This window comes from Nilaparvata lugens, chromosome 4, assembly GCF_014356525.2.
Source record: "Nilaparvata lugens isolate BPH chromosome 4, ASM1435652v1, whole genome shotgun sequence".
Lineage (NCBI taxonomy): Eukaryota > Metazoa > Arthropoda > Insecta > Hemiptera > Delphacidae > Nilaparvata > Nilaparvata lugens.
Genome location: NC_052507.1, coordinates 27,653,370 through 27,725,458, shown reverse-complemented (window position 1 = coordinate 27,725,458; position 72,089 = coordinate 27,653,370). Strand labels below are relative to the sequence as shown.

Sequence of the window (72,089 nt, the reverse complement as noted above, 5' to 3'; positions counted from 1 at the left end):
AAATGAGTTAAAAAATCTACAAATAATGAGTACAAAATTGTAGGACTGTTGGGAACTTGCTATTGGGAGAATTGCTATGAAATCGCAGTGCATCTTGAAATACTTGCATCCTGAAAATGTGAAATGTAATAAGCAAAAATCTATTCGATGATTGACGATTTCAATTCAATTTATGAAAAAAAAAGTTAATTTGTTATCTATTGACTTTTATATTTATTTATCATTGTTCGCTTTCACATCGATCATTTTAAAAGGTTCTTTGGTTCTAATTGAGATTGTTGATTATTGTTTTTCTTGAATTAAGTATTTGGTGGAATAAAATGTTAATATGCTTGAACCAATGTTGCTCATACAAGCCATACTATTCTACAATTAATGAGATTTTCAGTCAAAAGTTTCCAAAGCCGTATCCATGAGAATACATATGACATACAATACGACAACCCTGAACAGCCTAGGGCAGATGATAGAGATAGAGTTGTAGAGCTTTGTTCGAGAGAATAGAATCTATTTTAGCTGTACTGCCGATATGTCCTTATGGCGAATGCCTGCTTCCCACCAAATGGAAATTGTAACATTTGCAACTCCGAAACTAGCAAGCTACTTATGTATTACAAATCACATCTATAATTTATTAGTGCCACAAGTTCACGATTCTAAACACCACTGCGAATTTATGTGTTAATTATCAATGATTTTGAATGGACCTAAATTCTCAGCTCTCTAGTGTTGTAGGTAACATTGAGATCCACAGAATACATTTCAAGCTCTTGAATAATTCTATAATCAGGCAGTTGAATAGGCTTGCAATATTATACTAATTCAAATGCAATTCTGAAAATACAATAGACGGAATTCACAATAAGGATTTCACTAGAGAAAATTCTAATAGTGAAGGTTTGAAGAATAAGCATTATTCCAATAAATAATTTTGTTATTCTATATATTGATATACAAATCTTAGTACATTGAAAACTAAAAGCCTCACCTCCAGCAGAACCTAAAAAAAGTGGATTGCAGTGTACCACACTTTTTTAAATCACCATTCCAAGCTATTTTTTTCAACAAAACGTACTGTTGAGAATACAAAATCATATCTATTATTGCTTCAATATTGACTGACAAAATAGTAGTGATGCTTATAAAAGAAGACTAACAGACGCACTAAATCCCAAACTACGCTCTCTGGCTCACTTTTCCACGCTTTCTCTTTTTTCAACTTGACGCTCTTTCTTTACTGTTTTTCAAATGATTGTCGAGGGAATATGTGAGAAATAAGCTTGGTACAAATTCAGAGAAAACATTTCATGAATGAAGATTGTGGCCTCGAGGGGAGACTTAGTCACGGCTGCAAGTTCAGACAGAGCAAACAAAAAAAGCCGCTGCTTACCCAGTGCTTGATTAAAAGGAGGTAATAACCAAATTCTTTACTCTAGGCTGAGGCTATATTAATTCTCCTGAATTCATGATGAACTCTATAGTCCTTTTTACGTACAGTATTTATTATGGTAAAAACTCTTAAAAAAGTAATCCAGCTGTCATCTCTCTACGTATGACATAGTATTAATATGAGTAAATTATTATTCCCTCCGAAACTCCAAAATATGCTTTCTATTTTCATGATAATTATGTCCACTCACTTCAATGAAAATGAAAGCATCCCACTTCTATCAGGTATCTTCTCGGATGATTATTATTTTCACTCTTCACTGGGAAAAACATAAACATTGAATCGAATGGCATCGAAAGCAGTGAGTAACAATGTTGAACCAAATAAATAGTATATTGCAATACTGAGCCATTTTTTCAGCTTGATTTTATCGTCGAAGAATAACTTGGAATTATAAAAATGTTATACTGTCAAGGTAAAATTTCTATTCTGATTTAATCATGATTCTCAATGAGCTCTTAGAAATGAGAATTTTCAGAAAATTAAATAACCGATGAATGATTGATGTAATTGTTGCCTGGGAACAGGCAATAGAGAAGATAAATGACTGAGGCTGCACCGATTATTACACTGTGAAATAACAATTATTTAAATCACATTTGACTAAAATCATAGAGAAAAATTAGAATGATCTATAAAAAATAACATAGCATAGTTCATGCTTACGTTTCTCTATACTCTACCTGGAATAATAAATGCGGCTTATGGATTCTAACAAAGCATCCGTATGGAAGCAAAAGTAATGCGGAAGTGTGTTATCATGATAGAATAATTTAATATATCCATAATATGGAAGATGTGATTTAAATAGCCTAGTAGTTGGAACTTGAGTGGAAATAATTAGGCTCTCTGTAATCAATAACAAAACAACAGATATGGAATTCATTTGAAAAATATTCATGGCACTTTCATTCGGTATATGCTATCATTCTGCTAATAAGTCTACTATTCAGTTTCAATCAAGTATATGCACACAAACATCCTGACATACCCTCAGGTTATTAATTCACCAGTTTACTCGTATCTGAAACCATCAATCTGTTGATGGGATAGGTGGAGGTGAATAAAACAGTTGTTACAGTGACTTTGTGAGGAGTGGCTGGAAGGTGAGGGGTGTGAGTGACGTTAGTGTGTGGTTAAAAGGTCGGGTGAAAGGGCACCTCAACTCCGAGTAAACAGTAATTCTGGAGAACTGAGAAGACATGGGGCAAATGCTAAGGGAGGCGAGGTGTGACGTGTAAGGACATGTAACATTCCTCACTTCCCTGACTCTTTGGAACACATCGTAAAATAGGGGCACATCGGGTTCTGTTCCCTCGCCAACGACAGACTCAAGTAAATGCTGGCTTCTACTTGGTGTGAAGAGTCACATTGTCTGCTGCACAGTGGATATAGAGCTGTGATACTGGATAGCTGGTGGTTGAGTCATATAAAAGAACTATTACTCTCACAAACTTGTGTACCTATAAAGCTTGACTCCAGCTTTCCATAAACAACACGAAAGCGAAAATTGAACGTATTGAGAGCTTGATGTATGTATAGTACCTTTGGTCTGGTGAGAGAAATGAGGAATAAGATTTCTACCAAGAGAAAAGAATTGTAAAAGGGATTGTTTTCGCTCGAATAGCCTTAATTCACGGGTTTAATATGTAGCTCTACAAACTATCAAAAATTGAGTTGAGCAGCCTCATTCATCAAAATCAGCAACATAATCTATCGAATTGAAAATTATAGGTAGAAAATGATTGATGTTACTCGAAAATAATTATTGTTTATTTGTCTTGTACATTCGTTATTCCTAAATTAACCAGACGTATTGTAGAAACGTGCTCAATTATTGAAAAGTGAGTCAGAAATTATATTTTACTTTGTAACACTTATGAGACTCTATTTTCTAACTCGATAAATTAAACGAATAAGAAAATCATGGAATGCACAATACTTGAGTTAATGACACTTTTCCAATAGGAACTAAATAGTACAAAGTACGGTGGGTGCATGAATAAATTGGATTGAGCTCCACCCAGTAACTTGAGAATTATCTCACATTATTTGATTAATCCTGGAATCATTTGGTCCCTTGTTTATAACATTCTGTTTCTATCCTTTTCCCAAGTATTCACATCATATCCATTCATCAAAAACTTGACAATAAATTCGAATTCTATTTATTTATTTGAGGTAAGCTGCGTTTACACCAAAGTTATTAACAAAATGTTTTTTTCCGTCCTTGAAGATTCTATTAGATTGAACATAACTTATCATACACATGATGTGCATGTGTTTGTCAAGCTCCGTTTAGTCTAATAGAATCTATAAGGAGGGAAAATAAACATTTTGTTATAACTTTGGTGTAAACGCAGCTTTTTATTCTTCTCTAATCGATTTTATCAGGTGGGTAAAGTCTTGTGTTACATCACGGGTTACGGATCTCCTAAAATTCAATTACTTATTTATTTATTTCCAGAAATCATAATATTTGTGACTTAATTCATGAATTACCTCACCGGATTTCGGACATTGAAAATTTACAATATTTCTTCAATTATTTTTCAATTTAATTACTCTCCATATATCAGAAAACTTGTAAGCTTGTGGTCGATACTCATCCATCCACTTCCCTTTGAAGTGAGAAAAACGTTTATTCAATCTGCAATAAAAAGAGGGCTGAATTTCATCCCCTCACAGACACTCAAGAGAATTATATCTGCTCAGTAGATTAACCTTTGATGGATGATTTAGAAGGTCACAAAGCGAAGAATGAAAGTGAGGAGAGAACATCACGTTCTGTGGCTGTTGTTGGTTCATGAAGCCAAGAAAGAGGGACGGACGGACGGACGGCTGCTACCTAATGACGTTGTTAAAATGCTATCAAAAAGACGCCGGCTCATCTTCAAGCAACGGCCCGCAGCCGCCAGCAATCTATTCGTTGCTAATCTTATTTGTGACTGAAATATGTTAACTTGGTTGCAAATAACTGTAGCGCTGGATAATACAGAGTGAATCCCCTGTGGCTCAGCTATCGGGGTGAATGCGAGTCATCATATTCCCACTTATTATAAGTTGACTCCCTTCTACATGGACTTATCAACACACCCTCTATTCTCCACAATGTTATCATCACCTATTGTCTCATCATTCCAGTGAATCGGCGACAGTGTCACACGTTATCTTCACAATTCAGCGTTCTCATTTTCACACTTCTCTTTATCAAACGTCTCACTATCCAAGTCATAAGCATTACTTTAGTTCATCAATTTTAATTTTTGTTTCTCTTCCTTTCTGCTTCCATCTTTTTTAAGATAACAACTTTGATGAGTTCACAGTCACCTCACCAACCTATAACATCATTAAAATTTATTTTGAGTTGAGATTTATAAGCATTTTTCATTATTGATTGATTGTATCTTTCAAGGTGATTGTAAGACTGAATTATTGATCAATACACTTTATTGATAAAACAAATACTCATTGATTTTCATGAGTCTTGATGTATTTTATGTAATGAGCATTTTAGATTATTTGATGACAGAATGATAACCTCACATATTTATCATCATATGATACACAATATGCATATACTTAAAATAAACTTATATTATATTTTCTGTCGTTTCAAAACTTGTATGACGACTGTATCGGCTTAAAAGAGTTCGATTTAAATTGGCAGAGATAAAAAACTTTGCTTTCACCAACGAAGCTCTTCAATTGAACATAAATACTTCTCTGAAGACTCTAGAAAAGTTTTGAGGGAGTAAAGCTCCTTTCATGTTCTATCAGTCTGGTATTCAATCACTCTCATAAGAAATATTACTAATACAGTTTATTCTATTGCGATTTTCAGCTCTTGACAGAATTATAAGTTTGCCACTTGATTACTAACACTAGCTGATCTGGGAAAGATTTAAGGATGAAGAAATGAGTTCTATTAGTTTTAGTTTCATTAGTCAATCGCTCTAATACAAAAGCACATTCAGCTTTATATTTCTAGCTTCTCATGTACTAATATTTTCAATGTCCTTGCAGTAAGCTGATAATCCACTTATATTCATAGGAATACTTATCTCCAAGTTTTTACTATTGTAATTACATAACTTTGAGAAGCAAACGTCAAACGTGCTCACCACAGAGCACTGCTCACTCCCATGACAGCTCTCTCTATTCTTGTATTTCGTTGAGTCTCGTGACTCGTGACCCATCAGCACTCTTTCCTCTTCGATCAATAGCAGACAACAGCTGTACTTCATCATTCCCTCCATCAACAAATCATTTTCAATGCTATGTCCTCTGTCCTGTGAATGGTGTTTATTAGCAACATTCAACGAGCAATACACTATTGTATTGTTAATGAAATGGATCTAAAGAAGGAACCACGAACAGAGCCTCCTCCAGTGGCTACCTCTCCTTTTGTATATACAATCAATGTACGATTACCATCACTACCGATCATTTTGCTGTCTGTGATAAGTGTAAGTGATAATCACAATTATAGCCCTATAATAAAAAGGACTAGCCTGTTGACCCTCCAACAATAACCAATCATTTTTCAATTTGTATAAAATATATGAATAAATAAATGATCACTAGAATCACTACAATGTCGATGGATGAAGTTCATTTTGTTCCTGATCTTAATCTTTGATATAGTGATTAAGGGAAAGATATTGGTGACTCTATCTTCTCCAAGAACAGAAATACTAGTCGTTGATGTTCAAGCTTTATTTACTTCTTCGATCATGGAGATACTAACTATTACAAGAGGCAAATGATAAAAGAAGTAACGGTATCTTACTACTATGCTATTACATCACCTTCATAGAATTGATTTTTTTTTCACTTTTTGTGTAGGTAGTTTGTAACTAGTTGGAGATTGATGTAAGAATATAAATGATATACTATATCATCATGAATATAATTCTGGTAAGAAACCAAATATACCGTACAATTTTTGTCATTAAAAATAATTACCTTTTGAGAATTGAAAGTAATAATTAAGTAGGTGAGGCAAAAACACCGGCAAAAGGAAGATTCCTTGTGCGCCAATTAAATGTCAGGTAAAAGCTTATGTACCTTAATATTATTTATATTATAATATTTCAAGTAATTTCTTTATTGTAAAAAAGAATATTCTTGAAATGTTCATTTATTTTGAATTTAGTTATTTTTTCATTTATAAATTATGTTATCCTTCAATTATTTCTATTGAGCTATTATTTAGAACTCTCTCCTACGCACAGATTCGTCTATATGGGAAAAGTTCACAATGTTGTTTGTATATGCTTTCATTGTATTGCCTTTGATTTGTGAATAAATTGATTTGATTTCCGTTTACTATCTCCGTCCGAATGGTATTATTTTCCTCAAAACAGAGCACATGTATTACCATGTATGATCAGTCGACCACTGACGAACCCTACTTGATTCAGTCCACAGTGATTCTCTGCGGAATCCACTTTCTTGTAACCACTGGAGTGCTTCCAAAAATAGTCGCTTGTGATATGGCAACTATAGAATGCAGCCAACTCAAATATTCTGAGTAAAAATTTACATGTCAACGTATTCACTTTCGGTAGGCGCGCGCGAGTCTGCGTGAAATCGTCCGGGAAATGAGGTGACGCGCTGCGTCATCAATTTTGTCCCCTTCTAGGCCACCCCTCCCCTGACCACTCCCCACAACATCTGCCCGCAGACATCAAATGGGACCACCGACCTGTCAGGTGTCAGTCGGCGAATCATCTCCACTCACAGCCTGCTATCAGCCCTGTCTCCTGGGACATGTTTCGTCGTGCAAAGAAAAGTGGAAAGCACTTCAGCCACTTTTTATAGATTTATTGTGGCCGCGACGAAACCGGGCTCTTTCCTGGACTGGCGCTCGAGCTTTCTGCTCTTGAGAATGATATGAGAGTAACTGAGGAATATGATGATTGAATTTAGTAGGCCTATAAAGTACAAGCGAATCAGTACTGTGAACCTAATCGAAATAGAGTTGTGGATGCTCGGGTTTTAGCCATTCATAACACTATTCTCCAGTTTACATTGTGTAATAGTTATCATTAGTATCCGCCTTATAGAATCTTCGCAATCTGGGAATTTCAATATTCCAATCAAAATCAGATAGAGTTTTATTCACAAATTCAGTATACAGTACATGGATAAAAAAATACTCAACACTTGTGAATTTTCCCCACATAGACAAGTCTGTGTGTGGGGAAAGATTTCTAATCAAACATAACTTGGTACTTGAAAGAAAATAATAAATATTTACAATAAAACATAAAAAAGTCAATTCAATTTAGTGAATAAAGAATAGGTATGTTTGAATTGAAGTGAAACTATGTAATTATTACGGTATACAGCTTAAACATGGCCCAAGATAAAATTTAGAACTTAAACAATGATACATTATGAGCTATGTACATGGTATTGACTTAATAATACATTTTGAGCAATAATATCTTAGGTGATGAAAATAAGAAAAATATATAAACATTATTAGAATCGGTAAGAGGATTAGATCTGCTGATCAGCGGCATCCCTGCTGGTTCCAAATAACCACATTTTTTAAGATCGTTTGTATAATATGTTAAGGCTAAGGGGTTCTATCTGTTTCATATAGGCGGGTATATTTCTATAAACAATGTGGCATATGTAATGACTATTGAATCTATTGCAATTGCTGACTAATCCTGGTTTTAAAATTCCAAATATATTTATGTTTCGTGTTTGATAGAGATGGGATAAGGGGGTTAAATATTGCATTTTCACACATCAAGGACCTGAAATTCTTGATAGACCAGTTTTTTTCGGGAAGCGACTATCCTGGTTCAAGCAAGTCTTTATGATTGCTCGCTGTGCAATTCCGACAGGTCTCAAAGTGAACGAGGATGCTCCACCCCAGGCCAGGATTCCATAATCTATAATTGATTGAACACAGGCGAAGAGTATTTTCTTCTCAATTGATAGATTGGTAGAACCTCCCTCAACTGCCGAAATGCATATTTATATTAGTTGACGAAAGCGACATTTGAGGTATTCCATATGAGGAGTCTAACAAAGCCTGCAATCTATGAAGACACCTAGATATTTGTATTTTTCAAACTGTTCAAGCGTCTCACAATTACAGGTAAGTGACAGGTGGTCATTACATGAGTGAAGGTTGAGACACTCTTGAACTGGCATACTATTTTTCAGAAAATATATTGGCAAATACTTGGTTTTAACAACATTGAGTGTAAGTTCATTTTGATCGAGCCATTCCGAGCCAGATACCGTCGAGCCGAGTTATCCGATACCAGATACCTCGGGTACACAGTGTTGCACACGGTTTGATTGTAGCTAATAATTAATCAATGAGCAATCCTATACTATTAAACGAGCAATTTCTGTTTATATGTTTAGATGTTTTTTATGTTTATGTATATATATATATCTGTATGTGACCGGATCTAGAAAACGGCTTTATCGATTCTCACGAAATTTGGAAAAAAGTAGGATTATGATATGAAAATTCGATTGCACTAGTAGGTCTCAACCCTGGGATAACTCGCTGAAGGACATTAAAAGGATAAATACGTCTTTGGAAAAACAGCTGGAAATTTTGTCGTCTGTCGATGTGTCGATACCGTAATTAAAGTGAGTGACGAGTGCATGTATAGGATATTCCTCAGCTGATCTCCTGAGAAGAGTCAAGCTCGGGACACATATATTAGCGCAACGAGCCCGTGCCGGGGTACGGCCGAGATAAGTCCGCGACACGGTGATGATGGTAGGAGAACACACATATCCGTGCGACAGCCGAGCGGCAGCAGTGTGTCAGTTCTGTAGTGCTACTGTGGTCTGATTTCTGAATGTGTTAAACTATTGTTAATAATATAACACTTTCAAAGCTTGTTACATCCTATTTAAATTGATATTTTCCAATTTTAAACTAATTACCTGCAGACGATGAGAATCATAGTGCTGGTATATATTTCGGTGCATAACAATACCACAATCATTCATGTATCGGAAATATATATCAGCAATAAAATTGTTATCTTCTGCCTTATGTATCTAAACGTAATTAGTTTAAAATTTAAAATTTAGGATACTGCCATGGGTTCCAAAGGAAAATATCCAATCAGAACCAAAATAGAATTGAACGGAAAATTAATAGAACAAGTGAAAAATTTATCTATCTTGGTAATGATGTAACATATGATACAGATATTGATGTATACAATAAAATTTCAAAAGTTTCTATACATGGAAACCTCAAAAATAGAACAAGACAAGAAACCAGAATAAAGTTCTATAATACCATTGCAGTTTCGACTCAAGGATAGTGTATACTATCACTATACACTATTCTTGGTTCCGACTCTCCTATATGGAAGTGAGAATTGGATTCACACACGTAGAATGGACAGTCGAATTCAAGCTGCAGAAATGAAGTAACGAGTGTATTTGGCTGCACTAGAGTTGATAGAATCAGAAATACTGATATAAGACAGGTTTTATTGGTTGCTCCTCTGCATGAAAGAATTATTCAAAATAGACGCAACTGGTGCAGTCATTTGGATAGAATGCCACCTGGAAGAATGCCCGTTGTAGTCCAAAACTATAGACCTACAGGAAAAAGAGATGTAGGCAGGCCAAGAAAGAGATGGGTACCGGAACAGGTTAATTAATAAACCTAATCCCTGAAGTGAAGATGATGATGAGTCACGAGTTCCTTCTACTATACTTTTTGTTGTTTATTCTATTATTTATTATATAATGTCCATCATACCTTTGGCTTGACTAATTATTTGGTTATACTTTTACTTTTGGTTTAACTTACTTTCCGTTCAACCATATTTCTCATCACTTTGATCATAAATAACTGGAAAATTCCGTATCTCATCAATAAGTTCTTCAGTCTCTATGTTAAATGAGCCCGCACCGTCTCCGTCAAAAATAAACTGAACTAGTCGATGACGGCGCGGGCACGGCTTGGGCAACAAACACGGTGACGGTGCTGAAGCGGTGCGGTAGTTTGTGTCACTACACGTTTGAAAGCATTTGTTTTCTCACTCGCCGTACTACGTCCGTCACATGGCCGTGCCGCGGCGCGGTCTCGGTGCGGATATGTGTGTCCCGGCCATAATTCAGCAAGAAAAACTTATTTTCGTTTATTTCTCTTTTTTTAGAAAACATGTCTACTTGAGAAAGTCCAAAATAGTAACTAGATGCTGTTAGTGTAGAATAGTACATAGTATATTAACACAATATTGTAGCAAACATAGTATATCATTCTAAATCGAAATCATAGTATATCTATTTGTAATATTGATGATGTGTTTGTTTTTTGAAGTGTGAATAAATTGTTATTTTGAAGAGTTATAGTAGCTTAACCTAGATTTTGATTTGGGCTGTAGTATACATTTGAAAAGGGACAGTTTTGGACATGAGCCTGTTGTGCCTCCTCATATAACTGTAAAATTATTGTACGACTGAGAAAATGAATAAATAAATATAAATTATAAATTCAAAATTTCGTTACATATCTTCTATGCTTCTACACTTCAGAGCGAAGCTCGGTCCCCCGATATTTGTGATTGAGCAAAAGTAGAACTGATGATTTTCTTCAATTGACTAGTTAACTTTGACTAGTTAGCTCTGTTTAGTTGACTTTCTTTGGATAACTGATGACCTTCATAGTTGTTTCACTTGATCCATTTCTCTAACTCAATTCTTCACATAACCTTTCAAAATAAGTTATTAGAATTTCAATAATCGTATTATAGAACTTATATAGAACGGCAGTGGATCAAACAATGAAGGAGTCTTATCAAAGGAGTCATACCATTCTATGTACCATCATAACCCATAACCTAATATTGAATAATGGAGCTCCTCAGAATTTGAAATAACAATTTTCTATCATAATAGTCAAAGTTGTCAGTGCCTCTGACAGTTGGAGAGGATAAATTGTTAATCATGATTTCATTTTCAACTCATTCATGATGAACTATGAAGAAAACGCTACAGGTTTTGAATTTTCTTCCGTAATTCTGGAGCTGAATAATGAAACAGGTGCCTGTGTAGAGACTATCAAACTCAAAACAACCAAATCTGATGTAAATTCGAAAGAAAGAGTTGCATTAAATTTGTAATGTGATAAGCAATAACGTCTTGAATAAATTGAGGGAATGTTGACTGTTATCTGCCGCTTTCCAAGCTTCAAAAGTTTAAATGAGTATTACACCTGGTAAGCTCTTTCCGAATATAAAAGTTCCGCTCAGATAATGGTCGGATGTTATGCGATACTGAACAGATAGAGAAAAGTTTCAACGGCCAAACTTTTTCCAGCAGAGAAGTCCATCCAGACAGACTTTTATTCTGCCAATCTTAATTACATCTTCCAAAATAATAGATAGGCTTTTCTTGTAAGCACAAATTGGATGCTATGTGCGTGGGAGGAGGGTCTTAATAAAAGGGGGTTGATTCCTCAATACTTCCACAGCAACTATTGTTTGTTTGGCAACTGTTTACAGGCAATCGTCTCTTCAGATTACTGTGACCTGATTTTCTTTTCTCTCTTACACAATTATAGAAAGGAAGCTAGAAGTTTATTAATTCCAGAATCAAATTGGATTAAAATTCTTAAAACAATCTTTTTTCGATATTTTCCTCGTCTAAAATCGAGTCGAATTTGAATAAACAAGAATGCTTTCAGGTACATGCAATAACTCTTAAACCATCACAACAGCTGACAGTGATTTTCAGTGAAAATGGAACTATCAACACCAATGAGTGATTAGATTGACTAACTTTTGAGTAAATTTGAGGATAAAAGAACAGCATATTTCATTGAAAATTCAAAATAGAACGACTGATATATTTTCAATTTTTTTTACTGACCAGAAATGACAAATTCCATAGAATTTGATAAATGTAATCACACAAAACACAATGAATTATTAATAGATGAAGTATTATTATTAACATCAATTTGATAAAATTATTCGAAAAATAATGAGAGTCAATGAGACTAATCCTCGAACGTTTTAAATCACTTGCTCCAGTTTTGAAAAGTTGAGGTTTGGAAAAAATATATTCATCATATATTTCATTCATTTTTCGTATTATGGATGTGATCATATTTTTAGCTCGTCTAAATCTATTTATCAGCTTATCGTAGTAAAATTCATTGAAATAATCTTGTAAGAATCCTATAAATTTCCACTTTCAACCAGAGTTTTCATCAAAATAAGTATTTCCTAATATTCCAAATATTTGATAAACTCGATAACGATGCGTCACAAAACATTTGTATGTCAGGTTTAGTATAAATGTTTTAGAGTTCAATTAAACTGTGGCTCAAAAATACACAAACACACTTAATTTTCTCTCATAATACTTTCTCGTTTCTCCCTAGGTGTAAGAAAGGAACGTAAAGTTGTAGCGGAAATATGAGGCGAATTTTGTAGAATAATATTTTTAAAAGTCTCGTATTCCGTCCGGGTTTTTTCTGGGCGCTCTCTCTCATTTCTTGAACGAACTTGGACCAGCAAAGTTACTTTATTCAATTTACTTTTGTGGATTACAAGATGAGAGCTCCAAGAGCTAGAAACGACGCGGTTCAAAAGGAAATGAATCTTGTTCAGCTTATTATACTGGTTTGTTTTTTCTGATTCTGAACAAAGAGCGGTTTTATTTGGGGGACAAACTCTGCCCAAGTAATCACGCGATGTCACATCTCGAGACTCGAGAGCCGTGATTTCAACTTTTATTTGACCATCACTGGAATGCGGTTCAAGTGTTTGTCACTTCTTTGATATTCTGATAAAGCTTGAGAAGTTTCGTCACTTACTTTACAGTTCTATAGAGCTTTTATTATAAACGTACTCGTATTTATGAGAATACTGGGTACAATTTCATTCTGATTAAACGAGAATAATAGACAGAAACGGGAATCTACATCAGATTCACTTAAGAGGTATTGATTGAAGTTAGTCATTTAAATTAATGTTGAAATTTCAGGTCCAAATAAATTCAGGTCCAATTAATAATAATAATAATAATAATAAATGAAGCCTTTATTGGTTCCCAACACTGTACAACGAAAATAATTTGAAAGCCAAAAAATACAACCTCGCTAAGATAATTACAAAATCGATTCAACTAAATAAAATAGAAACTTTTAATATGTACAATATCCAATATAAATCAATATTTTTATATTTTCTGTTAATTGTTCGTTCTCTTTCGTTTTTGGAAACCAGGTCCTCTATTGAACATAGGCCTCTCCCAGGGTCCTCCCCTATCTCTATCTTTCGCGCGCATTGTCCATTCATCACCTGCCACCTTCACAATGTCATCCTCCCACCGAAATCGGTGCCTTCAAATTTTCCTTTTCCTCCAGCTTGGCTACCACACGGTTAGAGTCTTCGTCCATCTGCTATCTTCCAATCTAGCAATATGTCCGGCCCACTTCCACTTTAGGTTCTTAACTGATCTTCCGCAAATCTTCCGCTTTTGTTTTCTCTTTTATAGATGTGTTTCTAACTCTATCCAATCTTCTGATGTTTAATACACTCCTCTCCATCGCCATTTGAGTTGATGCTATTTTTTCTTGATACTCCTTTCTTCAAAGCCCAGGTTTGGCATCCATAAACAAGCGCGGGAAAGACACAGGATTTCAATATTTTTATCTTCTTCCCAATATTGATCTCTTTATTCTTGAGTATACATTTTAATGACCAGAACTTACTCCATGCAATACCACACCTACGTTCCACCTCTTTATCCGTTCTGTCTGTAAACGTAATCAGTTGACCCAGGTAAATAATCTCTCCTGACCAATTCAATAAACAGTCATCCAATGCTATGTCTACTCTTTCCCTATTATTCATAAGATGGGTTTTCCCTGGATTTATGATAAGGCCAGCTTTCTCACTTTCTGCTGCCAGACTGCTTATCATATATTTCAGTTCCAATGAAGATTTCGCAATCAGAACAATGTCGTCAGCGAAACGTAAGTGGCTCAGATACTCTCCTTGGATACGTAAACCATACCTATCCCATTTTAGATTTTCGAATTTTTTTTGTAAAGCGGCATTGAAGAGAGACGGAGATAGCGGGTCACCCTGCCTTACACCTTTCTGCACGCTGAAGACTTCTCCCAGTGGATCTGATACTACTCGTGCTGTACTATTGCAATATACGTCCTTAATCAAATTCAAGAAGGCTGCTGGAATCATTTCAAGAGACGCGAAGAGGAATGAATGTTTTAAACTATCAAAAGCCTTTTTGTAATCAATAAAGGCTAAGTAAACTCCTATTTTGAATGCTTCACATTTTTCTATGAGCTGACTGACTGCTTGAAGATGGTCGACTGTTGAGAACTCACTTCGAAATCCCGCCTGTTCGACCGGATGGCTTTCATTCATGATTGGTTGTAAACAATATTGCAGAATTTTCATGAAGAATTTTCCAAAACAAGAAGATATAGGCCGAAAATTATTAATATCATACTGATCACCCTTTTTAAACAACAAGATTTTATCTGATGTTTTCCACTGCAATGGTACTGACCGCTCATTGATTATTCTATTAAACAACCTGAGTACAGTCTCTGAAGAGATAGAGCACAACTTTTTCAGCATCTCGTTTGTTATCCTATCGCCTCCTGCCATAGTGTTACTCTTCAAAGTCTTTACCAATAAATAATAAATAATCCAGGTCCAATTAAATGGAAATGTAAAGTAGATTTAGGAATTGATATTGGTGAAGGTGTGTACCTGAATGCTCTGTTGTTTGCAGACGATTTGTGTGTAGTACAGGAAAACGAAAATGACCTCCAAAAATTAGTTCATATCCTGCATGAAATTTGTAAAGAATATAATTCTAAGATATCAAAGGAGAAAACCAAAATCATGGCTTTTAGAGGAAAGTACCCAATAAGATCGAAGATTGTGATAGACAACAAGGTATTGGAGCAGGTGTCTCAGTTCACATATCTGGGTTGTGAAATTAGTTATAAAGATGAATTGGATGTAGAGAAGAAGGTAGGAAGGTTCCAAATGATTTGTGGAAGTATCAGTAGGACATTGGGAAGAAAGCTACCACAAGCACGATAATGAAATTTTATAAGACAATGGCAGCTCCACTACTACTCTATGGTAGTGAATCGTGGGTAACATCAAAGCCACTTGAGAGTAAAGTGCAGGCAGCTGAGATTAGATTTCTTCGCAGAACTAAGGGCTGTGACAGAAGAGATCACATCAGGAATGAGGATGTATGGAAAGAGCTGAATATCTTCTGCCTGATGAGAGAGTTGCATCCTATCGTCAGCAATGGAAAGAGCATGTGAAACGAATGTCAGCTGATAGGCTTCCTCAGAGAATTTTCAAGTATAAACCGGTAGGCAAAAGAGACATAGGCAGGCCACGAAAAAGATGGCAATGATCATTATATTATTTATTATAAATAAAAACAGTAGATTTTAGTGATGCTTATGATGATAGTGATGATATTAGACTAGATTATATTGATGTTATTGATTTATAGATTTTATTTATTATTTTTTTCATTCTAATTACAAGCTGCGACATGTGAGTCGGAACAGGCAATAACCTAATCCCTGTTTGGAAGAAGAAGAAGAATTTCAGGTCCATTTGGAGATACTATAGAAGTACATTTCAGGTAGATTCAGCTAATTCCACTATTTTCCCCAATTAATGTAGAAGATTTAATTCTATAGATAGGTTAAACACCATTCACCAACAAAAGCTATACGATAATAATAAGATTCTTGTTACCCAATGATAATAAAGTGAGATTTTCATTTTAGCAATATTGGTTATTCAGTCAAAGAAGAGAATGCAATAATAATAATAGATACTATGTAACGTGATAGCATATGATTTCTTATTGTATTACATATCCGTGATTGTAGATGCTCTTATGAGCTTGAAGTGGTTCAACATGCGCCGATAAACTTTCCACCGGCGAGCTCAAAACTCCTACATTGGCCGATATAATCTCGGAGGTTTTGCAATCGTTGGAATTTCTAACAAGCTAAACTAGCCCCAAACCATTTTGGAATTCAAACACAGACCCTAGTAAATTATTAAACCGACTGTCGGAAGTCATTAGGCGAGTTGAACATATTCAAAAGAGATCAGACCGCCTAACAGTGGGATTCTGGTTATCAATCAATTTCCACTGAAACATCGAATCATGCTTGCACATGCAAAATTTCATTTCGGTGCAGTTGAGCCCTACATGTAAACAGCATCCCACTACAACATGGACGGACTGTAATTAAATATTTGTACTGCTTACAAAGCTGAAGTTGTAAACAGGATGAAGTAATTTATATGCGGAGTGAACTCCACCTTCCTCACAGTGGAATTGAATGGTTTCAAATACTCTACAACATGAGGCGCGTGTAAAATGGCCGTGTGATTGTGAATAAACTTCAAAGCTGCCATTGACTTTGTTGCGTTTTACGTATGCACGCAGCACGCAGCTCTCTCTTCCATTTGTTATTTGAGACAACAATGTTGCTCAACTCAGTGGGCTTTATTGCTTTCATTCTATCATGTGTGCTCTTGCGATCAAGGAGATGGGACATAGCAGGAAGTGACATTAAATTATATCATTAATGATAGAGATGTTGTTCATGAGTCACATGGTTTAAAACAAATATTGTTCAAAACGTACGACTGACTTTAATGCTAAGAAGAACATTTATGATGATATCATCATCCCATAAACATGTTGGACTTTATTCAATTTATTAATGCTAATGAAGATCTTCAAGAGTGTAAAAACGTCAACTCAAAGGATTGTAAATGATTATTGATATTTTCATAAGCGATGATTCTTCAAACACTCAGGAGACCTTGAAGTGTATTTAGAAGTCCTGTAATGTTAATAAACGGTTATTACTTATAAAGTGAGATTTGAATATTGAGCTGTGAGCATTCTTTAGATGACTTCAATCAAAGCTGACAGTTCGAACTGAATCTCACTACATACGTTGATGGGTAAGCTGGATTTTATTCATTTATTCAATCAATGAGAATTACACAACTTACAGGAAAGTACCACAGGCTTATAGTTAATTATTATCTGTTAAAAGTCTGTAAGCTTTTTTCCTTCACTAGAAGGAGTTCAAAATTCTTATGAGATAGGCTTCAGATAAAAGAAAAATCAAAAATGGTGATCAATATTATATCATGAACTCATTTTTATGTGATTCACAAACAATATGCATTATTCCCAAATAAAATTGTTTAAACAATAGCCTCCAATTCAAATTTTAACAATGTTGTAAGATGATTATGAAAATAGCTCATTATGAGGCTTCTTAAAAATGGAGAACAAAATTCATTATTGAAAAAAGTATTCCAGGCCCAATACCCTCGACAATATTTCAAAGCTGCGAAATAAAGTTGGAATGAATAGAAGCACCACCGAGGCCCATTCAGTGTCAGTTGATAGGGGCCGGATACCCGCAGCTCGAAATGCTCTTAATTAATAATAAACAAATTTTATGTCTGATTTATGGTAGCGATAGGATAGGAGTGAGTCTCTTGTTCTGGCTTCGTGACTTTCTCTCAAGGGAATCAGCAAGGCCCGTTCATCGGCAACAATAGAAGACTAATAGCTCCTACATTCTACAATGGCGGCTTTTCCAATTAACAAGAGCCTAGCTGCCAATCCTACATTCAATGATGTATCGCTTTCCCAATATAATTTCCCTCCAGATTCTACTAGATCTCCCATTAAGGTTGAATAAAGGAAATGGTCCCACCTTTCTGTACCGGAGATGATTACCAATTAGTCGCAAATTCACGCTCTTCTCAATCTCAACAGAAATGAGACAATAGCACAATAAGATTTGTAAAGTGCGCCTTAGATATAAGATATAAGATAAAAGTAACCTTGAGATCATCTTTAGGGGAAAATGGTTGTTCCATCAATAGAGATAAACTCAAGAGAGTATTTTAATGTAGGTAGACATTGGATTCAAGCTTACTTTGATGTAACTGTACAAATCAAAGACTCTCCAATGAGCTGCGTTGGAAAATAAAATGTTGAAGTATTCCTTAACAACTAACAAACTATCCTACTCTGGTTTTGACGGGAGCTCATTATTCTTGTTTTTCAGTTGTACTGTTTTTCTTTAGCTTTGAAACTAGGTTACAACATCAACACAGAAAACAGAATAGTATTCTCGTCTTCTCGACTCTCTTCAAAAGATAGTACATGGCTCCCATCTGTTGTTATCTCATACACGACACTAACTTTTTTTCAACTCAACATCCCTTCTTACTTAACTTCCTTCTTCAATATTGTAGAGTTATCTTTATCTGTGTTGTAAAATCAAGAATTATCTTTCTTGTTTTATTAAATTCAACGTGTAAGTTTCACCTAAAATCGTTTTATTGAGTTAATTTAGGCGTTATGTGGATGGTACTCAAAGAAAATATACCTGAAAGGAAACTAATAATAAAATAATTATATGTAACAGCAATTTCATGTGTAACAAAATTATGTGTAACAGTATTTGCAATTGTATGTTTCTGTTGTATCAACGAACACGTTGAACAGAATCAATCCTTGTATCAACAGATTATGTACTTGACATTGATGATGTTATAACATCGCAAAACTAATATTGCACTCTTATAATCATTTTTTCCAGTTTCACTTTATTATTTAGAATTTTTAATCAGTGTGAAGGAAGATATCAATACTTATTATTATATCAATACTAACAATACTGTTCTTGGAAATATGTGTGAGGAATGAAATCGATATTGGATGATAATTGAAAGTTTGATTTTTAATTTGGTTGAGTCTGGAATGATGAGCTCTCAAATTACAAAATGGATTGAAATCCGACCTACTCCCTCAATCTCTCTCCTAAAGCCTGGAAAAACTTACCACCCAATTTCATTGCGAAAGTGCATTAAATTAATTAGTAACTGGACTCATCAAGATCATATTACCAATCTGGATTTATTATTCAACGTTTCGTGGACAAAACTCAATTTGCAATTAGTAACAAATTATTCCCTTGGCACGTGAAAGGAATACTCAGGGCCTAGAACCTGTTGTGATGATGAGTACTATGTTGGTTTGAGTAGTTGTAGCCTACTTTACAGTGTGGAAAAAGGATAGAAAGATTGCACTTCCGACTAAGCCTCATTTTGTTAGTAATTATTTATCAAAATGCTACCGCTAATGGAAATGAATTAATATTTCAGGAATGAAACACGATACCTCACTGAACATTAAAGAAGATCTTTCATTCGCATCGCCACCACCACCCCCCACTCACCAACACCAAGTGCAGCAAAACATTGATGTTAGCTCTTTTGGTGCCATCTGAAGCTATCCTTCAAACTACGAAACATTTTATTCATCATTATACTGCATTTCCGGATTGACAGTATTAGTTTGAATGCTCACAACAAGCATGAATAATTTACATTTACAGGTTTGCTCCAATAGCCTCGAAAACACTTTCAATCTTTATAACCGTCTGGTAAAGTAGTAGGGGGTCACCTCATTGTTGTGGCAGAAGGAGCGATAGTCGCCTTCCCAAAAGAAGTGCTTCTTGCGTCGGATACGAAGGTATCAAAAATATATCAAAATTCAACCTGGTATGCGGAGCAAACACTCGATCCCTTAAACGTAGAGCCAGGAAGAACACATTGTTTAAATTTTATAGAGTGATGGCGATACCCACTTTGACTTACGGAAGTAAAGCATGGGTGCTGACAAGGAAGCTTGAATCAAGAATACAGTTAGCAGAGATGCGATTCCTTAGACAAGTCAAAGGATGCACAAGAGAGGATCGGATTCGGAATGAAAATATAAGAAGAGAATGTGATGATCAACCAGTGTTGAGTTTGATAAAAACATATAGAAATAAGTGGTCAGATCATGTCCTTAGAATGACTCAACACAATAAAAATGTATCATTTCTAGTTTTCAAAATTGTAAATCATGAATGAGAAAAAAATTGATATTACATTCCGTAGACCGTTTCGTATTTACTATTTTTCATGGCTTCTTTACCATAATAAAATAAATAATAATATGTTCAATGGAAACACTACATGCAGGTAGTTGTTCTATCAAAAAGCTGAGGTTCTTCTGAAAGCCTAAAGACCCCGCATCAATCCACAACCCAACTGTCTCAATGGTTAGTCCAGATGATAATTTTGATTCAATCCCTTTCTTCCAGCTATTATTTATATTGATTATCAGTCCCTATTCGTATTCCTCCACCTGATTCTGATCCAAGGTTTTCCTTGAATTGAATTTCCATTTAAAACTGTCTCGAGGCTTAATCGATGCCACTAGACATTTCGTTCGTGTTCTAGTTGAGTGTTGAAAGTTTGTCTCATTTAGTTGGAAGTCTGCTTGTTTTTGAACACGATCAAGTTGCATTGTATCGATTGCAGACTGCAGAGTACTACATTCATCTGAAACAGTGCTGGAGCCGCACTTGACGAGACCGCACAAGACCGAAATATCCGGCGACAGTTTAGTGGTGGTTTGCGATTAGTGGTGATGTGAGGCACTTGACGCCGACCGCGGTCAGTGGGCGATGTCATGCCAGACGCATTGTGACACATTGATTGGTAACAGCTGATTTCGGACATGCTTAAATTGTACGGAATCCTATTTGAGGCAATGTCCGGCTCAATCACACACAATCACCACTTGTTCGTGCAGCGTCAACTACGATCCTTCAAAATTAGCGCACACCAGTATAATTCGGCTAATGTAATATTGTACTAAAGAACGTTCTCTTTGGGCAATTCAGAAACTTTTAATAAACATTTTCATATAGTATAGCAAGTTATAGTCACGTTGGTTCATAGTCACTTTGGTTCATTTTATTGCAAAATAGGAGAATTTATCAAGACGTGTACTTGACAGCTTCTGTTAAAGAGCGTAATCTTTCATCAAACCTCCTACTCCTATTTGTAAATGAAATGCTATCGATGACCTCTTATACAGACCAGATAATAAAGGATTGGTAAGTATCCCAAAATTTGAGAAAAAGCTGTTAGGCTGTATATGATGTATCCACAACTTGAAATTGAGCATTATGTGATTAAGAATTGATTAATCAATCATTATGTGGATAAGAATTCTATTATTGAAGACCAAATAAGACTGTTAAGGATTTTTGTAACTTCATAGTGGATATCAAATTTCTTTTGCTATTTATTTATCACTTTACACGGTTGAATAATGAAACATTTTATTTAATCGAGGAAATGCTGGTATGTAATTCTCTCTCCCATAGTGTTTGTATTCAAGTTTTTGTTCTCATTGAAAGTATTCAAGTATTTATATTATAATTTGTGATATTATATAACGTGTACTTTTATACTAAGTATCAATACTCTTGTATCCAGATGAAATGACTTTTGTCAATGCAATTCTGTTTGTGACAGTAAAACATTCTTGATTCTTCATTTCTGTCTCTTCATTTTTCAACCCCTGTCTTGCAAACAATATTGGAGATACAGATCCAACTTCGAGGCAAGGATTCTCAAACGTTGTAGAAAACTCAAATTCTTGATAGTCGTATCAGATTGATGGTTTTATTTGTTTACGCGATCAAGCAATATCCATACACACATAGTAATGTACCATAGAGAAAAGACATTGCTGCTACTTATGCTATCTTTTCTCTAAGATAATACTGAACTTCAGAATAAATTCCTAATAAAGAAGCTCTTAGATTAGTGGAAATGTATGAATATTCAAACTTTCGCATTTTGTGCTACATTTTCAGTCTACAAACATCATTCAACAGTTCCCTTAATTTCATTCAATGTTGATGAAAGATGTTTGCCAACTCAAGAGGAAATTTTCAATAATTGTTGAACAAATACAATGAGAGGGAATCAAAGTTCGTGGGAAGATAATATTTCTCCTGAATAAGTTAACGGAATTTCCTTCAACTCTCAGCGAATGGAATGAATTTCTTGAATTTGCTTCAACGCTGCTGTTCACGTACACTTGAAGTGCTCAGTATTGGATTCGCAATAATAGGAAAAGCTCACTGAATTTACCGTGCAATAAGTATTTCACCTATCAATAAACTTGAACAATGTGGGTCATCAGAGCATTCACTTTGAAACGAAATTAGAAGAGGAGTTTGCCGGAGAACAGGAAAGTTGTGGGGCAGAGGGGCAGAGGGGCAGAGGGCAGACTAGAGACAGCAGTTGTGTAACAGTTGTCAGAACTGTTGCTAATTGGATCACCAGTTGCCTCCCCCCACCCACCACCCACACCGTTGAGAATTATCCGGCCGACAAGGCAAAGACTATCCCTTCCTCCACCCAAAGTATTTTAAGAAACTGCACAACAACAAATTCTACCTCTTCTCACCCTTTCCTCAACTATAGTTGCGACCACAGCCAAAGTCCACTTCAAGTATCCTCACTTAGAATTAGTAGTTGAATGTCCGAAACGCCCCAACTGCTTTTAAAACTTTGCTGTGCTGGTCCTTTTTGCTCTGTCAGTTGTCTTGTCTTACAATCGGGGAGGATTCTACTTGAACTGATCAAGTACCTTAGTGCAATCACAATTGAGAGATCCTCATCAGGAAGCACGTGTTCTTTGAAATGATATATATTAAACTGTGTATGGAATGAGTTTCGTTTATGAAGTTTTCAATCAGTTTATGTTTTGATAGGAGGATGACGGAATGAAAACATGAACAAGTTACTTCTCTTTACATTATTTATCCTGTATTCAGATTAGAGAGAATGAAGCTGTCAGTGGAGTAATACAATATGCGAATAGCCAATACAAGATAGACGAGTTTCTATATGGAAAACTCTTTCTTCCATTCTATCCTCCAATATAATTATTATGCTTCTCATTAAATACCTATTCTGTTACCTATTCCAAAATACCTATTCATATCACATTATACAAAAGTTATACATTATTAGGAATAATAAGAATATGGAATTAATCAAACATATTAATCAGCAATAAAGCAATTGATCAAACATAAAATGGTTACCTACGAAAATGCACGGTTTTTGGTTTTTTATTGATATGAATGAAAAATAATTGAGCAGAATAGACTGATTCAAATTGATCACGGTCATCGTGATGATGAATTTTTGTTAACAGAATGAAATTTGTTAATATTAAAATAATAATCATAATTATTGATCACCCATATCTGTTACCTAACATTTTCAAACTGATTCAAAAATTTTAGGTCTCAAGAAAATCAACACAAACATAAAAAATGAGAGATGAGATTTCAATTTTTATTACTCATAAAAACATTATACTTTTCTTGGCTCTACAGCCCAATGTGGGCTCTGGCCCACTCCACAATATTCTTCCAAGCATCACTGTTTTCAATCAACTTTCTCCATCCTCTATAGATAGTTCATCCTTATCAAATCATCCCTTATTCTTATCTTCTCATCATATTCTCGGTCTGCCATTTTCCTTCTCGACTGATGTTTCTCTTCAACCGCATTCTTCAGAGACATTATTTTTATAGATAGTGATAATACAAATGACCCAAAATAACGGGAAATTTTAAAAGATCCATACAATAAAGGTGAAAAAGGAAAAACATTTTCAATCAGACTAATTATTGAACTCGTATTTTTCTATTTTTCTCTGTATTTTTCAATAAGTTTGACCATACTCACAATTTTATATGTTAATTTATTATGTGAATTACAGATAGATCTGGCAATTCTATACAAAAGATGTATTGAAGTAGCAGCTACTATCAGCTGTCTATCTATTTATCAGCATATCTGAAAATCGACCGGACAAAAACATTGATAGTGATTCCAGATTCTAAAGACTGGAGCACGTTCAGAAATGATTCGACAAAAAAATATTAGGAGAACTTTTTAGAGTTTTATATGGATTTCCCATCTTTTTTCGTGTGAGTTTCCATCAAATGTATCCAAATTCGTGGAAGGATGGATAATTTATTGGCTTGCAAAAATGGAAAAACAACCAGCGGTTTCAAACATGACATATTGGGAACTACTATTATGAACAGAAATATTTCAGCTATCTAAGAGTAAATATCTATAGAAGATTATTATGTTATCTTGATTAGGTACTACAGCTGGTAAAGATTGAAAATGCAATAATTATTCATGGTGCAGCATAGATCATATACTTAGTATGCATCTAAAGCTTCTAAAATTAAAAATTAATTAAATTATTTGAACATCAGCAAAGCTACCCTTCTTCTCTAATCATCATTCAGAAGGGAAAAAGTCAGGATGAGTAGGCAGCTCAACTCTGCGATTTCGCTTGAGGGTTATTAAGTAGAACTTATCCGATAGGAGAGCAACTCCTCAGGCATTTGGAGCACAAGCTGTGTGTAGGCCTACTGTTAGCAAGCAGGCTTCAACAGATGCTACCACCAAAGATGTATAACATGGTTTAGTTACTTCTACTGCAAGCGCAGCCAGCATTCTACAGTCATAACTCATAGGCTTGACTTTCAAGATACTGTAGCCAACAACTCTCCTAATAAATTGCAATTAGCCTCTTCACCTGGATATTATTAATGAATGATCCAGATTTGAAAGTGAGGTAATTTCGTTATATTTCGTTATATAAAGGTTGACACTGAATAAAGTTTTACAAGTACTAGACTTACATTTACTTATTCTCTCATACAATTTCAATTCAATTGTACCGGTATTATTTTATTTGAAGTTTTTGTTTCGTCTATTAGACTGATTCATCACCTAATTCAAGAATTGTGTTTTATCGCGACCAAAATAATCAATCATACACCTATCAAACAAGAAAGTAATATCTTATCCATTTATTTATATTATCTCATCTAGTTGAAAGTATTATGATATTTTTTCACGTCATTATGGAAATACGAGAACACAGTGTATTGAAGAGAGTCTAATACACTAAACTAAAGGACTTATTAATTTCGTAGATAATATCTGGCTAATGATACTAACATGAAAGGCTTTTATTACTTGGAACTTGTACTTTGATAAGGAGGCTATAATCGGAATTCCAGTTAAGAGTTGAGATAAGAATGGAATCCGTGAGCTATGACTAAAATAATAATAGATTTATTATCAGAGCTGCACTCTCTAACCAACCACACTTTTTCATGGAAGCGACAAATCCAGCTAGTTTTTCTACATTATTATTAATGATGATGACTTGGTATTTCTTTAAAATTATTATTCCTAATGAAATATACTAATCTATCTTCTTAGTTATTCATTTAATGCAGAAATCACTCTTCGACTCTTTATAAATTAAGAGTGGAGAGCAGGGAAGGGAAATGATTGATTCCTTATTTACCGATAAAAATTATTTACAGGCAGCCACTATGAAAAAGTATTTCAGCAGTAGAGGGTAAAGTTTTCCCATGAACCTAAAACAAACGGAAGCGTGCTATTATAACTCTTTACTCACTTCCACTCGCCTCAGCTATTACAGTCGTTATTTGAGTTATTTCATCGAAAAATGAGAAAAGTTTCTAACAGGGAACTGATTTAAGATTGCTGTATGAAGAAGAACTGAGAAGAATCACCCTTTGTTTTATCAGTGACATTAAAAGGTTAGAGAATCTTTCGCTTTAGAAAAAAGTCAAAGCGTTGCAACTATCCCGTTGTAATTTCTGTTCTTTCCAACATCCAACAAGAATTATTATACTCTCGACTTGGCATTTTTTCCTTATCACTGTTTCAAGATCAAAGTTATCCTAATAATGGCATCATAGCCGAAACATGTTGTGAGCAAACAATTATAAAAATGGGTACTTGGATTTTTATCTTTATTTCTATTCAAAAGTAGCCCTAACGAAAAAAGACAAAGTTATCCTGTCTGGAACAAAGTATTCTTCTCATATTGAAGTGTTGAAAGAGTATCTTATCACAAATCTAGGGCCGTATTATTTTATAGAATAAGAACATTCTTAGTCGAGCATGCTTTGGTTGCCACTTGGCAAGAATGTGGATGCAGCATTAGGATGTGCAACAGGCTAAAAAAATGTTTTACTAGTGATACTTTACAAAATCATATTTCAAACTACACTACTGTGTTGTGAAATGACCTTAACTGTGATCAAATACATAAAAATCCTTGAACTTGAGGTATGAACTTTTCATATTATAACTTGTGGAATACGTGCTACGGAGGGATACGAGCTACTCTGCTACATCGCCTGTAGGAAGACGTCGCTCAAGCTACGGTATGGTAGTCTGAAACGGCCAAAGTTTACCGGTGGTCTGAGAAGGAGGTAGTGAAAAAGATCCGTTTGGAGAATTAATTTCGAACAATCTGAATTTTTCGTAAAATGATTCTGGAGTATTGAACAGCTCAAATACAAAAATTTGACTTATCCCTGGAGCCTTTTACAGAGTTCCCAAAAACATCGAATTTTCGGTTCCTTCTCTAGTTTTCCGCGAATTAAGCCAAATCGAGCAGAAATACTCACTTCCGCCTTTTTTTAGATAATAAAATTCCGAATTAAATAAAATAAATCGGAGCTCTCTAGGATAGCTTCATTGGGTCCTGAGTTACAATTTTTTAAAATCCGTCGGGACTCTACAGTCCAGACCAGGTAGACCGTTCTGTCTAAATAGATTTCCAAGTACGCCCGACAACAAAATGCCGTGCACATGAGGTCACATGTTGATGATAGGCCTACTAAATTATTACGTCCATGGTAACAAACACACAAAATTGTACTACAAAGAAACGCATTAATGCTTATGATTTCTTTTCTCTATGGTCGTACATAGTGCAGAGGATCTGAATAATCAAGATTATAGGACATTGAAAAAGTAACAATTTCAATTCATCATTTTGAAGATGCTACAACCTTTTTAACCTCAAGCATGGTGCTTGAAACGAGCGATTTTTTATTCGACGGAATAAAATATTATGAACCGGAAATTTCATTACTTTCTGTCTTCATACAGAAATTTTTCTTATCAATAATTGATTATTATAATTATTAATTATTAATAATAGTCCAGAATGCTCAAAAAATTTTTTTGAATGCTCAAAAAAAGGTATAGAGGGAAAAGTTTGGAACACAATTTTTGACCCGCAGCTCTTTTGACGATAGTAAGGGGGGGTAAACATATCAAAAGTCCTCACTCCTCCCCCCTGTGCTAAGGGGATGGGGGTGGTTTGAAAGTACCATATTTTTGCACATATCTCGGACAATATGCGTCTTTCGTAATTTTTTGTCGAATACAAAATTGAAGCTTACAAATCAGCCTACAAGTTTTATTTGTGACATTTTCCCATATTTCTTTCAGTTTTTTAGGTATGAGCTCTCGAAGGTGTCACATTTTGAAGAAAACCCCTTCCGGCTCCGACTTTTCATCTTTTTAGCCTTATGCCTTTTTAACGATTGATTGGAAAAATCCGTGCTAATAATGAGCTCATAGAGCATCATATTCTCTTCAATTTTATGTATTATTTCATTTTTCACGCATCTCCCTACGAGTGTTGCAGCCGTTAAAGTGTTGAGTGTAGAATCTTCAGTTTAACAACAATGGATCAATTGACAGGGAAATTTAGAGGGAACGTTTGGAACACAATATTTGACTTCGCAGCTAAGAAGACTAGTAAGAAGGTAAGCATATCAAAAGTTCTCATCCCTACCCCTTGCGCTTAAGGGATGAGGGAGGTAAAAAAAAGTCGTTTTTTATTTCTGGCTTACACGCGTGTATATTGGAAACAAAGCATTCTAGCGACATGACTAAATGAACAAAAGTGAAGCTAGATAAATTTCCGACAAGTTTTGTCCAGCAAAGTTTTGTGATATCTCCTTTATTTCTCGAGATATTCACTTTCAAAAGTGTAAAATCTTTGAAAAGACAGATTTTCTCTCAACTTTTTGCACTTTCAGGGCTTATTACTCAACAACAATGCATAGAAAAACTAAGTAATAAACGTTGGTTTGTAGAGGATTTAATTATCTTCAATTTGACGTATTATCCTACCATTCTATGCTTTTCATCAACAAGTCGGTACTCCACCTTTAGCACAGGGGTTAGTGATGAGGATTTTCAATATTTTCAGCTCCTAACTAGCCATAATGAAGCTGCAGAGTCAAAAATTGTGTTCCAGATATTGTGTCCAAATTACATTTTTTTTAATTATCTATTGTTGCTAGATTGAGAATTCCACATTCTCGTAGGGAGATGCGTAAAATAATGGAATAATACATAAAATTGAAGAGAATATGAGCTCATAGTACAATCCATAAGTATTTTGAAACATGTAGCTTATTGGTATGTCTCTCTTATTTTTAATCAATCTTTCCATTTCAAACCGACTACGCTACGCCGGTAGATTGATTTACATTATGAGATAGGTCAGCTAGATCTTTCAAAAGACATTCGTATTTCAAGCTACGCTAAGGCGGAGTAAAATGACCTCACGGCTACGGACATACAAGGCGTTTTGCTCCTAGTAGCAGCCTGGTACCTTATGGGTACTGCTTAGTAGATGTGGTACCATACAGTACCTACCTTTGGTACCACCTGGTGCAAAAGTGTGGCTACATCGCTGGCTAACCTCGAATAATAACATTCATAACAATAAATTAATTACCCATGATATTTTGAGCAGTCAGTCTCGTTGCCTAGATATCTCGTTGTCTAAATGAAGCCTCGAGGTTGTCATGAACAACAAGGTTTCAGATAGTTTGAGGTCCGGTCCACTATAACTCCGTAAACAAAGCCATAGTGCATTCTGGTGACGTCAGCACAGGTAGGGCTCCTACACCAATAAAAACACTAGCTGATATAGATCAAATAATGGGAGTTGAGAGCAGCTTAAATTCTATTGATTACGGTGTGGTGCAAGGAAGCACATTGGGATCATTATTATTCCTAATCTATATCAATAACCCTCATAATCGCACAACACGCTCAGCATACTCATTAGGCATTGAAATTCCGAGACTTATAAAAACTCATTCAACAACAAACACCCATTACATTGCACATATTTTATACATAAACATGCCAACCATCCTCCGTAATGTTCATAACTGTACACCCTATATGTACAAAAAATACATTAAAATATGGTTGAGGGAGATAGGAAGGGAAAATATAGAGCTCATGATCCATTCCAGCTATCAATAATAATATTATATTAAACTCGTGATCCAGCTGTATGTTCCTAGTTATATTGATATCAACATTTTTCAATAATTTTCAATGTGTTGTTCCAATGTTTTAACTGAATATATAAATGAACTGATTTCTACTTCAACTATTTATCATATTATTCTCTTTGAATATCATATTTCATCTAGAATGATTAAGGCAACTTTTTCAAGCTATTCTTCATTTAGTAATATTTTTTTAAAATTTATCTAAACATAAATTTATCCTACTCTAGTTTATTTACTGCATGTATGTACCAATTTGTTATTCAATTGAATTATTTGTTTTTTTTAAGCAATTATTCATCTACTTATATTTTTTTTTCTCTAAAAATAGAGTAGCTTAACTATTCTAGTACAATACCGCAGGTAACTTACCAGATATTACAATATTTATTCATCTATAAAAACTATCCTTACCTTATGCTACAAATCATTATACTTTTCTTATAAAAACCAGACTCCTTTCAACACACAGGCTACAGCCTTCGTGGAGGAGAAGCATGATATTTCTTTTTTTCTTCACAATTTTTGTATGACTGTATTTTATTTTTGTCAATATTGTCTAATATCTTCTCTAGTTGTTAGTGTCTAAGATTAGTTAAGTAGGTATTATAATAAAATCATTACAAATTTGTGATGTGTACACCATTGTTTGTAATTTTTCATGCAATAAAAATAATTTGAAATAAAAATAAAAATCAGCTTAAATCAACGAATTTTTATTGGTGTAGGAGCACTACCTGTGCTTACGTCACATGAATGCACTATGGCTTTGTTTACGGAGGTAGTGCCCGGTTGCAGAAAAGCCGGTTAAATTTTAACCGTGATTGATTCATGAGAACCAATCACTTGGCCCAGACACTTGTCGTGAATGGATTGACCGGCAAACGCTACCAGGCCCAGGCTGCAGACATCTCCTTCCTTCCTTCCTTCCTTCCTGGCTGAAAGCTGAGCACTGGAGAGGGAACGGGCCATCTAAATTCAAAATTTATAGTTTTAATGTTTATTTTGGACTAAGATTTTATAAAAATTGTACACGTGAAACTCTAACCTTATCTTGGACTTTGTCACTTATAAATTTTGGAAGAAAAATAGCACAAGGACTTATTATTTCATCTTTCAATGTTATTACATTAGTGTCATTTGCATTGTAAATAAATAAAATAAAAAATAAATAAAAATCAGAGAAAGGCTTTTCTGAAAAGACGGCTCTGAAATTAATCTCGATTAAAATTTAACCAGCGTTTGTGCAACCGGGCCGAAATAAATTGAAGTGGCAAACGATCTTCAACTATTTGCCAACCTCAAGGCAATATCTAAACTGAGTATTTTTTCTACTACAATTCAATTTTATTTGTTAGAATGAAACAAAAATATCATCCAGTAAAGTAGGCCTACCATATTATATTTTATCAGTGCATAACATTTTGCAACTCATGAGAGCCAATTTTAAATAATAGACATGAGTCATGGTTTTTGAAAATGATTCATGAGAGCAATTTCATTAGAGACATGAGACATTTTAAAATGATTATCAGGGGTTAAAACATGTTATGCACAAAAAAATATAAAAGGGTAGTCTATATTGTACTGAATGATATTTCGCTACTTTAATCAAATTGGTGAATTTGAATTGAAGCAGCAAAAATACTCAGTCTACTGCCTTGTATAGGTTGGCAGGGGGTTGAGGATCGATCGCTTCAATTCAAACTATGCAAAACATTGCTATAATATTCATCCTGTTCTTATTTTGAGCTCAATGGTGGCAGCAGATGAGTCGTCTCGTTCCTCATCGTACGGCGAGGAGTCATGTAATTTTATTGAAGCTGTCAGTTGTTCACATGCTATAGTGAGGTCCACGTTATAATATCAGTGGAGAAAGATAGAAGATAGAAGAACAGCGTTGCCGATTCTCTGCCTTGCCACTGTCTCCTATAGAGGATAGCTGATACCGGTATATTTGATGCAATACGGGTATTAGGCTAGGCTAACTGTTTTTCTTGTTCAAAATAATACATGATAAATTGTATTTTATTATTCAAGAAAATATATTCCTCAATAATTGAGTAAGAAATTTTTACTAGTAGTTCGTAGAACTCGCTACACTCACCAACATCACTACTCACACGCACGCCTATTCACAGACAAACAAACTTACGAATTGGATTTAGAATATGATATATGCAATAGGATCGGTGGAGGACGCTGAGAAATAGAAGTTATTTACACGTTTGAGCTAGGATGCATGCTCGAAGAGATAAAAATCTGAAACTTGATATCTGGGACTTGGAAAATAATTATCGAATTATAAAAAATTCAAAATTTTCAACATCTGATGTATGAAATAAAACCGGCTTGGAACGCTGGGAAATAAAAGTCCCTTACAATTTTCAGCTACGATGCACGGTTGAAGAGATAAAAAAATCTGAAACTTTAAATGTGGGACTTGGGGGGAAAAAATTATCGAATTCGAATTTTTTTTCAAATTTTGAACATGCGATATATGAAATAAGACCACCTTGGAGCGCTGAAGAATAAAGGTCCTCTACACTTTTGAGCTCGGAAGCACGGTTGAAAAGATAAAAAATCAGAAACTTGGATTGGGACTTGGAAAAAAAATTGAATTCCAAAAATAAAAATAAATTAAACATGTGATACATGAAATAATGTTGCTTTGGAGCACTGAGAAAAATTAGCACAATTTGAACCTGATCCGATAAAGTATTGAAAAGGTTGATTTTCAGAGTAAAATTTCTGAATAAAGGGCCGCCATCTTGAAACAGGGATGAATTCAAAAATTTCAAATATATACGTTTCTGCACCTTGTTTCAAAGTATACTTGTATACCAAATTTTATCCAAATCGGTCTATAACTGCGACTGTAGCTGCGGTACAAACAAACAAACAGACAAACGCCGATTGACTTGAAACATAGAATTTGCTTTGCTCATTCAATTATTGAGATTGGATATTCTATGATAAAATTATATTTCTGCATTGTTCAAAAAACGATCTGAGCACCTTGCGCAGCTGGAAAAAGGTTTGCGCTTTCGGCTTTGTCGAATGATAGATAAGAATAGCAAAATCAATGTTAATAAAATAATCCCATTATAACCTCACTATAGTGAGGGCCATCTTATAATGACAGAATTTGATCAACTCTGGTTTTGCTATCCTTGTCTATCATTCGACAAAGCCGGTGCTACTATCCTTTTCCAGGTCCACAACGATGCCAATTATGTTTTTGACAGTGAAGAAATATAATTAATTAATGCAGAGAATCGGTATCGCTATTCTTCTATCTTTATCCACTGCCATTATAACGTGGACCTCACTATATAGTATTATTGGACTTCTATATAAAGAGGATATAGCTATTCTTAATATTATTGTCATGGGCAGCTATATAACAAAGAGTTTTGCAGAGGTTGGCGCTCAAATAAAATATAATTTATTAGTTATTCCAACAAAATGCTATCATGTTGATATGCTTTCATAAATATTTCAACACAGTCAAACTTTACAGCGTAGAATTAATCGATTCGCGTTATTAGCATCTAGATAGGATACGTTGAGGAGTACTTCGTTTGGCTCCCAAACAGTAAATCTTGGAACAGCCGCTTGAAATTTAATTTTAGCGGCAAACCGAAATCAAACGCCATTTTGTTTTAGGTTAACTGAGCTGAACTTGTTGGATGTGGATCTTGAAAATGTTTATTTGAGTTGCGGTTTATTGATATTTGAATAAATAATAATTTCACTGCCAGTACTTTGGTAATTTTACAGTCCGACGTTATCTAATTATTGAGAATTCTTCAAACGATTCATAAATATGTCTGAAAATAGTAAAAAGATGGATATCTTTACCATTTTCTATGAGGCACAGTTGTCGAGAGCATACCATGACAATTACATTAAAAAATTGAAGAAGATCTATAAAATTGTAAGTAATTGAAATTTTACTGTGTTAATTAATTTGTTGTTAACAGTTTGTTTTGAATTTACTATTGTTTATTTTGCAAATCAAGGTCTTGCAATAGACCTAGTCAAGTCATGGTTCAACAATCATATTAACAAAAAACAAATAAAACAAAATAATTATTATATTATAATAGTTCTCTTCTAATATAAGTGGCCAGCCTCCAGAAGATTCGAGTCTAAAGCTAACCCCACATAGTCATAGCAATTTTAGTATGAATTGCATAATTATTTTATGTACTCACTAAGAGTGAATTCAATAAAATGTTTGGGTAGATAGGTTAGTTCAATCAAATATTAAATAGGATAAAATAGATCCTATGCTTCAAGCTTTATTTTTTAAATAAATTCTAAAGGATTAACCAACTTAAATATTTTGATATTACAGTATTACAATAATTTATTATGCTTATGCTGCCCATTCACTTTTCCATTAGGCCTATAACATAGAAGCTTATGGGAAGCAGTCTATGACACACATTTTTACAAAATTTTCACAATCTAGAAACATATCATTAGTTAGGCCTATTTTGAATAGTAGCTCTAGCTAATTTATTAGTAACTAAGCTTACCATATTCATCAACTTGATGAATTATGCATTCCGAAATGAATTATGTTTAAATCACAAATCGAGTCACATTTATCAAATTTATTATAGGCCTAGCTCAAATAAAATGAAAAAAAATTAATTAAATTTTAAGTTTTAGTCGAACAAATTGTTAGGGCATTCAATTGATGTACTGGTAGTCAAATTAATTGCTTTATCGGTACCATTTTTTGCTAAAAACTTGAAAATGTGAGATATTCAACCATCATTTAGTTTGTATCACCTTGAGACTTGAGTCTATTTGGTTATCTTGATGGTTTCATTAACTTAATGAAACGTTATTAATTTATTTTCTTCAATAAATCATTATTTGTAGCCTACTCTTTATAAAATAAAACAATAAGTTATTGCTATCTTGCAGTAAAACAATTTTCTACCTATATAACTTGATACGTTACATTTGGGTGATGGAGCTTAGGCCGGTTTACAATGAGAAGCTTTCAACACAGGAAACGTTATCTCCCCTTGTTACTTAATGTTTTAATATAGTTATTAAGAATTCATAGCTATTTAGAAATCAATAATACATGCTAAATTGAGTTATTTTATTTCATCAATATACTGAATTTTTAAAATATTTGCTTCTTTAAAAGGATGATAGCTCAATTATTGTATCTGCTTTTTTATTTTGTAGGATTAATAGATCTCACATTTATTATTTTTTCAGACCGATGACAATGTTTTCATGAGCGACTTCCTAAAATGTTTGAAGGTAGTTCTGGTTGGATCAGAGAAATTTCAAACTGTGGACTTGGCTTTGGATTTTATCGCTAAGTTTTCTACCTCCGTCGATGTGTCGAGTGAAGCCACTAGTCCCTTTTTGATAGCGTTATTCGAATTCTTATTCCAGGTATACCAACTTATTCAAGCTTACATTTTTCTATTGAATATTGAAATACTATAAAATGAAAAATCAATCTTGATGTCAAGTGAGGAAAATTAGAATTTCAAGTTTTGAATGAATTGATACTCTGTCTCAAGGTACAGAGTTCCGAAATACATTCAATTACTATCTTGCAATAATCAAGTTATAATAATCTTTGTAATAATATTTGTTTTATGTAATTCACGTACAGTACACTTATTCGTCACACAATAGTTTCTGGAAATATTTTATTTCTGCTGCAATAAACGTTCAAACACTGTTTCTCGTGTTGGTTGCTAGGCCCTTCTTCATGATCGTTAGGTACACTTATGTGGGATTCTTCTTCTTTAATGTTAGGTTTTATCTGGTTATATGTGTGAGGATTGCTTTTTAGACTTTTTGAGGCCACAGGAGTGGTGAAATAATGATTTCCACAAATAACTGCAAAATTATCATTGAGCTACTCGCCGCACAGCCAGGAATCTTGTTCATCAACCTCTAACAACGTAATAAACTGTATGATTACCATATTCTTTGCTATATTTCTTAGAAAATAGGGATACGTAATTCAATAATTGGATCTTATGTTTAAATGATGAAACATAATCAATTGATTATTATCAATCTAGGCTTATTGCATAAAAATAATCGTGAATAATTAGACTTTTTTAATTATTTAGGCTAAATAATTTTTTGTCTTTTCTAGAATCATGACTGTTCGAACACATCAGTGCGTTTCAATGTATGTAGATTAATCAACCGTATAATGATTAATTTGGGTGCCAATGCTTCATTGGAAGAAGATATCTGCGAAAGGATTATAACAACCATGATAAATAGAATTCAGGTAAATTTATTGGTCAATTTCTATTAAATTTAGCTTACCTTGTCATATTCATTTGAAAAACTAATTCTTCAAATGTATATTTTCTAATTTCCAGGATCATGTAGCTATATTTGTTTTTGAAAATATTATGTTTTGATTTTTATGTCTGATTATTTGCTGCACTCTTTCTGTTGCCCAATTCACATGCTGGTGATTGTGTGGTAATGTTGTTAATATGTGTGGAATAAATTATTGACCGAGCGGAGTGAAGTCTTAGATTAAAGTCGACGGTTTTGCATTTCTCTTCATGTTTATATATGTTTATATTTAAGGAGAAACGCGGCAATAGATTTTCATGAAATTTGACAGGTATGTTCCTTTTTAAATTGCGCGTCGACGTATATGTAAGGTTTTTTGGAAACTTTGCATTCTAAGGATAATATTAAAGGAAAAGGAGCCTCCTTCATACACTAATATTACCGTAAAAATCAGACTTTAGACTTATTCATCCTAAATCAGTTTTCGAGTGGATTATTAATTGCATGCAATTGATAACTCAAAGCTGATCATAAATCAGCTGTCGACTGGATTATTAATTGAATGCAATTGATAACTTGAAGTAGCATAGTAATGTCTCCCAACCATTCTCTGCTTTCAACTTGGTAAGCTTTTGATGATAGTAGCATAGGTAGTTGTTTACAACAAATTATTAGCATTGTCGGTACAACAACCCAAATAGCCATTGGTTGTTTACACACCGATGTCTTGCCTACACGACGGAATTCACTCTGATGGACAGTATTAGAGGGGGCTGTGGCTTATAACTGCGCGAGGTCCACTGTTCACAGAACTACTAGTTAGATAGATTTAAAGAAAATAGTTATCAACCATCCGTCAAATATGAAATTAACTATCGTACCGCTTGAAGGCAACAATTCGAACCACTGTGCGCAAGGCTCAAAAATTCTAAAAATAATTAATTTATCAATACAATATTATTACAAATATCTGTGATAAAAGATATCATAATCTGAAAGAGGAAAACTAAGCTTAGCGTCTTCTATTTCTCTTGCAAATTTTAATGACAATGAAGTCCAAAAGTCTAAATCTATGTCACGCACTTCAAATTTCTGATTGATGACTATCAAGAATATAATTTTATTATCAAGAACCTCATAACTTGAACACTAATTTCTAGCAGTGTAGCATTTCTAAAGTGTAGCATCGTGTTCAGAAATTTCGATGCATGTTAAATATTCATCGATGTTGAAATTGTCAGTTTTAATGAACATAATGTAACATGTAATGCATTCTGTGAGCCTATTGTGCCATTAATGTTTCAGGATACAGTCGCAGGCGTTCGAGTACAGGCAGTTCTTGCTATCAATAGGCTGCAAGACCCATCAGATGAAAATTGCAGAGTTATGAAAGGTAAATCCAATGCCTATGGCCAACATCTCAGATATAGTTGATTGAAAAGTTTTTCTTTTATCTCTTATATATCAAAGTTTTTCAAGCAAATTTGCAGGTACTAATAGAATTGATTGAGCATTTTATAACAATTGCAGTATTGTAAAAAATGAACATTACTATATAGGCTACTCAAAACTATTTGAATTCTTCTATCATTCATCACATTTTCTAAGAAATAAAATTCAACTTGCAATTGTTTTATGTATGCAGCTCCATTCTTTTAAATTAATTCTACAAAAGTGCTGGTAATATCACTCAGTAAAATGTTTCAACAAAATATAGGCCTACATATAAACTTGGAAAATTACCATTGATAGTCTATGGTAGACATAAACACACGTTGATAATTTTTAACGGTTTTTGTTCTAGTCCTCGTTCATTCCCAATATCCAAGAACAGACATCATCACTCACAGAAAGAAATTTCCAGTTGAACTTCTGTCCTGTATTACAATATCACCTCTCCTCGTCAAATAACTCAAGTAATCTAGTTTTTATTTCCATATCAGTAGGCATTTCGAGGCCTCCAAGCTGTCGGAGGAATACTATTTCTTCATATATTCAGTTTTCAAGTATATTTTTCCTCGCTTTCTAGATATTTTATTGCCATTATTTCATCGTTTTCATGATACCTTAATATAACAAAGTATTGATATCCAGTATTACAGTACTTTGTTTTTCCAAGAAAGGTTTGTTTGTTTCAAGAGTAATTTGTTTCAATTTAAATTGATGACTGAGGTGAATAAGAATAGGGTCGACTGCCAGATATATTTTGTTGACTTGTAGTTGTGTATGTGCATCATCACCATCGCCGTCAACCCCTATAAATCATCAGCAACAGATTCATCATAACCAGAAATTTCCAGATCTTGTTTACCACTCTGAGCGTTCTCGTATCTAGTATTGCATTAGCAGCAGCCGTATCATCAAAGCGATAGGCAACTACCGAGTTGAGTCGGTATCGTTCTTCTTGTAATTTCTGGTGAGAAATATTGTTTACCGGCCTAATCTACTATATGAATCAGCAGTATTGTCATCATTAGCTGCACCCTTAACATCAGGAGCAGCTGAGTCAAACCCTGTCACATGACCAGTGGCGTGATCGTCTTTTCAGACTCCCATTGGTCGGCAATCTCTTTTCCCCCGGCCTCCTAATTTTCAGCGACCCCGTACTGCTTCAAGGAGACCCGGGAGAGGGCAGTTGTTCGGTTGTTGAGCGTGAGATCGGGTCGCGAATCTCCTCTCCTTACGACGTTCCCGGTACTAGTTATTTCTAGGGGAATTATTCTATTTTGTGTTAATATAGAATATTGTAGGACGAGTTCCGGACAACTCGAAGTTAGAACTACCTGGGGGATTTTCTCGTCGGTTATTTTTCCTAAATTCGTATCACTGGGGGTGGCCTTCAGTTTAAGTAAGGTGGCCTTCAGTTTAAAGAGTAATTTTTATTCTTGTACGGAAATCCCTGTCCTTTTTAAGAATAGTTTTTCTCAATTAATTTTTATTCTTGTGGGAAAATCCCTGTTCTTTTTGAGAAAAGTCTTCTCGATTAATTTTTATCCTTGTAGAGAGACTATTATCATTTATGGTAAATTTTCCTTGCTTAGTATTCATACTATAGAGTGGCCCTGTATTTTAAATTCGCTTAGCAGTTTTCTGACTTGCTGTAATTCCAAGTAGGAAAAGTCCAATCCTTTTCCTAGAGAACTCAGGTGCAGCTTGAGTTCGTCCTTGTCGAAGTTGGTAGATTGCGACATCCTTTCTCTTACTTTCTCTTCGCTTTCCCTATTCTATAATCCTTCTAGCTCTCAGGTACAGCTTGAGGACTTCCTTGCCGAAGTTTCTAGACTGCGGCATCCTTTCTCTTACTTTCTCTTCACTTTCCCTATTCTAAAATCCTTCTAGCTCTCAGGTACAGCTTGAGGACTCCCTAGCCGAAGTTCCTAGACTGCGGCATCCTCTCTCTTTCTTTCTCTTGATTTTTCCTTCCCTGTTTAGCACGAGATCTCAGTTCCAGACTAGAGATCGTCCCCGTCGCGGTCCTCAGACCAGCGAGAGGTGTAGGAAACCTTGTGTAGAGCAGGATCTCAGTCACAGATTAGAGATCGACCCAGTCGCGGTTCTCAGACCAGCGAGAAGCTTAGGAGAATCCTCGTAAACCCTTCCCTATCCTTTCATAATAGTCGACATACTGACTATTAATTTAAAAGCGTTTCGGACGATTGAGAGTGATTCCCATACCCTTAAGGGCAGTCACAGATTAACCCTTAATAACCGGCGCGCAGTCACCAGATTAGCGCGGAAATCCTGTTTAGCAGTTTCAAATTGCTGAAAATCCTTTCGCAGCTGCAGGCTCGCGATTCAGAAATCTGACACCCGAAACCTCATCCTCTAAACTTTAATTATCATAAAATTGAAATAGTTACACTGTGTTTAGCTAGCAGGTCCAGCTTGCTGAGAGCTAGAGCGCAATTCTCAGATTGCGGATAGATATTTAGCAGATATTTATTTGCTGTAGAGAATAATAATCTTATTATTGATTCTCTTTTCCCTATACCCTATACCGTATACCTCATACCCTGCACCCTATTCTCTATAGCTTACACCCTATACCGTGCTCTATTTGACGATATCTCAAATACCACTAACAACTCCATAGTTCCGCCATACCGTTACTCCATAGCCCTCACCTTAAACCCCATAGAAAAACCACATCCCGGGCTTGCAGGTACAGCTTGCTCGCCGTCAATTCGCAGTTGGTTCAGATTGCGTACTACCTTTATAAATAGAATTATTGTAGGGATCTGATAGTCAGATCCGTCTCCTTGTATAGGGTTATCTTAATCTCCCTTAACACCCACCCTGTATTCCAAAGGCCGAGGGCCGAATCGGCCAGCAACGGCACGGACAAACACTCTTCCCCTGAAATTAAAAATCTCGCGAAAGAAGCAGAGGGTAAAGAATCAGGATAGAGGGAGAAGTGTAGGTACGGTAACTCCACCTGTCAGTACGGCTACTGACCCCGACCCATATCCGACTGTAGCTAGTCCGCGTTGTAGCAATACTTCGCAATTATTAGGAAACCTAGAGGGTGGAATAGGGTATTCTAATAATATGTTGGCTCAGTTGCTTGCCCAGTAAGCTGGCCTAGACTGTCGTTATAATACAGTTGATCTAATACGTTGACCTAATTCAACGTAGGTCAATGAAGGTCAGCGCTGACAAACCACCCATCCACTCACTGGCGCTGAACGACATTGGCCTTCATTGGGCCAACATCTAGATGCGGCTTAATATAGCTTGAACTACTTCAGTAAAACTTATCTATCTATTGAAACATTTTTTTCTGAAGATTATGAAAATATCTATAACCATGTAAGCATCTCAGTGATTAAAATATAACTATAGAAAGTAAGAGTTTTAGAGAGCATCATATAGTTAGAAGAAAACTTTTTACTTTTCCTTTAAACTCTTATCAATCTCTATTAATTTTCTACTTTCAATGCTTCTATGATAATTATTGGAGTTTTATTTTTATAAATGACATTTTTAAATCTTCCACGTATTTTTAGACCTATGTATTATGATAACTCAGAATATCACTTCTCTAAAATAATCGTCAATTATTTTTGTTCGACAGCAAAAGTGCAAGAGTGTTTGAAGGAAACTCTTCTACCCAAATGGCTGAAAGTTTGCAATGACAACTTTGTGAATTTTGTACGTCTTCTGAACATACAAGATGAGACTGTTTTGGATGTTGCTAAGAAATGTCTGCATGTATTCTTCGAGTAAGTACATTGTCTATCATGATTTTATAGTATGAATAATTTTACTTGTAATCTTGAGTCGACAGAAGCCTTGTGCGAAACACGTGACGGTGACGGGAGCTTACTCGAGAATTCTCAAGCCGTGTTCAAATGGTTGACATTGTTCCGCTATAATGTCGCCGTCACGCGTTTCGCATTGGCGGCGTGCGTAAGGCTTGAATGTGATTTTAGTAGCTATAAGTGTCTTGCCTGCTTCTGCTTTCTATCTTTGAAAATTAAACTTGGTATTTTTTTGCTCATCATTTTTACTAGCCAATTACTGTATTATTCAATAGAAGCTTTTTATCAAAGTTTAGGAATGTGAAATTTATACTTTAATTGATAATTTGGAAGTTGTTATTTGTTCAAATTGTTGAAATAAATTTCGTAACGAATCAAGTTGATAATCTTCTTTTAACAATTTTCAGCTGCGTATCGTATTATTTTGTATTATATAGTACCGTATTTATTTGTGTTGTAGTATTATGATAAAAATATCACTTCTCAAACTCCAATAAATTGAATATAATCTGATTCAAAATTCAAATATATGCACGGCAATTATCTGGAATTTCGCTCAAATGTGTTAAATTTATAATAATTGAGTGTTTCACTTTCAGTGACAGAGAAAAACTAGATCTGGTGGAATATATGCAAGGATATTTGGTGGATCGAACAATTCCATACAACGATCTGAGTCCAGAACTAGTATTTGTTTGGCGAACTCTCTCAGAATATCTACGGAGTCACGATCTTGAAAAAAGTAGTGATCTTTTGGAACAGATTCTTCCTGAGCTCACGCTTCTTGTTGAATACATCAAGGGGTAAGTTTCGAGCCACTTTTTAAACTTCACTGTGGTACAATGAATTTCCTCATAAACCTATTGTGGGGGATGAGGTGTAACTAAGTTGCTGGAGGACTGTAAAGGTGTACGAATGAGATGTGAACCGTATAAATATAATAATAGTATCTTAAGTCACAAGGACGGGAAGGGCCGTTTTGCAGGCGAGAATGATGCTTCTAGTTGAGGCGTTAGCCGAGACTAGAATTTCATTCGAGCACTGCAAAAGACATTCACGTCCAAGTAACATACACTAATCTTTGTCATAATAATCTAGAAAAGAATAGTTGAGAAACAGAAAACATCACCTGCTTGTGCTGACATTACTACATGCATTCTATAAACATAATCTAGTTTACAAGTTTCGAATCAGGAATTTCTTGGTTGTAGTTGACAAAACTTCCACCTGGAGCGCTAAAAGGCGGCTTTAGCAACAATTTTGCTGTTCCAAATTCGGAACTAGGAAACATACTCGACTGTAAAGAAAACATATCATTTTATTACAGTATAGTATGCTGTAATGAGAATCATATGTTTATTTGTTCTACAATCAGCTGTTTACCGGCTTGATTTCATGGTTGTAAAACAGCTGAAATTGAATGACTATGACCAAAAAACAATTACCCGCGGTTTTACGAGTGGCTATAGTGAGGTCCACGTTATAATGACAGTATTATTTCAACTTTGGTTTTGCTATCCTTGTCTATCATTCGACAAAGCCGGTGTTACTATCCTTTTCTTGGTTCACAACGATGCCAATTATGTTTTTGACAGTGTAGAAATATAATTAATTAATGCAGAGAATCGGCATCGCTATTCTTCTATATTTAACCACTGCCATTATAACGTGGACCTTACTATAGCAACATGCGTACGAGATGGCTAAGGCTAACGAAAATGGATGCTTACTAAAACATTAGGAGGGGAAGGCGGATAATGTGGGAGAAGGGGAGTACTTTTCGAAACACTATATTATTATGAAAGGACTAAATACTCCGTCCTAAAAACCTATGGTACTAGATGGTTTAAGCAATATTCTCACTCGTATAACTCATTCTTATACTGTATATCATATTTAATACTACCTAACAACCGTCCCTCATCAATTCCTCTGACATTGATAACCTTCAACAATATTTTTCATTGTAATCTGTGAACTGTACACTACATGGGCAGAATTCATTTTCAAGTACAGTTTATAAAAAATAAATTGAATAAAGTTCAATCAGGGTGAACCCCAAGTTTTACCAGGGTGTCTACTGGTCGATAAAAGTTGGGAATATTTAGAATGAAGGACCGGTAGACACCTTGATTACACTTCAATAGATTTTTTTTGAGAGAATGATGCCCACATTCATACTCCATACTTGTGTCTGGATAACGGATGATGGCGAGAGATGAGTAGACCTACAGCTTTAGATGGGTTCCAAACCAACCCAAACATCACTAATCACAGTTAAGGATTATACACCATAGACAAACATATCTTCAACAGAGTGAAATTTTCTATCTCTTCCAACTATTTTGCTCAATATTTTATTCTGCCCCAATATAGCAGTACATTCATTCTACGCGTTTTAGCAAGCTTAACAAGTCTCAAATCAATATGACTTCTGGATCTTTTGTTGTGTTTATGAATACTTCCTCTTGAATTGAAAAGACCAATGTTAGGCTATGTTTAACAATAATATACGTGATTGATTGAGGAAAATTGCTCTTATTGATATTCAATCTTTTTCAAATATTTAAAATTAGGCTATAAAAGTTGTAGCCTGTTTTTTATAATAAAAATCTAAATAATTCTGAAAGTGTGTGTTGAATAACTGTATTATTCGTTTCATTTCTGCTTAATTGTTCAAGATTTCTTGTTCTATACATAGATTAGTAGTAGTCCTTAATGGGACTCTCGCGTGCCGTTGTTTTTCTGTCTATTTTGTATTTTGTACAATTTTCATCTCCTCTGACCATAGAAAATGACTTGAATTATTTTTATTGCGTCGTTCTGAGCTCTGACTATATATATTCTTTCAGATAATGCTGTTTATGTTTATGTTTTGAAGGGACGGATTCAAAGACCCAAAGGTTCAAAGAACCTCACACGTCAACCGAAGCTTATTGTGTGTCCCAAAAGTATGTTAGTTAGGCAAACCAACTCCCGTGTCCTTTACGAGATCCAGGAGTTTTTTCCCTATACCAACATCTCATTCTTCACCTTGTTGCTTACAGTCAAACAGAGCCCTTCTTCTAGCTCCAAGACTTTCGCAATCCAGTATGACATGCTTGGCAGTCTCTTCACACTGATTACAAAGCCTACACATCTGGCTTTCATTTCTGAGTCCAATTGTGTTAGTGCTGTTAGTTACAGTTTACAATATCACGTTATTTCATTTTATTGGCCTTGAACGCTAACTTGAATAGATCAAGTTGAAAAAGATTGGAGACTAAAATGAGTAGGTTCTCATCTTTTGTAATGTATAAAACTCTTTTCCAGGTACTCTTTGAAGCTATCTTCTTCTCCTACAGATGATGTAATAAAAACAGCCAAAAACAAGTTTGTCTTGCAGCAGCTCTTGGAAATGACAAGTCTCTATGAACTTGCCGATGAAGTTGGAAGGTGAGGAAATGATCCATGCATCTATTGTATTAAAAACCTTATTTATTACAAAAATCAATAACTTCCATTTGAAGTTATTTGAATAATAGAAAGACGATTATTAGAATTTATTAAACCCACGTTTTGATTGGTTCACCGGGAAGTGATATTGAAATTCATTTTCGATAGATTAGCGGCCACCCGACGAACGGGAATATCAAGCAGCTCGTTTAAACTGATCTAAGCTGTTGGATGACTTGGATCACGCTAACCGCAAGGTCGTGATCTAAGACCCAGATCGGTTTCAACAATGACCCAGATCGTTCTCAACAACGAAGAAATAGAATTAATTAACAAATTATGCAATCTCAATTATGAGAATTGATCATTTAATAATTCAAAAATAATTCTCTTCACGAATAAGAATCATTTCAAAAAATAATGAACCGTTAATATTACATCAGATATACTGGTATCAGCTTTTCTTTGTAGAAGACAGAGAATCGGCATCGATGCTCTCCTATCTCTATCTTTCTCCACTACCATTATAACGTGGACCTCACTATAGGAACGCATTGTTGCCGTATTTCTGTTTCCACTGACGTCTACAAAATATTATATTACTAAAACGACTTGGCAAACGTTCGGAGATAGTAAAGTTTAGAGCTATCTGTTTTGTCTAATGACATACAAGAATAGCAAACCAATTCTAATCAGGGGCTGACTTTGTAACGTGATTTCCACATTAGGTATTACATGATAATATATTTTTCCTTCCACCTGAATTATGAGTTCCATGTCAATCATTTCATATTTATAAATAATGGGATGAATAAATAAGTGATATTAATTTGTTGTATTTCAGACTGAACTTGTCTCAGCTGTGTGTGTCGCTGCTGCACGAAGCTGGCGTACAAGGCAAAACGGCGTGTGTGGTGGTGGATCGTCTCGGCTGGGCCATCCCCGATGCTAATGATCGCATCCTAGCCATCGTTGAAGTCATTTCTGATCTGAGAGAGCCTTTCATGGATATGGAGACGGCCGAAGGAGATCTTACTCAAATGAGGAACGCTGAAGTCGAGGTTTCGAATTTAACTAATTGAAATAATTATAAAATGAATATCATAGTTCAAGATAGGCTTATAATGTTCTCTTTCAATTTAAAGAAATCAAGATTAGGTGCATTGTATAGTTTTCATTCTAACACAAATTATTTCCATTCATGAAAATTCAGGAGAGAAGTAGCCCCAGGTTAACCTTATTTCTTCTCTCCCTATCATTTCGATAATCATCTTCAATGATTAGTGTTATTTGTTTGACATGATTTTATAGCATGAATAATTTTACTTGTAATATATATATATATATATATATATATATATATATATATATTATATATATATATATATATATATATATATATATATATATATATATATATATATATATATATATATAGGATAAATCCAAGCGACTTGACAGTGCTTCAAAGCCTTATTTCATTCATTGTTATGGTTTTCAAATCAAACTGAATAATTTCTCAATAGAAACAATAATGCCCGGAATAGTACTAAACAAAAGCTCTATTATGTTGATGAATGAAAAATAATCAAGGTTGATTAACTTGAGTTACAAAGCAGAATGTAGTTACAAGGCACACTAACGTGGCTGTGCTTCAATTCCTATATTATTTCCCATCAATTTTCTAATTATTCAAATTATAAAAAAATAATCAACTAACTTATCTGCTGCTCTGTATTACAAGACGAAATTATGTTTAACATCTAAAGATTGTATTACTATAGTTATAAAGCAGGAGACCAGAATACTGGATTTTTAAATATCTGATATCGAGTAAAAATCATGAAATTAGATACAACAATTTTGTCTAGTTATAAGGAAATTAATGAAGCTCTTCTCATTTGGTAAGGCATAGTTTCAGAATCAATATATGAGGAGCTCTTCAACAATCATGATTATCTACTTGGGTAAGATGAATTAGTAAAATAATCAACAATTATTATTATTAAGATGGATATAATAACTGAGATATTGCATTTATTCAACACTAATGAATTAATTAATATTAATTTAGAACTATTACTTATTAAACTAAAATCCAAATTAAATGCTGTAAATCACCCTGAAGACTTCTGCTACTGCAAATATTGACAACAGAGTACACAGCTAGATGGAAATTCGATAAGCGCTACTATTCAAAAATTATTTGCCAGCCCAGGAAACGAACCCGGCCAGGAATGCCCACCCTTACACCAAACTGACAATCTCTGGATAGCCCGGACTGGCAAATAATTTTGGGGATGATTTACAGCATTTAATTTGGATTTTTGTTTAATAATAATTATTAATTATTATTCCTCTGATTGAAAACTTTTTTAATCGACAAAAATATTTTTTCAAGTCTTGATATGCAGTACTCGTACTTCATTTTAATCTTACCAATTATAATTTTATTTATTAGACACACTTTCATGTGTTTCAATAAAAAATATATTTAAAAATAATAATTAATTATTATTCATTTGAGGCTTATTTTGTCAACTCGTGAGTTCATTGATACTAACTTACAAAAAAAAATTAGACTCAGCATAATTATTTCATTTTGGTTCTATGTCCTATCCATTCATTGACTGAAATCCCTCTTTTCAGAAAACGCAATTACGTGAACGACTCGAATTGTTGAATCGAGAGCAAAATGAAGCTGCCGAAGCAGAGGATTTCATGGTTGCAAAAGAAATACAACTGGAAATAATGCTTGTGGAGCGTAAACTAGCTGAACTGGATACCAGTGCCAGTGCCGATACCTCTATTATTGGGGCTCCGGTAAGATCAGCAATTCAACAACCCTTATTAATAATACTGTATATCTTACATCGAAACATCCTTCAGGTCTTTAAAAATATCCAAAGTTAAGGTAATTAATAAAGCATAAAAATCAAATTCAAAGTTGCTTTGTTAAAAATTAATTTAAATAAAAATCAATCATTTTTTGCAAAATGAATATTTTATTTCACCATTGGGAAAAGATAAAATTTAACATGTATCTATTTTCCAGATTATTCTTGACCTCTCTGGTAGAAATCAATAGAAAATTCAATACAATTTCTAGAAATCAATAAAAAATTGAATGTTGTCTCAATATACAAAAGTGAATAACAGCCATATCGAGCTCGACTAATGATGGTACCATCATTTTTAAACAAATATCAATATAACATGAAAATTAAATAAGATGACTATAAATGTAAGACTGGGTGGAATAAACAAATGGCTTCCTGGCTGACTTATTCAATAATCTATCTTTCCGGTTGTGTGTTGAAGGAAAGGATATCCTTGTACTTTCCAAGAATTGACAATATCATTTTTGTTCAAACTCTCTCGATTTGTGTAGATACATTAAAATATATAATTTCAATTCAAATTGCAGTTCATTTTCATTTCGATGAATTATATTGTTGGTACTTTTCGTAATTCTTTGAGTAATTAGCTACATTATCATTCATTGTGAATTTGTACAAACGCCAGCTCTTTTTGTAATACTAGCAGGTAACCCGTGCTCCGCAAGGGTCTAATTAAAAACTTGACAAACTGATTAACAAGCTTAAATCTTGAAAAATATTGATTAGACCTACAACCATCCTCGGTAAATTGAGAATCCAGTTAAATTTCAGGTTAATCAGTCTAGTAGTTCAAAAGTGATGATGAGTCATTCGTGAGTTTCTTCTCATCCCCTACGTGTTTAAGCCAATTCTTACTTTTACTTTATTATTATAGATTACAACAAATATTTACAAAAATATCTAATCATGTCTTATCCAATACTTCATAAGCCATTGTAAAATCGCTCTTGTGAGTCGAAACATGTTATGTATAATAGGCCCTATAAAGAAAAATTAAATATTCATAATTCAGTCTAGATACTCACAAATAGAGGTTATCATTTGACTACATATTATCCATCGTAAATACGTATGTATTTTGTAATCACATTTTCTCATCGAATTAAATTGGAAATCCTACGTCACTTAGCTAAATGATTCATCCTTCAGGACTGTGAAGCCACAATAAATTAAAAAAAAAATGTATTCAATCATACAATTCTATACTGATGAGTTGCTTCTTCGCTCATTTTAGAGTTAATACTAGTTAACCAACTAAATAATTCACCAATCAAAGGTTCATAACTGAAGATCACATAAATACTTCTGTTTCAGGTTCTGGAGAATATAGATCCTATAATTTTGGAAAAGTGTTTACTAATAATAAGAGAGATGGTAGATAACAAGGATGTAACCAAGATGACTCCTACTCTTTGCAGTCTTCTAGACAATTTCATTCGTCCAGCATTTCAGGTAAAAATCGTTGTAGTTATTTTGCGTCATTGAAATTCATTTATTGTAGAATTTATGCCTTAAGCTGCTAATAAGGGCATTGAATAATCTTACAATACATAAAAATACTATTATGTGGTCTTCATTGCCGCTCTATACCTATAATGCTCTTTGTCTTTGTTTGTGAGCTCATGCTGATCATGATGTTATATTTGAACTTATTTCTTTGAACCATGAACTTATATTTTGAAAGCTTATTATTAATGGTAGAACAGTAGATTAAAATTGAAATTGTTCACTAATAATGCCTTCACAAACATTACAGTATCAAATATAGCATACCGATAGTGTAGATTAAAAATTGTCAAGCTAATAAAATTATTCAAGTGAAGCTCAGAACTGTTAATTGATTGTCTGTAAACAAATAATAAACTATTTTATGGGCTAATAGTTCAGCATAATTTTGAATGAGTCATTCAGCATTTGAATGTTCTGATACTACTACAAACGGTTGATTTTGTGATTGACTACTTTTTATGCATTTTTCGTCCACAGAATATTTCATAAAAACACTTCACTCACATGGGCTACTTTTTAACAAATTAATGAAAATCTTGAAGTACCCTTTATTTTTTCTAAAACTTTAAAATAGTTCAACAACTAGTTTCGACCCTAACTTAGGTCATTTTCAAGTTGAAATGTAGAAATGATTTTCTAAGTTAGGGTCGAAACTAATAGTTGAACTATTTTCAAGTTTAAAAAAAATAAAGGGTACTTCAAGATTTTCATATTGTTTTTATTAACTTTTTTATCATTATCTCAAATTTAATATTATTTTATAGCATGTAACATTGAAAATTGAAAAATACAAAACTATGAGTGTCCGGAAACAACTAAATGAAGAATAAAAACAGTCTAGACAAAAATTGACAAAGCTAATTATTAAAGAAAAAAAGTACATCTCAAAAATACAAAACTGAATCATTTGTCTGAAAACAACGAAACGGTGTAAACTTTTGTATCTTGAATTCTTTACTGTGTGTTGGCAGTTATATTTAAGTATTATAATTTTTCATTCATGATAGTATCAATTTCATATGGGAATACATTCACTGTAGAAATATATTTTGAACAGGGATAGATTAAGATCACACATGTCGATTTATATGGATGTAACTTGCTTGCTACAGATTTGCTATCAGACTTGCTATCTGATTTTAATCAACAATAAGGAACATATAGTTATGTTATTAATGGATTACTCTTTTATTCGTTTACAGAAAAACGTTGCAAATCCTACAGTTCGTCAACTTTCCTTAGAGCTGATGGGAATGTTCTCATTGCTTGACGCTGGCCTTGCTCGCAAACAGTTTATTATATTCTGCTTTTTGGTAAGAAAATCGCATTATTCAAATATTCCCTCTCTATCTGGATGTATGAATATATTATGCTTTCTTCTCACAAGATGATACGAATTCGCCCCCCTCTGAAAACTAAAATAAAACTTAACATAAGTATGAGTAGTAATACTAGTTACCTCAAAATCAACCTGGAGAAACTTATAAAACAGGAGTGCTGACTCCTCTATTCGAGCAAATACTACGTCAAAAATTAGAAAACCAAAGTCATACAATCTCTAGAAAGAATTGAACCAAGAATTGCGGATAGTGACATACCAATGGTCTTGAACAGAGACAAGCAAAGCTGATAGCAGTACTTCAATGGATGTGTGTTTTATTACTGAGACTCACTTCACAACTCAGTCTTGCTTGAGACTCAGATGCTAAAATTTCATCATACTGCTCAACCTCAACATACAGCTATAAGTGTAGTAAAAAATAATTAGAGTTCATATTCAGCTTATTATCATAGCTCATATATTAGTTTCTGATGGTCACAACTTGGGTTCTAGGTTCAACTCACAGATTTACTCGATTTTCCAATTGTATTTTCATTATGTAGGCCTAGGCGCTAGGCCAAACTCTTTCGCTTTTCATAATGGCTACTTGATGCATTTTATACAACTCTTACAGATTTCATCTGGCTCCACTGTTGCGCTGAAGATAGTGTTCGATATGCTTTTAAAATATGGTCTGCGTTTATTCAATGTGGGAAAACCTGACGGTAAGTCTGAGATACTGGAAATATTATTGGTTATTGGGGTTATCTTATGTATGGTATTGAGCTGTTATTATAGGGTTGTGAGAATGAATAACTAATTGGTGAGATTGAAATCGATGGATAATATATTATAATATAGTAACTCATTGAACCAGTCCTGGAGAATGGTGTCTCGAAACAGAGGGATAGAGCCGGGCCCGATTATCTGCTGTAGATAGTTCCACATCTCGTCCTCGTAACCGACTGCCAAGAGGCATACATTTTTCAGTCCAATTTTACTTGAAATGAATTTTCACCGTCGTTGACACTTTCAATTTTAAACAATTATTGGTACTCTCGGATTGTGAAAATGCATGTCAAATAATTGGCTACATTACAATCAGAATTTTACATATTCTGTCCGGAAAATGATGTCAATAATTTTTCCGACCCCATTGTACATTCCAGAATGCTGGGGTGGAAGGAGACTAGTGGTCAGGCGTCTTCGGAAGAAAGCCGACTGTACGCTAGTTGTCTCCGCCCTGCAGAAGAGTTATCACAGGAATTTCTGTGAGAGCCGGTTTTGTGACGCAGCAGATTTCAAAATGCAGCGCTCCCTCGAGCCACGCAGTGTTGGAAAAATGAAAATGGGTCGTACTCGAACACCCAAGACTTGTCTCCAGTGATAACATTTTCTAAAATATATGGGTCCTCGTCACACTGTTTTTCTCGAGGAAGAGCTGTATTTTTTGAACTCTGGCGCCTTATGAAAACGTCTCTTGAGGAAGTACCTGTAAAAAATCCCTGGCAGTACGAAATCAACTGGTGCGCAGTGGGCTTTGTTCTCAAGATCTCCCACAGCCGAAGCACATTGAAATTTACAGTCACATCTGAAAAAATCGTTGACATTTCTGCCCGGACAGATCCTATATGATGGAATTAAGTTTTAAAATGTTGATGGTATTTTTTTATCATAACAGAAAAATTGATATTATTAACATAACATGAATAATACAAATTAGTCTATTTCAAAACGAACGGTCTCTTGGAATAACGAAACAATCTGTCCCATGGATGGTAACATATGTAACATTACATTTTCAATTATACATGCTTTATAATATAATATGTTGATATTTTTTGGGATGAAGATGAAACAGTTGATAAAAGCAACAAAGCATGAAAAAAATTAGCCAATTACAACATTTATAGTTTGTAGCAGTATCAAAAATTTTGTCCATCAAATAGCATACATGGATCTTAACTATTCAATTATTTCAGTACAAACCTTTTGAAATTGAATCTGCAGTTTAAAGTTATTTATTTATGTCATTGGACTAGTATATATATAGCATACTAAATTATTCTTTTGTATTGATGACTTTTCCTTCCAACAATGACTACGAATAATGTATTTTCGCAGACGATGTGAATGCAGAAGCAGATGCGAATACATCTAGGGATGAACGTTCCAGTACCGAAAACAAAAATGATGTAATCAATCTTCTTGCATCTTTGCTGGACTGTGAGGCAAGTAAACGCTTTCAAAGATTGATTCAATCTAAAAATTTATTAAAAATATGCACGACATTGAATTTTGTGGGGTTGCAGGCTTTCCAAATCGAGTGAATGAATAAGATCAACATTATTATGATAAATATTAAAATTTTAGACGTGTTTGGTTGATGCTTGGAATAAAATTATTGTAAAATTGATGAAATTATTATATTTCACAAATCAACATCATGAAATATGTTGCTTATGCTATTTCCTTGATGGTCAATTTCATAGACAGTTAAAATTGATGTTGATGAAGTGAAAATATAATATGTAATATTATATTTATATTAAATATCATTAAATTGATGTAAAATTGATGAAATTATTATATTTCACAAATCAACATCATGAGATATGTTGCTTATGCTATTTCCTTGATGGTCAATTTCATAGACAGTTCATGAATCAGGGCGTGACTTACAATTTAAGAACTTATTTATTATTTATTTAGCGTATGGCAGCATATATACACAACACATTTACAATCACAAAACTCGCAAAAAAAGAAAACAATAGAAAATTCAAAGATAAAACGAATAAAAATATCTTAGTCACTTTTCACCTGGAAATTAGAGGCATGCTTCCAGGGTATTTAAGTAGGCTATTGATGTCTAGAACTGCATCCTGTCAAATATAAAAACTGTCAACTAAGTGCGTTGGCCAGCCAATTCCATTTTGCGGGAGAGCATGGAACCTGAATAATGAACAAAGTCCTTATCTTCTTGATAGGAAAAATTGGCGCACAAAAACGATCACTTAGGCTATCCTTTTTTCATAATCCAGTTTGTGAAGCAATAAATTATTATGATTTCAATTCTATAATTCCATATTGACCAAGGGCCAAATTATGAGTTATGCTGGTTAATTCTTGACCTATGATTGATAGGTCAATAAACAATAGTAACATGTTCATTGATAAATGCATTATAACAATAAAATGATTACGGTATTCAATGAATTTGTTACTTGTTAGAACTCAGTCATTGTCAACTATAAGTTTTTGACTCATATGAATTAGTTAACGTTGTCACATTTGTTGTTACTTGTTACAGACTAGGGAAACTCGTAACATCACGGCTGACGGCTTCTGCAAACTGTTCCTGATGGGACATTTGCGTTCACCTAAGATACTTGCAAGTCTTATAGCCATCTGGTTCAGTCCTATAACAGGTACGCCATCCATTACATTGTATGGTCAGAATGTATTGTATTTACGTTATCAATGACGTTAAAATAATCTACTTTCAGAAGATTCAACTTACAAATTGTATTTCTTTTTATTAATTTTATTCATAAGAATCTTTAAATCAATATATGCCTGATTCGTATTAGATTGAAGCATGTTGATTGAATTGATATACTGTAGTTAGGTTATTAGCTTGTAGAGAATCTAATCAATTGAGTTAACATAGAAAGTTATCACACATATTCCTGAATTACTCGTACGTGTGAAAAGTGATTTGGATGATTAAAGCTTAGTTTTTTGACATTGTACTTGAGCAGTATTCATGATGTATTTTTTATTCAGTTCTACTTAAAGACTAGATTCTCTTGAGGAAGCATTACTATAAAAATAATTACTGTTCTCTATACCACACCAATGAATTTTATAGTAAGTGTAATTTAAAATTACTTTTTTCGGGCGAAAGCCTATTTCGCTTTCATGAAATATTACTGTACAAAATGAAATAATTGAATAATTTTGTGTTTAAGCTGAAGACTCGGAGTGGCGACAGAGGTTTGGGTTATTCTTGAGTGCATTCACAGTGACGTACGGAGCACAAACAGTGCTGGAGAGGGCGTTTCTGCCCACGCTGCAAATGCTGTTCAACCCAGATGCCAGCGATTCCCAGCTGGCCGATGTGGATCCCGACAGCGTGGCTCAGGTCTTTGTCAAGCTCACTCATCCCGATGTCGTCTCCAACAAGGTGAGTTGTTTGTAGACTAGCTAGCAGGTTGGCCAACTATGTTGGTCTTATGGTAAACCTGACTTGTCTCTAGTGAGATTCACTTTGAAATGTCAGTATTCCCCATATAATAACATCAATTTATTCTTCACATTCAACCAATGCCGTATTTTCAAGTGAATATCACTGTAGTTTTGAATAAAGTTCACGAAATGAAGTACCAAAATACAGATTGAGAATCTACTATTCAAAATAAATAAATGAAAATGATGCATGCATTATAAGCTCCAATTGACGTCATTACAGTCAAATCACAACGGACTTGTTTAATTGACTGGCTCACAAATTGTAACGTCATAGCTAGGGCATGCACTTTTATCGATAATAGATCACTATAATGAATTAACCCAGTTAGATGCATGCCAATTAGGCAGCGTCTATAAAAATTGCTGCTAATACAATTTTGAAACTGAAAAATTATATTTTTATATTTGATTATTCTGTAAGTATAAATCTAATTTTTATTTTTATTTTTAAATTATTTATGAATCAAAACACTTTTTGAGTGGCTAAACTTGGATCCGAAACTGCGTTCTATAATACCTATGAAGGATCCAATTGTAATAACATACTGATGTTGAAGGTTTATTTGTAAGGTTTGGCATTTGCAATCAATATGAAAAGAAATAAAATGTGAAAATAAATACAATATCACATAAGTAATGAATAATTGTAAATTAGTTTATGCATAGAATTTTGAATAATGTAATTCGGCTGTCCGCCTAGATTGATTAATTTTTGTTATCTAATTAGTTTTTAAATTATCAATTTCGCGAAAATTCCACAAATGATTGAAATTTGTCAACCTTGCCAATTAGATTTCTCATCTGTCTTATTCAAAATTGAACATTTTAGTCTCAATAATTCTTTCTTAATAAACAAAATATATGGTTCAAAAGCTAAACTCTTTACAGTATGTATTGATAGTTTCATTTAATATTGAATATTTTGACTGTTTTCAGACTGAGGACTCAGCTCACAACAGAATCGCATTGAAAATACTGGAAGAAGTTTCCAAGAAGCAACCAAAGAATGAGAAGAGTGAGAAAATACGTGTTTTGATGCGTACTCTGACCCTGTTGACAATTCAATCTGATGATTTGGATTACCTAAGTGACTTGATTTCTCGTTCCGAAAAGCTAACACATGTAAGTTTAAATTACATTGATTCTTTTACACTAGAGTCTATCTTTGAATTCTATTGTATTGATAAATATTCAAATAGAAGTTTTGTAATATACAGAAACGGAGTCACCAATTGACACATTATTTAATTTTGATCATCATATATTGCTTTCACTTGAAAGTACAGTTGAGAGAACAACAGCTTCTACCGTCAAAACCACTCTCGTTACTAAATTCAATTGATAAAATAATCGAAATACACTTGTATAATAATGTAAATTTCCTCAATTTTGTCAAGTGTTAAAAAATTATGTGATTACAAAGAGTAATGAAAAAATTAAATGAATCACTGTTATACTGAATACTAGAATGATTTGAAGTTCCGTGAAGTGCAGCAAAAACTTATTCAATTAGAATAAATTACATAAAATTATATGAAGTTGATTTTGCACCTCCACTTTTCCACTATACTTAACCATAGAGAAACAATAGCATAAGTAGATATCCCATGGTATAGGGCGTTTATGTCGCAACTTTTACTGTCATCTCAAGCTGATAGTCCACGTAGTTCTTTCCTGTGAAGCTTTATGACGCTGGTAGTCTCTCATATTGTGCCGTTCATACACTCTTACCCGGTCAAAACAGTAAAAATCGACAATAATCGACAGTAATCGGCTTGAGATAACAGTAAAAGTTGCGACATAAACGCCCTGTACCATGGGATATCTACTTACGCTATTGTTTCTCTATGACTTGACGTAGTAAGTATTTGTTTGTTATTGAATATTTATTCATTTCATCATTATTATTAAACGAAAATCCAAATTAAATGCTGCAAATCACCCCGAAGGCTTCTGCAATGTATCAGTAATTTTCATCTATTCATGCATTTGATACTTGAAATAATTACATCTGAAATATTTTCGTGAACTTGTAACTAACATCTTTCTTTTACCCCACTTTTCTAGAAATATAATATGTTGGGAGATAAAACTTGCTACAGACTGGCAGTGAAATTCACTGCAATGGTAAATGATGTGAAACATTTATCTGAGAAAAATACAAAATCGGAGATTTGCAACACATTGGATCAAACTAACTCCAAAGTATCCATCAAGACTGAATCGTCGGTGAGTTTACTTATAATTTATATGTACCTATCAGTTATCTTTATCTCTTTGCATCACCAATTATGTTATTGGCTATCACTTGAGCAGGGGTTGAACATCTGTTTCCAGCATTTACTATGCCTTGCTTTTATGAAGTTTTATTAACAAAGTTAGTGTTATTACTCCATTACTGGCTCCTGGTGAATGTGACATTTTCATTTATATTCTTTGCATCTATCTATTTTAATATCTACTCTATATAGATTTAACATACTACTCTCTATCGATCTCCCACGATAATGTCTAGAAAACATTGAACTAAATTGTCAGGTGTTCCAAATACTACTGGTCAGCAAGATCGTAATACCATACTTACTAATGCTGAGTTGAAGAGACATTTCCTTCATTAGGCCGAGTTAAGAATTGAAAGTCTCATACTTCTTTTTATTGTCGTGACTGCTTTTAGATAATTTAGCTTTTATTATTTCTGCCAGCTATGATTTATTTTTCTCAGTTGGATACTTACTTCTTATTTTCCAGATGGAAGAAACGTCCAATGTGCAATCTTCTGCAAAAGATCGTTTAGCTGATTCATCAGCGCCTACAGAGAATGCATCTCGAATCGATATAAGTGGATCTGAACAAAATAATGAATCTGATTCGGAAAATTCAAGTTCATCGAGCATATCTTGTTACCCACCCGCACCAAGAAAGAATACAAGTATTGAGTTACCTGAAATTGTTCCTTGCTCTGATGAAGGTGAAGAAGATGATGATGACAATGCATCTGAACCTTTAGACACTCCCAACATTTGTACTTCTCCCAGAAATAAAAACATGTTTAGATTGTCACAAGCACCTTCAAGTGATGTATCTGACTGTCTCAGGTGAGTATTTTCCTATAATATTCTTCTAGAAATTTCAAACTTATGATCATAAGTATAGAAAGAAAAGAACTTGTTAGCTGACATTCACAATAAACTACTTTTACTTTCCTTGCCCTATTACCATAGGTAAGGAAAGTATTGCTTTCCGAAAAAATTAAGATACCCCAATTTCTAAATTTCTATACGTTTCAAGGTCCCCTGAGTCCAAAAAAGTGGTTTTTGGGTATTGGTCTGTGTGTGTGTGTGTGTGTGTGTGTGTTTGTATGTATGAGTGTATGTGCCACTGTGTACACGATATCTCATCTCCCAATCAACGGAATGACTTGAAATTTGGAACTTGAGGTCCTTACACTATAAGGATCCGACACGAACAATTTCGATCGAATGCAATTTAAGATGGCGGCTAAAATGGCGAAAATGTTGTCAAAAACAGGGGTTTTCGCGATTTTCTCGAAAACGGCTCCAACGATTTTGATCAAATTTATACCTAAGTATGTAATTGATAAGCTCTATCAAATGCCACAAGTCCCATATCTGTAAAAATTTCAGGAGCACCGCCCCATCTATGCAAAGTTTGATTTTAGATTCCCAATTATCAGGCTTCAGATACAATTTAACCAAACAAATCTAAGTGGAGAAGATTCAGCATGAACATCTCTACAATTTATGTTCAGTAACATTTTCACCTAAAATTGAAAATAAGCTCGAAATGCGAGAAATTAAGATTATTCAATTGCAAACTGTTGATTCTATTAAATCATTCACTATGAAGAGATAGCAGACTTTGTGTGTCTGCAGTGTTATTGTCCTGTCACCAGCTGTCTCAGATCTTAGAATAGTAGATTTGAGATGCGCGGGAACAGTAGCGTCAGGTGATCAATTCTCATAATGGCAAGGAAAGTTGTGTGAGTGCGCCACACCAGATTTTTTGCTTATATTTTGAAAACGCACGAGAATGAATAATCTAGCTTGAACATACTTTTTATCTTTTTCATAAATTAGTTCACACTTGTAAGCTTTTTCAACTGCGGAACATATCACTTGACACCATATTAGGAGGTTGTATTACTCCAGTAAAAGAATATAATCAGTTCATTTGTTGTGCATCTTGTTTAATTCATAATATCCTCAATGTTTCTTTCTTTTGCTTAACTTTGGTAATGGTACAGAATCGTTGATTATTGTGAACTTGGATCATCAGTAATGATGTTCTTTATTTTCCAAGAATAATTTTAGAACCTACTTTGTAAACTGTGTAAAATTTTAAAAAGTTCGGTACATAAATGGGCACGTAATATGAAATGAAACGTATAAACCTCTTCGTGGGATACGGTGTATAGAACATCATTACTGATGATCCAAGTTCACAATAATCAACAATTCTGTATCATTACCAAAGTTCTTTGTAAGAGCTTACGAATCATTTCTTAAGCGATGTTATCAGTCTGTTGCTGTGGATGGATTTCAATATGAATAATTTTGGACTTGAAGGTTTCTCATTAGGCTACGTTCTAGTTTTTTTTTATTTAAAAGTCATATTGCCCTAAAGTGCAACAATAAAAATATTTTATAAAACCAATAACACCTTTTTAATGTTCTTAAAGTATCGTTTTTCAATATGCCGCCATTTTGTTTCTACGAAGGTTAGGGAGTTGAAATTTTCCCAGAATATTTTTAGAACCTACTTTGTAAACTGTGTAAAATTTAAAAAAGTTCGGTGCATGAATGGGCACGTAATATGAAATCAAACGTGTAAACCTCTTCGTGGGACACGGTGTTTATAAGCTATATTTCTTTTTTTTCTGAGAGAGTTGCTCACTTAGGCTTGTGCGTGGGTAATGCGAGGGGCGTTGATGAAAGATGAATGGACACATTACTTTGGGTGGGTTCCTAACCATATAGAAGCGATTTTCATTATCATATAAGATAATATTTGGTGGAGTCGGCTCAATACTATTGGTAACCCATCCAACAGCAGTAGCAGACGCATCGATCTCTGATCTTATCCGAGCAATTAGATATCAGCGCAACCATGGAGCCCATCGCTTCCATATTATGTGATCTGTTAGTTTGAATCGGTTTTATTTCTAGTGTTTCATTTGTTTACAATGACTCGTTACAACCGTCAGTCGTTATGACAGCTTCTATAATATTATGTGGTATGCTAGTTTGAACCGGTAAGTGTGTAATATGTCTACAGATGGAAATAAATTATAGAAATTGCATTTGTTCAAGTGCTAGTTAATGAATAATTATTAATAAACGAAAATCCCAATTAAATGCTGTAAATCACCCCAAAGACTTCTACTACTGCAAATATTGACAACAGGGTTTACAGCTAGATGAAAATTCGATGAGAGCTACTATCCAAAATTTATTTGCCAGCCTGGGAATCGAACCTGATACCTCCTTATTGCTAGTCAGGAATGTTTACCCTTACACCAAACTGACAATCTCTGTATAGCAGCGCTCATGTTATACGAAGCCATAGACAGTCTACAGACGCTATACAAAGATTGTCAGTTTGGTGTAAGGATAAGCATTCCTGAATAGCAATTAGGAGGTATAGGGTTCGATTCCTGGGCTTCCAAATAATTTTTGGATTGTAGCTCTCTTCGAATTTCCATCTAGCTGTTAACCCTGTTGTCAATATTTGCAGTAGCAGAAGTCTTCGGAGTGATTTACATCATTTAATTGGGATTTTCGTTTATTAATAATATTATTGTGAAGTAAGTTTTTAATTACTCGTATTATGTCGGCTAAATGATACATACAATTTGAACTTTATTCGATTTGAAATTGGAAATTGTATCTAATTTGAAAAACATTTTCCAGTATATCTTCTCAAGACTGCTCTGTCTCAACTCGTTCATCATCTCAGAGCGTTGGAGCAAGGCGATCTCAGAGGAAAGTGGCTCGACAAGACTTGGATGAGAACTCACAAAACAGCTTCACTCGCTCCACCCGCTCCGCTCGTCAAACAAGAAGGACCTGAAGCCTCTTCATCGTCCAGGTTTGAACATTGTGGATGCCTCATGTGTTGAACATTTTTTAATCTGTTTCACTAGATTACTAATACTGTAACTATTATCTGTGCTCTAACAATTATTCCATTATTACTATTTTTTCATTATACTATTACAATGTACTCCAACCTATCTTGTTCCAATATTATTATTATAATCTACGGGCCAACCCAATAGCGTCATTTCTCAATGATATATTATTTCTGTCAAAACAGTTTTCAAATTCTAGATTCAATGTAAACTCACAGAATCTCCATTTAATAGTATTAATAATTTATGCGATAGTAATTGGTGTAGATTTGAAAGTAACTAGTCTTTTTCAATGTTTTCTTGATTTACCGTTGTTCTTGTTTGGCGGATTGAAATTGTATTATTATCTACTTAAACTATTCGTCAAGTTGACAGTTTATTCGTTCTATCTATTTGCAAATTAACTTTAGGAAATGCGGAACAGACCAAAACCTATTTTCTTCCTTATTTCAACGAACTACTCAAATGATGGTTATGTAACTAATTAACTCTAATAGGCTACATGAGAAGATAATTTAAATTTTGAAGACTGATAGTGAAATTGATAGTCTTGATTGATTAGTAGTTGATGGAAAATTGGCATTAAGAGATGGGAAGTTTGTAAATATTAAATTGAACTTGAACATTTTTTTTCCATAAATTAACACAGCAATATTATTGTTAGTACTTGTACTCAATGTTGTCAATTTATATAGATAGTAGGTGTGAGCAGGAAATTGTTAATTTATAAATGGGTTGATCTGATACATATGGAATGCTTCAAATCTTCTTTTCATTCCAACTTGAGTGTAATAGACTCAAATAAAATGCTGCATTAACATGAATCTATGCATTCCTTCTTAGTAATATACTATTTTGTCAAATTCAATTTTCATAAAAACAACTGTTGAATTGATTTCGAATTGTCTCATTCCTTATTCAATCGTAGATATTAATTCATCAAATGTAACCCAATAACAATTATTTATCAAGAACTGCAATCATGATGCTTGGTGGCTAAGGGATGTAGTATCTCCGTATCCGCTCGCAACAACATACCTCGAATGGGGTGCTGAACAATTACACTTAATTCAACCTTTAGGCAAGGCGAATCATGCTTTGAATCAGCCTTCTGGTAGCAATCACCGCTTTGTTAATCAAGCTCTGAACCATCCTCTAAACTGTCTCTAGTATATCTTACTAGTGGAAAGATACTCGCTGATGTCCCGTCTCTCTGTATCACCCAATTATCCTTTCCAAAGTAAATACGGATTTGAATTCATACTCGGCTTAGCTATCAATTTTTCAATCAAATTTAAGATTATTATTTTGCACGATCATGCGTGATAGTACCATCCATGTTATGAAGTTAGTACTTTGTTTCTAGGCACCTTCGTCGTATTCAGTTAAGATAAGAATTCATGAATCGTTCATGAATACAGGTCTTATGATCCTAAGGACAGTAAAGGTTGATTCAGACATGTGGGACTGTGTGCGTTGCGTTTGCGATGGGACTGCGGCCGGTCGATTTTAGATGGATTCGTCAAAACGGTCTCTCCACTTTAAATATTTGGCTAGAGCCTAGAGTCATTCACACATAGGGGACTGTGCTGGTACCGTACTGCGTTGGTGTTGCGACTGTGTCATTTGAGAGCTCTTTCAGAGAGCTCTTCAAGGCCACGGTCTCATGCCCTGTGGGTCGCCGAAGCGGCTTCGGCTGTTTCCGTACAGTCTCGGTCATCTTCGTGTATACCTGCCGGCTGTTCTGGCTTGCAGATGTTTACAAGCGTTCTACCCTACTACCCTCATTCAGTTCTAGTCGATGCTTCATCCCTTTACAATCTATTGCGAGAATAGTTTTTAAAAACGTAAATTCGTAATGGATGACGAGAAACTGATTGTATTGATGACGAGAAAGTGAAAGTTAGTATAATCTGCAGCATGCAGATTATGATTACAATATCATTAGAGAAAATCTATGGAAGGAAATTGCAATTAAAATGCAGTTATCTGTAGATGACTGCAAATCGAAATTGAGAAATCTTCGTTCATACTACAGGAGAGCACTTCAACGGCGAAAAACTGTCAGTGGACAAGCCGCGACAAACATGATAAAATGGCGGTATGAGGACCAGATGGCCTTTTTAAAACCTCACATTCAAGAAAGAGAGACGGTGAGTAATTTGTCTCCCCATGAAGATGTGACTGAGTCGTTGAGTGTTGAGGTGGGTGATGAAACGGATTACGTAGGGACACCGGATGTATCTCCAGCTACCACCTCTTTGTCACCAGCTCCAGCTTCAACTCCAGCTTCAGCTCAAGCTCCAGTTACAGCTCGACCTCCGGTTTCAGCTCGACTTCCAACGAACAAGTTGAAAACTTTGCCAACTACACATTTAAGTCAAGCACTGACAAATTTCATTGCAGAAAGAAAAACGACAAAAGAAGAAACTCCCGAAATGTTAAAGAAGAGGAAATTGATGACTTTCTTCGAAGACATCAGTGAAAGCATGATGCGATTTTCAGAATTGGACTAAGCTGAATTGAAAAGAGATATTTTCAATTTAGTAAACAAGAAGGAGATAGAATTATTAAAAAAACAGGAGTACAATCAACCTGCATACAATCAAGCATCTACATCGGCTGGATTCTTTATGAATACAGCTGAATCTGGGTATGGCCGCTACGAATATCCAGGATATGATGCACATCAGCAAAAGAACATGCCCCAAGACCCAACCATAAATTAATGAAAAATTAATTCCTACATCCTTTTCTCTCTTTTTCAACTAGAATAATTTATACTTAAGATTGTAAATCATTATTATTATTAGACAATATTTTCAGTACAAAGTTACATTGACATTTATATTAGGCTATTGGATCCTAACTTTCAATAAAAATAAATCATCAAAGCATGGTTACATGATTGGATAACACATAGCTAAACCTTAGCAGGCATCAATGGTATTTATAGGCCTCATACAGTAACATGAGTTGATGAACACATTATTGCAATGAAAATAAAAGAAGAAAGCATGTCCATATAAAAGGAAGCACAGTATCTCAAATTATTATAAAATAAAAGTTATAAGTCTGAAGTTATACATGCTCATCATTTATACTTAGACATTGAATACTAAACTTCCAAGTAAAAATCATACAATGCAAGCTTTATGGTTGGACAACACAAAACTAATCCTCAGCAGGCTTCAACGGTGGCCTCAAACAATAACCAAATTTAATGAGCATATCATTTCAAAAAAATAATTAAAAATAAAAGAGAATTCATGTCAATATAAGTACACCAATGGTCATTTATACTAATACATGGTCATTCATACTAAGATATTAAATACTAAAGCGCCAAGTAATACATAGTCATTTACATAAAAATTTTCAATACAAAACCTCAAAGTAAAATGCTTGTTTCATGATTGGACAAAACAAAACTTCAGCAGACTTTAATGGTGGTTATTTATAGGCCTCATACAATAACCAAAATTAATGAATTATTGCAAAAAATTGAATTAAAATGAAAAAGAGAGCATGTCACCAATGTCAAATGAAGTATGTCTATTATAAATTAATATTATAGTAACAAGTGATAAAGATAGAAATAATAGTAAATAAGTAATAGATAGGGCCAACAATTCAGATGGAAGTGGACTCCATACATGCCATTATCAGTAAAAAAAACTTATCAAAATAAAATTTAAAATAAAATAAAGTCATGTCAATATAAGTACACCAATGGTCATTTATACTAATACATGGTCATTTATACTAAGATATTGAATACTAAAGCTCCAAGTAATACATAGTCATTTACATAAAAATTTTCAATACAAAACCTCAAAGTAAAATGCTTGTTTCATGATTGGACAAAACAAAACTTCAGCAGACTTCAATGGTGGTTATTTATAGGCCTCATACAATAACCAAAATTAATGAATTCTTGCAAAAAATCGAATTAAAATGAAAAAGAGAGCATGTCATCAATGTCAAATGAAGTATGTCTATTATTAATTAATATTATAGTAACAAGTAATAAAAATAGAAATAATAGTAAATAAGTCATAGATAGGGCCAACAATTCAGATGGAAGTGGACTCCATACATGCCATTATCAGTAAAAAAAACTTATCAAAATAAAATTTCAAAGATGAAAGCCCTTATCTAATTTATTCATAAGCTATAGTATCATAGAATGGATGGCAGTCTGTAGGTATCACTGATTTAAGTTGCTGCAAGTGGGTCCATTTAGTTTTTGTTATTTTTAGTGGTTCTTTGTGTAGTTGTTTGAATTGAGCTAATTTAGCAACAGTGTTCCTCCGTTTTCTTTGAGGAATAGCAAGAAATTCATTATCAAATGATTTTGTTTTGACTGAAATCTCACCATCTTTGTAGCGAATCACTCTTATATCTGTCACCACAGGATCACCTGGTTTTCTACCAGGTCTAATACTATCATACATCAATAGGTCTGCCTTAGCAAAGTTTTTCACAAAGTCGTAGGTGAGTTCCTTTTGTTCAATAGGGCTTGGATTTGATCTGGCACATGCTGCCAGCCTTATATAGTCACTTGGTAAGTGGATTGGCTGATTGTTGATTTTGTTTTCAATCATGGCATGTATTGAGTCCACTTCCATCTGAGTATGGCCTTTTTCCAAAAACTTTTGTTGTATTTCAACATCATGTTCCTTGCTGAAAGATAACAGAGCATTTGCCATTATCACATTTCTATTTTGGCTAGTGCAACCATCACTCCAAATAACAATAGGAGTCTTCTCATCTTTATTCCACCGATTCTCTAAAAAGTCTATTACACAGCTGGCAAAGGTTGATGCTGATAAGTCAGCTTGTGTCTCATTGAACCAAAATGATTTTGCAAAATGAGACTTCATCTCATAAATTGAAAAATTGTGACAGACTAATTTTGTTTTGAAGTATAGAGCTGATGCATTTAAACTTGGACACACCTTCACTGCTTGGACATCTTGGCTAATGACAAATAGAGAACCTTCATCAGCTTTCAGCTTGTCATCAGCTTTTTCTTGTCTGGCCCTATCTTTCAATTTAACATGTTCAATGTAATCTTCTTCACTGATTAGTCCAGCATCTTTTGCAACACAAAAGTCACATCTGTCTTTTTTTGGCTGCTGAAATGATAGTTTTTTGCTATGGATTATCTTGTAAAATGTGCATGTGGACAACGGTTTTATTGGTTCTTCATCATTTTCACACTGCCTTTTATATTCTGCATAGACATCTGCCATTCGGTTTCCAAATACTGGCTCAATATACAGCTTTGAAGAGTCCCTCCTACAATAGTGAGCTGGTAGTTTGGGCATGTTGTCCAAAAATTCATTCAGCTTTGCTGCAGCTCTTGGGTTATTCTCACCAAGCCCTCTTCTTGGTCTAGCTACTTTTGCAGGTGTGATTGCATGCCCTTGAGCAGCATTGGTGGAATCTGCTGCCCAATTCTTGACTGTCCACTCCCCTAAAGCGAAGGTATTTAAGAAAAAGGGTTTACAAACTTTATGAACTACACCATTTGTGGTTTTAACAGTGTATGTTAATGTTGACTTCCGCCTTGAAGCTGCTCCTGGATTCTTGACACTCTTCTTCATTCCACAGCTCACCAATGAGGCAATATAGGTCTTTTTCTGACCCCAAGATAAATTTGTCCAGAAGTCTCTGAAAATAGTTTCTCTCTCATCATTTGAAACTTCATTACAGGTTCTCCCAGATCTTTGACATCCCCTACCTTGGCATCTTGGTCCTAATTTTCTTGATTTTCTCTCTTTTCCTCTTTTACTTTTCCCACTTTCTTCTTTTTTCCATCCAGTGTATTGTTTCCCTTGTTCACGGAGCTTTTTATTTTTGGAATCAAACCACTCTTCACGTTTTGCTTGGCCTTTTCTATTTCTTTTATTGATGAACCTACCCAAAGCATTATTTTCAATTAATTCTTCTTGATTCACATCAATGATGTCATCTAAAGAGCTTTGTTCTGATACAACATAATCTGGATCATCTGCAGCTGCTTCATCATTACTTCCATATTCTTCATCACATAGATTAATATTGGTTTCTTGAGGCAGAAATGAAGAAATTTGGTCACAGGCAGTTTCAGATTCTTTTATACTTTCTTCCACGATGACATCATTATTTTTATTAATCACAATTTGGCAATTTCCAGTTCCAGGCTCTTTCATAATCTCTTCCATGATGTCGATGTTATTATTTTTACAAGTTTTGTTTGGACTTGAACTGTAACTGTGTTCAATTTCAATAGAACTACAAGATTCCAAAAAGTTACAATCACGACTGTTTTCTTCATCTAAATTACTTGTACAAGTAGTCATTGTTGGGGTTGAAGCTGTTCTTGAAGGTCTGTCAGCTTCTATTTCAGGATTGACTGGCAGAAAAGTAGTAGCATCCATGATGAGATTATCTTCACTGTCAACAATTTTATAATAGGCAGTTTCATCTTCTCTTATGCATGTTTCCTCAGTGACGTTTTCACAAGTTTTGTGTGGGCTTGAGCTGCAATTGTGTGGAATTAAAGATGCTCTTGAAGTTCCATTCTCAGTTAATTCTATTTGAGCAGAAGGGCAATTATGTAGATCACTCATCCAATCATCGATCCATCCATCATCATCCAGGTCTACACCCATCAGATTCTGTTGGCTGGTTTCAAGAGGATCCATATTTTCTGAAAAAAAACCCTTTGTTGAGGTTTACACTACTGGAAAGTGAAACCTTGTAAGTTAACACTACTGAAAAGTGAAACCTTGTAAGTTGTATTGAGGTTTGAGTTTGTTTTTTGCTGTTGAAATAATCATCTTAGGCTAGGGTTACAATACTTTCCTATCAAAACGACTAATACAGTTATCAATAATGCTTCACTCATAACACTTACCTGATTGAATAGGCTAGAAATGTAACGAAAACCAGACAGCTACATCAAGACACAGACTGCACCATTAGATTCATACAGGATCTCTGTTACTTACGAGGTTACTCCATTCATTTGCAGTGCCTTCTTGATACCTCACATACGAGGTATTTTTAGATTGCTTATTTTTCAGACTAAATAATTTTTCTGATTTACGAGGTTAATCTAGTTCGAAGCAGCTGATTTTTCTACAAATTAACACATCCATATCACAATTGAGGAAAATTACGACTTACGAGGTTTCACTTCTAAGCCATCGATATGCATATGGTTTGTCAACTCATGCAAATTACATAAATTAGAGAACATCTTCAAGAATAGAAAGAAAGTATGCAATGAATATTGCATGCTCTTTGAATGCATATGAAAAATATTATTTCTATAGAGTTTTCATTTTTTAAATATTTTTATTTTTTACTATTAATTCACACAAATTACAATTATTCTAATTTGATCAAACACTTCAAGCACAATAATATTTTCAATCGAAATCGAAAAAGAAACAAGCATAACTTTAAATGCTCCTTGAATGCATATTATCATAAGTTTTTTCTAAAGCTTTCATTTTTTAAATATTTTTTATCTTCTACTATTAATTCACACAAATTACAATTCTAATTTGATCAAACAATAATATTTTCAATCGAAATCGAAAAAGAAACAAGCATAACTTTAAATGTTCCTTGAATAAATAATATTTTTTTTCTCCAAGTTCTCATTAAAAGAAATATTATAATTTCTATCAAGTGTCTTCAGTGGTTCTCCCTCTTCTCACAGCATCGCGTTGCCATGGCACAGCTCCAACAGTATTGAAGTACTGGCAAAATCGTTCCCTGATCTCCAAAGCTTCTTGAGTGTAACGTACACCCATATTACGCAGAGGTGTGAAAGGTGTTGTGTTTGCAGTACTACTTTGGGGCTCATCTTCATATTGATCTTCTGCAATGTTTTCATCTCTCAAGTAATTATGCATAACACATGTAGCCATGACTATCCTGTCTGCATTTTCGGGAGTGACTTGTATTCTTCCATAAAATATTCTAAACTTCTGCATCATAATGCCGAAAGCATTTTCCACGACCCGACGCGCTCTTGAGAGCCTGTAGTTATAATTTTTTTCCGTTCATCATCACGTGCTGAGCTTCCAGGATATGGCCGAAGTAAATTTGTCTTCAGAAGAAATGCTTCATCACCAATAATTAAGTATGGATAGGCTTCCACTGAATTTGGTAATTGTCTAGGACCTGGAATATTTAGGCGATCTTCATCCAAACGTTTACCGAGAATTGATTTTGATAGAATTCCACCATCACTAGATTTTCCATAACCATCAACATCAATTATAACGAATTTATAGTTTGCGTCAACCAACGCTAGTAATACAACCAAAAATGTCTTTTTATAGTTGTAGTAGAGTGACCCACTATTTTTGGAGCTTGAATTTCAATATGCTTCCCATCAATTGCACTTATACAATTGGGAAACTGCCATGTTGAACCAAACTTTTCAGCTATTTTTCCCCAAATTTCCTCTATTGGTTCTGGCATTTCTTTAGCATCCATACACTTCCATATAGCTTCCAATGTTGAAAAAATAATAGAGTTCACTGTCGATGGAGCCAATCTGTAGCTGAAGTTGTAAATTGCCTGAGCCCAGGTATTTTAATGTCAATGCCAACCTTTCTTCTGGTGAAACTGGCCGCCTCCACCTCGAGTCCTGTTTCGTCAAATCATTCCCAAGTATTTTCAAAAGGTTCTCGAACTTCGGTAAACTCATACGAAAATACTTGAAAAATTTCACCTGTTCACTTTCAAGACGCGAAAATATTGTGTGGAATTCTCCCTCTTCATCTCTTGCTCTCCACAGCTGGTGCACCCAATATTTTCGCTTCTTTCTTGCTTCTTGTTCTTGTAATACAATAAACGCACCAACCGCTATAATGACATCTTCTTCGTCGGAATCCATCTCTGTGACTGAAGTAATGAAGTGATTGCACTGGAATGACGTAATCACATGGCAAAACAGCAACAGCACGGCCGCAGCACAGTCCCCTATGTGTGAATGATAGCGACCCAACACGACCGCAGTCCCATCGCAAACGCAACACAGCACAGTACCAGCACAGCCCCAGTCCCATATGTCTGAATCAACCTTAAATGTTCCTCAGCTGAATTCCGAGTAAAAATGTGAATTGCAGAGTCTTTAATCGTAGACTTCTTGAACATTTTTATGCTTTTGAAAAAAGTCGATGCTTTCATTTTCTTGGTCTACGAAGAAATTCAGGTTGGGGTGGATTTTTCCAGCTTGTGGAGATTTTCAGTTGTCTTTTGTTACTCTTCTGTAATAATAATAATAATAATAATAATAATAATAATAATAATAGCTTTATTGACATTCATGAAATGAACAAAAGCCTCTCAATTTTTAATTAAGGCATTCAATTATTTTTAAGGTATTTTTTGGTTGGCAGTTACTAAAAAAACATCTGGAAATAACAAAATTTACAATATATTTACAAATTGTCCATGATTGTTTGCCACCTTCTCCGATCCCTGGCTGTTGTCAGCCACATATCTCCTACACGCTGAGCGATCTCGTCCCTCCATCTCTTCTGTCGCGCGGAATCCATTCGGTGCAGATCTTTGCCCAGCGTTCCGGTGCCATCCTCGCCACGTGTCCTGCCCATTTCCATTTGACGAGATGCGCTTCCTTTTGAAGATATTTGATTCTCACCTGCTGCAGAATCGGTGTTTCTGTCTCGCTGATTCAACCATAGACCAAGTATGCTCCTCAACATTTTCGTCTGGGTAGTCTCGAGTCTCCTATCTAGCTGCGATGTTAATGACCAGGTCTGTGCGCCTTATAAAATTGTCGGGTATATGCATTTCCTCAAGACGTTTGATTTCAAGCTGTTTGAGAAGTCATCTTTGAATATTTTTTTCATCACCAATAATTTCTCCATCCTTTTTTGATCCTTTGTTTTGCCTCCTTCCCAGTTCGGATATCAAAAGATAGAAGCTGACCTAAATATTCATACTCCTCGACGTATTCTATATTACCACATGTCACCATTACTTCCTCCTTGTTGAAATTTGTCAACTCTCGTTTTGCTTGCATTCAATTGAAGGCCCATCCTTTCACTGGCCTCTATCAATTCATTCAACATTTCCTTCATCTCCCCAGCACTTCCAGCGACCAACATCACATTGTCAGCAAACCGACAATTCTGTAATAACAGTATGTTATCCACATAATAGAACCAGCTGATTAGTTTATTGAGTATGTGGTTCTGTTCTCTATGGTAGATGAAAACTTCAGCTAGAATGCCTGAGATGGATTGCCTGTACATACCATGGGGAGGCTATGAGGTAGGGAGTGAAAATTGTTGTTGAATTAGTTCTGTTCTGTGACAATTCGGGTAAGCTTTTGAATTTAGTGAATTTGTTTAGGTGGTCAGTTGTTATTATGATTCAAAAGAAAAATTGCAACAGTCAACAACTGAATGGGCAGAGGAATTGAAATCAAGGCATATGGTCTTAAATGTCAAGAAAAGCAAGGTGATAGCAGTGTCAAAAGAAATGAGAGATAATATGCATATTATGGTGAATGGAGAGGAGATGGAACAGGTGGAGAAATATGAATACCTGGGTACAGTGATTTCGGAGGATGGAAGGATTGATAGGGAGGTGCTGAACAGAGTGAGAAAGGGAGCTGTTGCCTACTATGCAATAAAAGACTGTATATTTGGAAAAAGAGAGCTTGGTAAAAAGATAAAGAACCAGGTATACAGAACAATAATAGAGCCCATCATGCTATATGGAAGCGAAAGTTGGCCAATAAAATCAAGCCACGAAAATAAGATAAGGACTGTGGAGATGAAATGCCACAGAAAGACAGTTGGTAAGACTAGAAGGGATAGAGTAAGAAATACTAGAATAAGGGAAGAAGTGGGAATGAGAGATGTTGGGGAAAGAATAGAAACGAGGCAGCTGGGTTGGTATGGACATGTACAACGGATGAGGGACGAAAGCAAGGCAAAACAGTTTGTAAATGTTAGAGTACAGGGAAGAAGAACGGTGGGGCGCCCGAGGTATTCATATGAGGATCGCATTGAGGAGATAGGGAGAAGAAGAGGGAAGACGGTTCCGGAGATGAGGAGGATGGCGAGGGATAGGGATAAATGGTTTTTTATTATACGGAGCCATCATCCAACTCAGATTCGCCCAGAATATCAGGTAATCACAATTCAATACATAAGTTATCTAACTTCATGGGATAATCATTATTGTTATCTCAATGTATTGTTATTTGTTTCCTTGTACTGGGTCCGGCAGTCAAACCTGACGGTTTTTGATATTGGA

General features: G+C 34.5%; 3 protein-coding genes across 3 annotated transcripts; 2 read left to right on the top strand and 1 right to left on the bottom strand.

Annotated features, from left to right (window-relative positions):
- The first annotated feature begins 33,310 nt into the window (after positions 1–33,310).
- On the top strand, positions 33,311–61,164 carry LOC111049911 (condensin complex subunit 3). The gene is made up of 19 exons (XM_039425727.1): positions 33,311–33,582; positions 34,893–35,075; positions 35,797–35,937; positions 37,260–37,347; positions 41,029–41,176; positions 41,815–42,018; positions 44,528–44,650; positions 45,495–45,711; positions 47,300–47,473; positions 48,865–49,002; positions 50,262–50,372; positions 51,015–51,105; positions 52,505–52,611; positions 53,694–53,811; positions 54,355–54,569; positions 55,571–55,756; positions 56,702–56,863; positions 57,383–57,729; positions 60,565–61,164. The coding sequence occupies exons 1-19, from the start codon at positions 33,472–33,474 to the stop codon at positions 60,722–60,724; spliced, it is 3,024 nt and encodes a 1,007-aa protein (XP_039281661.1). The 5' UTR covers positions 33,311–33,471; the 3' UTR covers positions 60,725–61,164.
- A 495-nt stretch (positions 61,165–61,659) lies between these two features.
- On the top strand, positions 61,660–63,579 carry LOC111055536. The gene has a single exon (XM_022342750.2). It carries the CDS (start codon positions 62,765–62,767, stop codon positions 63,299–63,301), a length of 537 nt encoding a protein of 178 aa, XP_022198442.2. The 5' UTR covers positions 61,660–62,764; the 3' UTR covers positions 63,302–63,579.
- On the bottom strand, positions 63,580–67,986 carry LOC120351131. Its single transcript, XM_039427267.1, has 2 exons — positions 67,693–67,986; positions 63,580–67,485 (listed from the first exon to the last, which is right to left on the bottom strand). The coding sequence occupies exon 2, from the start codon at positions 67,478–67,480 to the stop codon at positions 64,949–64,951; it is 2,532 nt and encodes an 843-aa protein (XP_039283201.1). The 5' UTR covers positions 67,481–67,485; positions 67,693–67,986; the 3' UTR covers positions 63,580–64,948.
- Between the last annotated feature and the right edge of the window lie 4,103 nt (positions 67,987–72,089).

Coding starts and splice junctions, on each gene's coding strand:
- LOC120351131 (XM_039427267.1), bottom strand. CDS start 67,480: ATGGATCCTCTTGAAACCAGCCAACAGAATCTGATGGGTGTAGACCTG.
- LOC111055536 (XM_022342750.2), top strand. CDS start 62,765: ATGCAGTTATCTGTAGATGACTGCAAATCGAAATTGAGAAATCTTCGT.
- LOC111049911 (XM_039425727.1), top strand. CDS start 33,472: ATGTCTGAAAATAGTAAAAAGATGGATATCTTTACCATTTTCTATGAG. Junction 53,812..54,354: donor CTGGTTCAGTCCTATAACAG/GTACGCCATCCA, acceptor TTTGTGTTTAAG/CTGAAGACTCGGAGTGGCGA. Junction 54,570..55,570: donor CCGATGTCGTCTCCAACAAG/GTGAGTTGTTTG, acceptor GACTGTTTTCAG/ACTGAGGACTCAGCTCACAA.